The sequence below is a fragment of the Lathyrus oleraceus genome, chromosome 7 (assembly GCF_024323335.1).
Source record: "Lathyrus oleraceus cultivar Zhongwan6 chromosome 7, CAAS_Psat_ZW6_1.0, whole genome shotgun sequence".
Taxonomy (NCBI): domain Eukaryota; kingdom Viridiplantae; phylum Streptophyta; class Magnoliopsida; order Fabales; family Fabaceae; genus Lathyrus; species Lathyrus oleraceus.
Genome location: NC_066585.1, coordinates 125596081 through 125668169, shown reverse-complemented (window position 1 = coordinate 125668169; position 72089 = coordinate 125596081). Strand labels below are relative to the sequence as shown.

The 72089-nt window shown below is 39.6% G+C and overlaps 1 protein-coding gene, 1 long non-coding RNA gene and 3 other non-coding genes across 5 annotated transcripts; 4 read left to right on the top strand and 1 right to left on the bottom strand.

Annotated features, from left to right (window-relative positions):
- Positions 1-42701: 42701 nt before the first annotated feature.
- On the bottom strand, positions 42702-43301 carry LOC127107283 (uncharacterized). The gene is made up of 2 exons (XM_051044577.1): positions 43013-43301; positions 42702-42839 (listed from the first exon to the last, which is right to left on the bottom strand). Exons 1-2 carry the CDS (start codon positions 43290-43292, stop codon positions 42715-42717), a joined length of 405 nt encoding a protein of 134 aa, XP_050900534.1. The 5' UTR covers positions 43293-43301; the 3' UTR covers positions 42702-42714.
- A 17441-nt stretch (positions 43302-60742) lies between these two features.
- On the top strand, positions 60743-63993 carry LOC127101364 (uncharacterized). Its single transcript, XR_007794624.1, has 2 exons — positions 60743-62321; positions 63036-63993. It is a non-coding gene; the product is annotated as an uncharacterized LOC127101364 (long non-coding RNA).
- Positions 61044-61122, top strand: LOC127109621 (small nucleolar RNA U31b). The gene has a single exon (XR_007796892.1). It is a non-coding gene; the product is annotated as a small nucleolar RNA U31b (small nucleolar RNA).
- On the top strand, positions 61383-61457 carry LOC127109540 (small nucleolar RNA Z195/SNORD33/SNORD32 family). Its single transcript, XR_007796815.1, has one exon. It is a non-coding gene; the product is annotated as a small nucleolar RNA Z195/SNORD33/SNORD32 family (small nucleolar RNA).
- On the top strand, positions 61733-61818 carry LOC127109541 (small nucleolar RNA Z196/R39/R59 family). The gene has a single exon (XR_007796816.1). It is a non-coding gene; the product is annotated as a small nucleolar RNA Z196/R39/R59 family (small nucleolar RNA).
- Positions 63994-72089: the final 8096 nt, after the last annotated feature.

Below are 72089 nucleotides of genomic sequence, written 5' to 3'. Positions count from 1 at the left end.
TCCTTTGACTTGTTGATAAATGATCATGTGTGATTGTTTGAGTTTGCTTGCTAATCTCTCCTTCTTCATTTATCTTTCTTCTTTGTTTTAATCATTGTGTTACATGTTTTAGGAGTATAAATTGTGTTATTACTCTAACATGTTTGACACATAAGTTGTCATTGCCCGACCTCCCATAGTATGATCTTCATATAGATTGTGCTACGATTGTGTAACATAGTGCTAAATTATCCTGACATAATTAATTGACCATTCACTCTAACTCCTAATATTTAATTTGTGCAATTTAATTTTATGAACTTTACATTCTTGCAAGGTTCCGTTTGGCAAGGTCAACAGCCGGTCTTTTCCTCCATTTGACGATTGGCTGCGGAAGAGGATCGAGATTACACATCTACCATTTCCGGGAGGTGATCCTTGGTGTCCTATGATTGAGGGTCCGCGTTCTTCTGTCAGTATGGAAGAATTCCTCGAGATGAAGAGAGCCAGAGATCAGTTGCTAGCGGAGAAAGCTGAATTGGAGATGAGTGTTGCTCGGATTCAGACGGCCAACCAGGAGATTAGAGTGAAGATGGAAGATCAAGACAAGCGACATGCCCTAGAAGCGAAGCGCTTTGAGATGGATACTGCCTACTATGGGAAGGTCAGTCAGGCTTTAGCATCGTCCACAAGGGAGCATGATATCACCAAGGAGAGATTGGCTAGAGCTTCAGAAGTCATTGAAGATCAGAAGAGGAGGCAGATCCTTCTGAAGACCCAACGAGACGACAGAGTCAGAGTTCTCATTGCTGAGTGGGAGGCCAAGCTGAAGGTTAAGGAAATGGAGAATGTGAAGATCATCACCGAGAGAGATCATTACATTGCTAAGAGAGATCACTACTTCAGGCAGATGAAGATTCACCAGAAAGAGGTGGGGAGATTACAGCAGGAGAACACCGAGCTCAGGTTCGCCGCAGAGTTCGCGAGGATGGTTGATGATGTAGGGCCGTCTGTGGGACCCTCATCCGGCTAGATCTTTCTTATTTGTGTGGATTACCGTCAGGCTTGTTGACGGAATTCATTTGCTTGTATTTCTTTCCTGATTCTGGAGAATTGTATTGGATTTGTATTAGCTTGATGTGTGACTATGGCACTTATGGTGCATTTTGCTATGTGATGGTGATTTTTCATTCAGTGATTGATCTTCAAGCTTTATTTGCTTTACCGTATGCACTCACACAAGCACACACATGGTTGGGCGGTATTTTGCTGAATCATATATCTCTGATCTGTATGATGAAATCAAATGCTGAACATCAGAATATTGCCGCCGAATTATTATATGTCTCGATGAAGCCAGGATCAAGAGACAAAGTGTCCCTCATGTGGATGGACATTGCATTCATGCATGATCATAATAACTTGCCTTCTATTTTGCAGGTATCAGCTTCTAACCTATTTGATTGACACAGGAATGATGAATCCGCCTAACGCCGACATTCTCGAGCTGAAAGAGAAAATGGGAGAGTTTATCAATGTCATGCAAGAGTTCGCGTTGGGGCAGAAAGTCATTGTCGAGAAGGTGGGGAGGATTGAAGACTGGTTGAAGGAAGGGAAAATACCAGGAAATGCTTCGTCGTCTGGAACGAAGAGATCCTTTGGTGATGGTCAGCATAAGAAGGAGGATGGCGCAAGTGCTGTGAATGTCCATGCCCAGAGAGGACACGGTAGGGGTCATTACTACCAGCATACTGCTGCGGTAATGATTCCTATTGGTAATCAGTCGGTACAACAGCAACATCAGTTACCTCAATTGAGAGCACAGAGAGCTGGGAACCAAGTGAGAGGAAAGGGGGTTGATCGTCATTTTGATAGGCCACCCATGACGTATGCTCTTCTGTTCAAGAAGTTGATGGATCTCGGAATGGTACAATTGAGGACATTAGCTCCATTGAGATCAGATCAGAGGCCACCTAATTATGATGAGAACGCCAAGTGTGAATTCCATTCTGGTGCGTCTGGGCATAACATTGAGGGTTGTAGAGCCTTTAAGCATACTGTCCAAGACCTGGTGGATTCCAAGGCCCTCAATTTTACACTGTCATTGAATGTTAATGCTGATCCCGTGTCGGTGCAGGGTCAGGTGATGGTGGGTGTGATCGCTGAAAATTCAGATCGCATCTGTGCGGTGGGGAAAGAGACTAACAGTGACTGTGAGCTGGAGTCGTGGATAAAAGCGTGCGTACCAGGGAACTGGAAGGCCTGAAAAGATCATCACTGTCACTCTACTGGAAGAGTAATAATTGCTTGTTTTCAGTTTTATTTGCATGAAAGCCATACGTGTTGCCCGACACGTAATGGTTCATTGTAAGGGTCACCTCATGTTCATAATTTGCAACATTTCTGCATCATTAATGAATGGATGTTTTTCAGTCAAAAAGCGGTGTTCCCTGTTTTTCATTTATTTTTGCAGTTTAAAAACAAATAAAAATGGCAATGTTTATTTTCATTTTTCTCTTTTTTGATTTGTCTCGTTCCGAATTCAAAAATAATTCTCCGGATCTCGTTGATAACAATTTGGTTACACCTCATATGACTTCGACAATCCGATCTATCATGCCGAAGAAGAAGGCGAAGAAAATTGTGAACTGCTGGAATTAGTCAGGTTGTCAAAACAAGAGGAGAAGGTGATTCAGCCGCACGAGGAGCGGGTTGAGGTTGTTATTCCAAGCACCGCCGAGGTCAGGAAGGAAAAAATTGGGGCCGCTTCAGAGGCGAGTCGAAAGCAGAATGGTAGTCCTGTTGGAAAAGCATGTGGATACCTTCGCCTGGTCATGTCAGGATATGCCAGGGTCGGATACCGGTGTCGTTGTGCACAAGCTACCATGGAAAGGAGACCGTCCTCTAAAGAAGCAGAACGCCAGTGACTGTATCAGAGAGCCATGGTGACTTTGTTTCATGATATGATTCATCATGAAGTTGAATGCTATGCTAGGACATGATAGCAAAGTCCCAAGCAGGAGAGGGGCATCTGGCAGACCGGGGCAAGTCGTTTGACCGGTTGAGACAATTCAAACTGAGGTTGAATTCAAGCGAGTGCACTATCAGAGTGCGATCCGGTAAGCTGTTGGGGTTCATTATAAGAGAGGAATCGAGGTTGATCCTGCTAAAAAAAAAAAAAAAAAAAAAAAAAAAAAAAAAAAGAAAAAAGAGAAATGCCTGAACCGAGAACGGAAAGAGAGGTTCGTGGTCTTCTGGGTAAATTGAACTACATGTCATGGTTCACATCTCCCCTAACAGCCACGTGGGAACCCGTTCAAGAAAAAAAAGATCAAACGGTCAGGTGAAATAATGATTGCCAAGGGGCACATTGAAAAATAAAAGAATAAGTTGCAGGAGCCTCCGATTCCGATGCCTCCCTATGGAGAGAGATTGTTAATCTGGTACTTGACAGCCCTCGAGGGGTCTATGAGGTGTATTGGGTCAGCATGACGAGTCTTGTCGAAAAGAGCATGCAATTTACCTAAGCAAAAAGTTTACCGACTGTGAAACAATACACTCACTGCTCGAGAAAACTTGATGTACTTTGGCATAGGCTGCTCGCCGACTGAGACAGTATATGCTGGTTCATACCACTTTGTGGATTTCAAGATGGATCTGATCAGGTAGATTTCTGAAAAAGCCAACAATGACCGGACGGGTTGCAAGAGGGCAAATGATTTTGATTGAATACGATATTCAGTACATCTCTCAGAAAGCGATCGAGGGGAGTGTATTCTCTGATTACCTCGCCCAACAACCCATTGAGGATTATCAACCGAGGAAGTTTGAGTTCCCTGATGAGGACATCTCGAGGTGCTCAAATCGAAAGATTGAGAGTAACCGATCCCGGAGGAGGGGCTTGACCCTGAATCCGAATGGATTCTGATGTCTGATGGGGTTAATGTGAAGGAGTTAGTGCTGCTATGGTTACGCCAAAAGGATCTCATGTTCCTTTTGTGGCCGGGATGACAGTTGAATGCACCAACGATGGTGGCTGAGTACGAAGTTGGTATCTTGGGTGCCGAACCTCGATGCGTACATTTACTGGGGCAAACGCCTTTCTCACTCAGAGAGCCTGATTGAAGAAAAGAGGCTGGCAGCCATCTGTCATGGGCAGTTATACCAGCAAAGGATGAAGCGTGCTTTTGACAAGAAGGTGCGACCTCGGGTATATCGCGTGGGTGATATGGTGCTGAAAAGGATCCTTCCTCCTCAAAACGATCGAAGGGGCAAATGGACACCGAATTATGAAGGTCCATTCGTGGTCAAGAAGGTTTTCTCTGGCGGAGCCTTGTTGTTAACGACCATGGATGGCGAGGATTTTCCATCCCCTGTGAATGCGGACGCAGTTAAAAAATACTTCGTATAAGAGACCCGCTGGACGAAAAGAATAAAATAGTCCAGGCAAAAATGGGCATCCCGGCGAACCAAAAAACAGAAAGAAAGGTTCGGGCAAAAGTTAGGGATAAAAAATGAAAAATGTACACCCGGCAAGTCGAAAACCTGAAAAGGCGACTTAGGCAAAAGAGGGATTGAAACGAACAACTGCGTCTAGCATGATCATTTGCGCTTTGGTTAAAGCATCATGGATAATATCCGGTAGGGATCAATTGGAATCGTCTTGTTCAGAAGGCAGAAGGAATGGAGAGTCTGAGGACATATGGGGTGTAACCGAGTTGGAACTCGATGAGATCACGGGTTTCACATTGCCATTAGGATAGATTTTTCCTTTTGTGCGCGATTACCTCTTTTCAGGAATTGCTTCCTTTGTATTGCTCATTTGAGCCACACTTTTCCAATCAATAAAATGCACATTCAGTCAAATAATTTTTGTTTTTGTTTTTCATTACCGCTTTGATTGCGAAAACATCCAATTGTTTGTGATAAAGAATTTTGCATCTTAAGACATACAGGTCCCTTCCAATGCATGTTTATAAGATTGAAATCTTGAAATCTTATTCGGAAGGTTGAGTGACCTAAGTGTTGAAATCTTGACACGCCTGGGGCATGGTTTTTATCTAACGATCTGTTTTGCAGGAGCTGTTAGATATCTTTCCCTCACTTGCAGGTTGTGATACGGAAGCTGTTGACAAAACAAATCCCCTTGGAGTCCAATCTCGGACGAAAGAATATGAAGGGATGATGAAGAGACGTTGAGACGTACGACGATCCTTGAATGATATCAAGAAGACTCTTCAAAATCGGAAGATTGGAAAGTCTGTAGAAATTCCCCACAGTGTCCGATCAGGGACGAATGAATATGAAGAGAAGCGATGAAGAGACGTTGAGACGTACGACGATCCTTGGAATTAATCAAGAAGACTCTTCAAAATCGGAAGATTGGAAAGTCTGTAGAAATTCCTCGCAGGGTCCAATCCGGGACGAATGAATGGGTAGAGAAGCGATGAGAGACGTCGAGACGTCCGACGACCCTTGGAATTAATCAAGAAGACTCTTCAAAGTCGGAAAATTGAAAGTCTGTATAATCCCTAGGAGTTCGCTCTCCGTCGAGCGCGGAGCGATTAGGAATACAAGATGATGGAGCAGAAAAGGTCCAGACGAGTCTGGGAGTTCTCAAAAGTGGAAAGCTGATACGAGATTGGGAGGCGGATACCGTGGTTCGACGAGTCGACGGGTGTTCTGTACCAACTTTTCTCATTTTCCCAGCGAGGTCCCCAAGCAGGATTAGAGGACCAACTCCCTAGCAGATCCAAGGTCTGTGGATCCCTTAGCCGAGTCGAGATGGTTATCCCCAGCAGGTTTAAAATGGTGTTTCCTCAGCAGCCAGGCCCGAAGGTTGCTATCCCCGAGTGGAGCGGGTTTCAATGAAATATATCTCCAGCAGTGTTCATCCTACTAGTGGATGGGATGAGTTTCCGTAGCGGACTGATATTTGCATCCCCAGCTGAGTTGATTCTACCTATGGATTGCATGGGTAGTCCCCAGCGGAGTGGCATTCGCTTCCCTAGCAGGGTCAGGATGGTTATCCCCGACAGGTTTCAGATTGATGCTTCCCCAGTCGCCAGGCCTGAAGGTGGCTGTTTCCCAGCGGAGCTATCTGTGAGCATTTCCCAAGTGAAGTCGACAGGTATCTGTGAGGGTTCTCCAAGCAGAGTCGGGATTGATATCCTCAGCAAGTCGAAGACTGTTGTATCCCCACAGAGTGTTGGTGGTTCTTATCCCCATCAGTTTCCCGAGCGGATTGGGTGCAAAGGAGGTTCTTCCCCAGCAAGGGATGCCTTTTCCCAGCAGCAGTGCTTATTCCCCATCGGGGTGGAGATCGGAGTATTGACGAGTTCCTCAGCAGAATGGCTCGTTCTCCTCAGAAGAGTCCCTTGAGGGGGATGCTTTTTATGCATTTATCATGTAGAATAGCATAACATGTTGCATAGAAAAAATAAATCGCGTAGCATTTACATAATTACGGAGCATTACGCAGAAAAGGTCATGCATCATTGCAAGCATAGGCTAGTCTCAAGCTGTGGTATCCGTCTTGAGGTGGTTTCGACAGAAGTTGGAAGATGTTACTCTGATGGGTTTAGTATCATGACGTCAGATCAGCAATATTCCCCAGTAGTGCGATGCTGGAGGAAACTTTTCCGTCGGACAGAGATAGAAATGTTACGCGATCAGCGCGACTCGAGCCGTGGTTACCGCTTGAAGTTTTGTTTCGCCGGATGGTGAAGATGGTACTCTAAGGAGTTCAGCATTGGGATTTTTGGAGCAACAGTATCTACCAGTCATCAGTGAGTGTCTGGTCGAGTTCTCTTTGGTGTCTGTAAACATCATCATTCGATGTCTAGTAAACGTCGCGGTATTTCCCAGTCATCAGTAAGTGTCTGGTCGATCATTGTTCGATGTCCTGTCAACATCATTATCCGATGTCCTGTAAACATCATTATTCGATGTCCTGTCAACATCATTATTCGATGTCCTGTAAACATCATTGTTTGATGTCCTGTCAACATCATTGTTCGATGTCTTGTAAACATCAGTTTTCCGGTATTCAGACCGAGGCGGTATTCAAACCAAAGTGGCGTTCAGGCCAATTTTCCGATTTTCAGATCGAAGAAGTTTCCTACGATCAGGTCGAAGTACTTATGGCATTCAGGCCAGTTTCCGGTGTTCAGACCGAGGCGGTATCCAGACCGAAGTGGCGTTCAGGCCGATTTTCCGATTTTCAGATCGAAGAAGTTTCCGACGATCAGGTCGAAGTACTTATGGCATTCAGGCCAGTTTCCGGTGTTCAGACCGAGGCGGTATCCAGACCGAAGTGGCGTTCAGGCCAGTTTTCCGGTATTCAGACCAAAGTGGTATTCAGACCAGTTTTCCGGTATTCAGACCGAGGCGGTATCCAGACCGAGGTGGTGTTCAGACCATGAAAATGAAAAAGAAAAATAAAGAAAATTTCGGGGTTCAAGAAAAGCAGAAAAAGAAGAGATAATAATAATCCCCAGCAGATGTGGTGTTCAGGTCATGGTTATCCCTGTGTTACCATTTATTTTGGTATCCAGGTCGACATAGCTGTTTCGGTGATCAGGCCGACTTTCTCCGTACCAGACGGATTTTTCTTCAAGATTGCTTCTTTGCCGATCCTGACAGGCATTGTTAATTATTTTCCCATCAGAGTGCAAATTGTTCGTCTGTTCTTGGTATTCAATCACTCTTCATCCTGATCATCTGAAAGCCGAGGCTATTCATGTCGACAGGTTCACAGTGGATTGAATAGGGGCAGCTGTAACACCTCAAAATTTGCCCTCCTCTTTTGGAACTAGCTTAACATATTGCATATCATTTGTAGGTCTTTAGGCATTGCATATTGCATATCATGTGGTCACATTGTGCAAGTCATCCTCCTAAGTCTTGATCAGGAGATGGAGAGGTTATGTGCAAGCATAGGGTTTCATTGGACTGGTCATTGATCATCTGAGGGTGGTGATTCAAATTAGGGTTTTGTGGTTCTCAAGGAGATTGGTCTACATCTTGGTTGCAATGATACATCATCATTATCATGGTCTTGATATCATCTAAGGGTTTCAGAAGATTGATCAAGATACCTTGAGATTAGGGCTTTGACCACTGGTCAACCCTAATCAGTTGCATTGGGCCAGTCGGGGCATGGCTATGAGATGGGGTCTATGATGGATATGAGGATCATTCCATGATTTTATTGAGCTTATTGAGGCTAGGGTTTCATCCTTGAGCCATTTCATCAGAAGATTGGGGCTCAGATTGATCAGTGCATTGCCAAATTCATCTATCAGCTGAAAAGTCAATTGTGGTCAACTGTTCTTGATTCTATGGATTTGGAGGTAGGAGAGAGTTGGATACACTTCATTCATGTTGAAATAAGTGTTATTTGACATTTCAAAGCTCAAGAATGGAGAAAATAAAGTCAGGAGAAAAATTGCCAAAAATAGAAAGTGACTTGTAATGGAAGTTTCCAAAAATGGAAAGTTTTTCACCATAAAATTACATGTCCAAAAAAGCTTCAAATGAAAATTTGTTCAACATGAAAGTTGTAGATCTTGATCTCACCTTTCCAAAAAGTTCAAGAACTTGAAATTCCCATGGATGGTTGGCAAGTTATGGTCCATTCATTTTCCAAAAATGCCCATAATCAAAGTGGCATAACTTTCACATGGAGTGTCCAAATTGGGTGATCTTTTTATGAGCAAACTCCATTTCACATGTACTTTCATGGTGCATAATCAAAATTCATCAAAAATGGTCAATGCAAAAGGTCAATTTTCAAGTGCACTAATTAAAATCCAAGGGCAAAATGGTCCAAGTTGAGAAATAATTGGAATTTTGGAATGGGAGTTTTTGCAACACATCACAAATGATATTTAGAAGTTGCTTGAGCTGTCATGAGCTGTCATATGGCAATATTTGGCAAGGGCATTTTGGAGCTTTCACTCAAATTGCACATTAAGCTAATTTCATTTCATTTGGTTAATTGGTGATTAGCAAAGTGATTAAAGTGGAGTATAAATCATTAATCATAACTGAAATGATAATCACAATCACAATTTTCAAGATCCATAACTAACTTTCCCTCCAAAAGTGCAAAAACTCTTCAATCTTCATCAAGCTTTTTTTGACCAAATCTTCATCAATTCTCCACCAAAGTGAGAAATTCTTGTTGCTTCATCTTCCTTGGATCAAGATCTCCATCTGTTTTGACATCTCCATTGCCAACAATGTCCAAATCGCAACTGTTCATGTGGTGTTCAACAATGGTGATTTGATATTTCTTCCACTTGGATCAACATTGAGCTAAGCTAAGCGTGGCATTCAACTTCCTCAACCTTCTTCTTGATCTGTTTTGGACAATTGGAGCGAAAAGCATCAAGAACATCACTGTCTTCATTCAAGGTACCAAAACTCGAACATCACCATTGCTTCAATTGTTATATGCTTATTATAGTTCATGCAACGTAGGTTAACATGCTGCTTGTGGTTGGTGAATTGATTGAGTGTAGAAAGAGAAATCATGATTTTAAGTTTGATGTTCATTCTTTTTTTGGTTCGATCTGTGATGTGTGTTGAGAATTAAGAAAAATCATTAGCATATCTTGAATGTACGTTGGAAGAGGAAGAGAACGGTATAAGATTTGCGCATTTTGGTTGAGATTTGAGCGAAACCGATTTTGGACATGAACATGGAAGAACACGCGAAGAAGCTCATGAAATCTGGAAATTTTCTATGCTTGATCCGTTCAGCGCTTGGCCGTGTTCAAATTCTTGTTTGGCGCCAAGCTTGACCAATAGGAAGCCGCCACCGCTTTAAGTTATGCTGTGCGTTTTGGGCCTGGCTGGAGGATATTACCATAATGCCATCCGTGCTATTTAAATCATATTACACATTAAATAAATATTTCACTAATTTAACAAATCTTCAAAAACTCATATAAAATCCAATTCTAATCCAAATTTAGTGGGAGTTTTTTTGTTAGATTCACAATTTTATCTAGTTTTTTATAGGCATGGTAGTACAAGTTGTGCTTAGAGGATTTTTGGACTAGCCTATTGATTTTGTTCATGTGTCATTTTGTGTATGTTTCACCAAAACCTTCATGAAATGCTCATATTTGTAAAGAAATGAATGAAAAATTTTGTGCTTATTCTGGACATACTGATGGTGATTTTCATGTAGAGTTTGTGAATTTTGGATACTTGGTTGATTAGATATGAATTTTTGGATTAAGGTGTGACAATTTGTGTCACACCAAGCTAGGTCAACTTTCTGATTTTATTTAAAATGCCTAGAGATGTTGATTTGAGCTGAAATTTTGTGTGGATGATCATTGATATGTCAAGATTGCATGTGATTTTTGATGGAATTTTTGATGGAGTTTTCTAATTGATTGATAATTTTCTTCTCTGTTGGCTCATTTTGTGAATTTATGTGACACATGTTGGCATTTTGCTTGTGAAATTCTCATAGTGTATTGGATGAAGATGAAATTTGGTGAGAGCATTGTAGAAACATTATAAGACATCATGGTTTTGATCCCATTCATTTCTTAATTGTTGTCACTGTTTTATGAATTTTGGAAGATGATGCTTGTGTTGATGCCTTGAATTGGCTTGTATAAATGTGTCTGGACTTCTTGATTTTCATTGACCTACTTTCTTTTGTCCAATTGAGCTGAAAATTGACATGCTATACATTGAATATGTCCTGTTTATGTGTGAATTTTTGTGGAATTAATTGAATTGATTTGGTATGCTTTTAAGTGAGATAGTTTTGTTTGGTCATTTGAAGTTGCAAATTGCATGATTAATGTTAAATTGTGCATGAAATGATAATGGTGATGGATATGAGCATGGGACCAATTGCATTTGCTTTTAATTTGTTTGAATATGATTTTGGTTGAATTGCACTTGATGTTTAGAATTTTTTATCCCTTTTGGACCCTAGGCTTGGCCTAGTGGTCTAGTTTCTCACATTTGGTTTGGATTTTCAGGATGAAATGCAAAAGGCTCAAGGAGATAAATGCAAGTTGCAAATTGAATTTGTTTGATGTTGTCCACTAACATGATTTTGTTTTGTAGGGTTGGAAGTTTGAGTTTGAGCTCATGGCTTGCCCTTATGTGCATTAGCTTGTGTTGTCTGTATAGATTGACTTTTGCTGTTTACTGTTGGTTTGTCTGAGTACTGATGATACTTGATTGATTCCAGGTACATTTAGTCGCTTACAGTTCTTTAAGAACTTGCTTGCTGCTGCTTGGTTTTTAAACCAGTTGAGGTAGACTCTCTTGTCTTCATGTAGTCTGGAAGACCTGGCCTGTTACCTGGCCAGGCAACTGTCTGAAGTCCTCCTTAAGAGGCGATGTCTGTGATTGTTTACTTTTGTGCCAAGCAGGTAAAGACCTCTATGAGGCAATTGGCGGATCATAGGGATATGCAATCTATCCCCCGCTATTCTGTGAGTCGTCCCTCTGCTCACACCACTGTGTTGATGCATTGGGACACAAACCCAAGATCTTGTGCTGTTGCACAATCGAGTCAGAGTCTTGAGCGTAGAAGGGTCCCTCCATTCTGGACCCACGCTCCTTTGTCTGAAGCTCTCCCTGGACAGGGATAAGAGCTGTGAAGTCTAATCTTCACTCACCTTTCATCAGCTTCACCTTAGCCTCTCAATGGCAAGGTTAAGAGCTAACACTACCCCTGTACAGATGACTTGCCTAGGCAGTCAAACCCATTGTTTGAGCCTCACTTGACTGAATATAGTGTGTGCTTTGTGAATATTTGCTTGAGATGCTTGTTTTGTTTTGTATGCTTGTATGCTTGCTTCTTTCCTGGATAGGATTAGCTTGCTGTTGCGCAAGTAGGTAGAAACCACAACATAGGGCAATGATGCATGATAACACTAGGCTCGAGTACAGCTCCCTGGTAGTGTGTCTTCCCTTGGTTTCTGGCTAGAATCTTTTTCCCTTTCAGGGGAACTACATCGCCCTGATCCTCGTTCCAGACGAGGTATGTAGGCAGGAGACCGCGCGAGGTCTCTCCGGGCACTTTTTTTTCTTTTTGTGTGTGTGCTTGACAGTTATAGGCTCGAGTCCCCGACTCCCTATTAACTTGTTGGTTGTTGTGTGCTTGGAAGCTGATGTAAGACCATCGAGTGGCATTCGGGTTCCAGTGGGCGTGTATCTGGTTCGGATGCCGATGTAAGTCCAGTGATTGGCGGTCAGGCTCCATGTTTGCCTTTTTGTGTGTGTTTTGGTTCGGATGCTGATCTAAGCCCAGTGGTTGGCATTCAGGCTCCATGTTTGCCTGTGTTTGTGTTTGCTTGTTTGGCGTGCGTAAGCCGAACTACGGCAACTCTGATTCTCGTTCCAGACGAGATACGTAGGCATAGGATGCGACGTCCTATCGAGCTCTCTTCTTCTTAACCCCACCTGTGTTGCCTTAGCGTGTGTGTATGATGTTTGTCTGTTTATTTTAGCAACCTATTCTTTCTTTAGAACGTGGATCCCGTCGAGTACGACGGACGTGAGGGGTGCTAATACCTTCCCCTTGCGTAACCGACTCCCTTACCCTTTCTCTTTGGTCGCGAGACCATGCTTTTTCCAAGTTTCTCTGAGCGTTTCCTTTCCCTATTTTGGGATAAATAACGCGCAGTGGCGGCTCTGTGTTGTTTTTTGTTTCAGCCCGCCGGTTGTTTTTTCGCGGATGCGACACTAACTTCAAACACGGTGTCATGGACTATATTTTGCACGAAGCCCATATTTTGCAATTACAGGTCGTTTTGAATTTTTGGACCATTTTCACATGTGCAACTTACTCGTGACACCAAAATGCATGTAAATAAGTTGAAAACGACGACATTTCATCAGTAATTCATGCTTTATTCACCTGTTTTCACACGAGCACCAGTTGACAAAATTTCAACCCTAGCTCACACGATTTGAGATCTATTTGGCAAGTGTGAGCTTCCCATTTCACTTCCTAAAAATAGGGGAGTAATTTGTCTTTATTGGCAATCTTGAAAATCCAGAAAAAACCTGCCTCACTTGGACCCGATATCACTCAAAAACTAGTTTGTGGTTTCTTCAATTCAAGCTCTTTCAACCTTAAATATTTTCTCAAAAAGCTTCATCGGCATTATTTGAAGCTAACTACATTATCACTTTGCCTTGGAACCTCTTGCATCGTGCTTCCCATTTATGCCATTATTGACATTCGAAGCTTCAACTTGAAAGGCATCTATGAGTTAAATCCTTGAGCAAACAAGTTAATAGTCACTTTGCATTGTTCCATTGATCAAAATCCCTATACTACCTTTCATTTATCTTTTGTATTAGTCATTTAATTTTACTTTGAACACTTAGGGTATTTTGTGTTCTTGAGCAAAATTCCCCCATGCTCGGAGCCAATCAATGGCTCTGATGCAGGGAGACATGAACAATGATGTGTTGTGAAGCTAACTCCATGTTTGTGTGTTGCTAAAATATGAGTTCATGGATCTGCAAAAATCGAGCTGAAGGTTGAAGATGCGTGCTAGTGTGCCAAATTCAAATCCCAACCAATCACACTGCGCTAACGGGTTTTTTTGAACTTTCTGACTGGTGGCACCTTATTTAATTTTAGTCTTTTATTTTATTTCTTTTCTAATTAATTTCTCACACATTTTTAATTAAATTTGATCCAAAAAAATCTACGCAAAGTCTCTAAAAATAATTCGCATCTCATATATATATTTTCATCATTTTTAAAATCACTTTTTTTCATTTTTCGTTATTTTTATTTCTTTTTAATTTTAATTTTCATTTTCAATTTATTTTTTAACCATTTTCAAACCTTTTTGCATCCAACTTTTGAAATCCATTCATGAGTAATATTTGGGACTTTGTGTATTTTTCTTAGCCATTTATTCATTGTTTTGCTAATGGTTTGGAATTTTTTCTTTATTTTCCATTTTAAATCATTTTAAAATCATTTTTATTTATTTTTATTTCAATTTTAATTCAAATTTTGTCATCCTTTTGACTTTGCTTAAGTGATTGCTTGGTTGATCCTATCTTTAATACTTCAAGTCATCTATAGATGATCTTTTGGTTGAATGAATCTTCAATATTTCAAACATTTTAATGGGTGATCATTTGATCATCTTTGACACTTTGGATTAGTGCTAGATTATCCATTAGTGTATCATATATTTGGATCCTTTGACTTGTTGATAAATGATCATGTGTGATTGTTTGAGTTTGCTTGCTAATCTCTCCTTCTTCATTTATCTTTCTTCTTTGTTTTAATCATTGTGTTACATGTTTTAGGAGTATAAATTGTGTTATTACTCTAACATGTTTGACACATAAGTTTGAAGGAGAATTGCCATCCAAGGCGCAGCGGAATATAAAAATTTCTCCTTTAATGATCCTTACGAATGAGCATGATCAGTGATAGAATCGTTACCTCTTGTGGAGATTCAAACCTTTGGTGCAGATCTCTGACAATGATCAACCTTTGATACAGATCCACGGGGCGATCACGAACGTTGAACGATGACAACGTCTCTACTCAGTCCACACGAACGAATTCCTTCAATCGCAGTGCTAGCTGTTTGTGAGTGAAGGCTTTGAGTGAGAGAGAGAGATACGAAATTCCAACTCTTCAGTTGTGTTGTCTGGAGTGTGAATGCTTCTACCCAAGGGGTTCTATTTATAGAACCACTTGTGTGGGCTTCAAGCCAAAAAGCCCACTTAAGTGCATTTTGGCCCATATCTCAGAATATGCCAAAATCACTTAAGTATTTGGTACTTTACCATATTTCGTATTCTTCTTAAGTACACCGTACCTTACGATGTTCCTTAATTATTCTATCTCTCATCAATCCGTCCTTTGTGTGTGACCCTATAGGTTTTCGCGGCGTTGGCAATTATATTAAATCATGCATTTAACATAATAAACAGTGAGCGGTATCTAGCAACACATCACTGCTACCCAAGTCACGAAAATGTCATGTGATCTGACAAAACCTCCTGTGATAATAATTATGTGTATAATTACCCCTTTGCCCTTATGTCTATATTGAACACAAGGTATAGACCATGTCACCCTTGTCCAGTTCAATATTGGGCCCATAGACATTTATCCTGTTAAGCAGGATTGGCAAATTCCATCTAGGACACTCATGTCCCTCAGCATGCTTCGTGGAGTACCTATCAACTGCCTTTATGGTTATCCAGTTACGGACAACGTTGGATCAGCAATAAAGCACTCGACTCTACATCTAGGATCCATAGTGGTTTCAGGTCGAAGAGTGGTATACACTATTATCACCATGAGAATAACTTATGACACTTTGCATAACTTTCTATATAGTATTCTCATAGCGGGTCAATCCAGTATGAATATTACTCTTAATATTCATACCTATGTTTAAGACTTGATAACTCTTTATCCATGATCCATGAGACGTGATCATCAGTCTACAAACATAATAGTCTCCATGCTTTAATGTTATCCCATTTCATAATAAAGCTTGACTACGGATATTTTAAGAATAGTGTCCTTATGTTTAATGTGATCTCATGATTAAGTCATACTTGATACATTAAATGGACTATCTATTCCAGGGACTTTATTAAACAAACATAATAAAGAAAAATGCCTTTTATTATTAATAAATAATTCGATACAAGTACCAAAAGTATTGGCCTCTAGGGCTTACACCAACAAAGTTGTCATTGCCCGACCTCCCATAGTATGATCTTCATATAGATTGTGCTACAATTGTGTAACATAGTGCTAAATTATCCTGACATAATTAATTGACCATTCACTCTAACTCCTAATATTTAATTTGTGCAATTTAATTTTATGAACTTTACATTCTTGCAATTTACTTTTACGTCTCATTATTCATCATCTCACTTTATACATTATTCATCTTGTCTTATTCATCTTGTGCTTGGTTTGTTTGACAATCTTAATGAATCAAAACATGATAAAATGGATAAACTCTATCCTTAAGACCCATGCTTGACTTGGAGTGATGTTGAAGACTTTGGACTTAGAACTTAAAACTATGCTTAATTTAGAGTGACCTTTGATACATAAAAACATCAGAGTGAGGTTTATAAGTTCCCCATGAATTTTATACTATTAAAATTATTTTTCAGCTCAAAATTTAAGAGTTAGGTTTGTAAGCTCCCCCTAAATTTAAGACTTTAAATAATCTCAACATATAAAGATATCTTAATCAACATGAAAGAAATAACTTCCTAAAACACATAAGCCTGGTTATAGAAGTATTTCAGAGTTCACTTGGCTTTGAGTATCAGAAAGTTTAGTTATCAACCTTGTATGAGAGTTTGATTTGTCATAACTTATATATGCCTGGTCAACTCAAATCAACTTAGTTAATATCTGTCGCATCCGCGAAAAACAACCGGCGGGCTGAAACAAAAACAACACAGAGCCGCCACTGCGCGTTATTTATCCCAAGATAGAGAAAGGAAACGCTCAGAGAAACTTGGAAAAAGCATGGTCTCGCGACCAAAGAGAAAGAGTAAGGGAGTCGGTTACGCAAGGGGAAGGTATTAGCACCCCTCACGTCCGTCGTACTCGACGGGATCCACGTTCTAAAAGAAAGAATAGGTTGCTAAAATAAACAGACAAACATCATACACACACGCTAAGACAACACATGTGGGGTTAAGAAGAAGAGAGCTCGATAGGACGTCGCATCCTATGCCTACGTATCTCGTCTGGAACGAGAATCAGAGCTGCCGTAGTTCGGCTCACGCACGCCAAACAAGCAAACAAAAACACAGGCAAACTGGGAGCCTGAATGCCAATCACTGGACTTACATCAGCATCCGAACCAAAACACTCACAAAAGGGCAAACGTGGAGCCCGACCGCCAATCACTGGGCTTACGTCGGCATCCGAACCAAAACACACGCCAGAAGATAACAAGCAAACACACATAAAAAGAAAAAAAGTGCCCGGAGAGACCTCGCACGGTCTCCTGCCTACATACCTCGTCTGGAACGAGGATCAGGGCGATGTAGTTCCCCTGAAAGGGAAAGAAAATCTAGCCAGAAACCAAGGGGAGACACACTACCAGGGGGCTGTACTCGAGCCTAGTGTTGTCATGCATCATTGCCCTACGTTGTGGTTTCTACCTACTTGCACAACTGCAAGCTAATCTTATCCAGGAAGAGAGCAAGCATACAAGCATACAAGCAAACAGAGCAAACAAATATTCACAAAGCACACACTATAACCAGTCAAGTGGGCTCAAACAATGGGTTTGACTGCCAAAGCAAGTCATCTGTACATGGGTAGTATTCGCTCTTAACCTTGCCATTGCGGGGCTAAGGTGAAGCAGATGAAAGGTGAGTGAAGATTAGACTTCACAGCTCTTATCCCTGACCAGGGAGAGCTTCAGACAAAGGAGCGTGGGTCCAGAATGGAGGGACCCTTCTACGCTCAAAGACTCTGACTCGATTGTGCAACAGCACAAGATCTTAGGTTTGTGTTCCAATGCATCTACACAGTGGTGTGAGCAGAGGGACGACTCACAGAATAGCGGGGGATAGATTGCATATCCCTTGGGTTCCGCCAATTGCCTCATAGAGGTCTTCACCTGCTTGGCACAAAAGTAAACAATCACAATCATCGCCTCTTAAGGAAGACTTCAGACAGTTGCCTGGCCAAGTAACAGGCCAGGTCTTCCAGACTACATGAAGTATAGAGATTCTACCTCAACTGGTTTAAAAAACCAAGCAACAGGAAGCAAGTTCTTAAAGAACTGTAAGCGACTAAATGTACCTGAAATCAATCAAGTATCATCAGTACTCAGACAAACAAACAGTAAACAGCAAATGTTAATCTATACAGACAACACAAGTCAATGCACACAAGTGCAAGCTATAAGCCTAAGCTCAAGCATCAATCCCTACAAAACAAAGTCATGTTAGTTCATAAACACCAACCAAACTCAATTCAAATTGCCTTGAAGCAATCTCCTTAAGCATTGTGCATTTCATCCTGAAAATCCACACCAAATGTGAGAAACTAGACCCCTAGGCCAAGCCTAGGGTCCAAAGGGGATAAAAAAATCAAAACAGCAAGTGTAATTCCACCAAAATCAAATTCCAACAAATCAAAAGCAAATGCAATTGGTCCCATGCTCATATCATTCACCAATATCAATTCATGCACAATATACCACAAACTAGGTCAAATACAACACCAAAAGTCCAAACAGAATGACTTCAATCAAAGGCATACCAAAACAATTCCAAAAATCCTCAAATAATTCACACCTAAACAGGACACAATCAACAAGTAGCATGTCAATTTTCAGCTCAATTGGACAAAAGAAAGTAGGTCAATGAAAATCAAAAAGTCCAGATACAATTATGTAAGCCAATTCAAGACATCCAAGCAAGCATCCATTTCAATAATTCATAAAACAGTGACAACAATTAAGAAATAAATGGGACCAAAAGCATGATGTCTCACAATGTTTCTACAATCAACATATCAAATTTCATCTTCATCCAATACCATATGAGAATTTCACAAGCAAAATGCCAACATGTGTCACATAAATTCACAAAATGAGCATACAGAGAAGAAAATTATCAATCAATTAGAAAATGACATCAAAAATTCCAGAAAAAATCACATGTTATCTTGACATATCAATGATCATTCATGCAAAAAATTGGAACCATCAAACATTCCTAAGCCAGGCAAATAAAATCAGAAAGTTGACCTAGCTTGGTGTGACACAAATTGTCACACCTCTATTCAAAAAATCATATCTAATCAACCAGAGATCCAAAATTCACAAACTATACATGGAAATCACCATCAACATGTCCAGAACAAGCACAAAAATTTTCATTCATTTCTTTAAAGGTATGAGCATTTCATGAAGGTTTTAGCAACACATGCAAAAAATGTACACAAGTCAAAGATCAATAGGCAAAGTCAAAATTTCTCCAAGCACAACTTGTGGTACTATGCCTATAAAACTCTAGACAAAATTTGGGATCTATCAAAAAAAGTCTCACTAATTTTGGATTAATAATGAATTTTTTATGATTTTTTAAAGTCTTGTTAATTAGGTGAAATAATTATTTAAAATGAATTATGAATTAAATTAAGGTTGTGGCAATTTTGTAATTATCTCTTCCAGGAAGCAAAACGCGGCGTATTAGTAATGTGGTGGCAGCGCGTGAGTGGCTCAGCGCGGCGGGAAACACATTTTGAATTGGCCAGGCAAAAGTTCAAGATCAAACACGGCTTAAATCCAGAATTTCTCTTCCTTCTTCGCACACTCATATGTTCTTCAACCTTCCAATTCGGTTACGCTCAAATCCTCACCAAAACTCACAAATGATATACCAATGGAAAGGTCTAAGTACCAGGATCATGAATATGCTAACGATTTTGCCTAACTCTCACTATATCTCACGGATCGAGCATTTAAAGAAACGACATCAAAACTTCAAATCGAAATAACTCAATCAATAGTTAACCAAATCCAAAACCAAGCATAGCACAATGATCTACACTGAACACACTACAAAACACATATCTCAATTTAAGCAATAGCGAGATTCGAATTGGCACCTTAGATTGAAGACAGTGATGAATTTGTGTGTATTTGGACGTGATTCTTCAAAACAGATGAAGAAGAAGCTTTAGGAAGATGAAAGCAACTCGTAGCTTGATCCAAGACAGCTCCACGTGTGAGAAACTTCAATTTTCCATTGATGAACCTATGATGAACAGTCACGAATTGGATGCTTTTTGGCAATGAATTGATGAAACAGTTGGAGAAGGAAGATCAAGGAACACGAAGCAAAAAGAATTTTGCACTTTGGTGAAGAATTGAAGAAGATTGATGAGAAAAAGGGATGAAGCTTTTTGGAGAATTTGAGAGGTTCTTGGTGAAATTCTGTTACAGATCTTGGTGTGTGTGATTGTAATCAAGATTCGGTTACAATTAAAGCTTTATACTCTTGCTTAATCACCTTACTAATCACCAATTAACCAAATGAAATGTAATTAGCATAATGTGGTTTTTTCAATGCAAGGGCAAAATTGGTATTTCACATAAGGGCTCATGACAGCTGTATGACAGCTCATACATCTCCTAAATATCATTTGTGATGTGTTGGCTTTGATCCCATGTTGATTGGCATTGTATTTTTCATTTTCACTATGTCATGCCAAATTTTGCATTTTAAGTGCAAGTTCCAAAATGGCCTAGCCAAATATTGCACCTTGAAAACTTATGATAGTCCAAACCATTTCTATTTGGCATATGTGATGTGTTGCACAAACTCCCATTCCAAAATTCCCATTATTTCTCAAGTTGGACCATTTTGCCCTTGGATTTTAATTGTACACTTGAAAATTGACCTTTTGCATTGACCATTTTTGATAAATTCCAATTATGCACCATGAAAGTACATGTTAAATGGAGTTTGCTCATAAAAAGATCACTCATTTTGGACACTCCATGTGAAAGTTATGCCACTTTGATTATAGGTCTTTTTTGAAATTGAATGGACCATAACTTGTCAACCATACATGGAAATTTCAAGTTCTTGGACTTTTTGGAAAGGTAAGAACAAGATCTACAACTTTCATGTTGAACAAATTTTCATTTGAAGCTTCCTTGGACATGTAATTTTGTGGTCAAAAACTTTCCATTTTTGGAAACTTCCATTACAAGTCACTTTCTATTTTTGGCAATTTTTGTTCTGACTTTATTTTCTTCATTCTTGAGCTTTGCAATGTCAAATAACACTTGTTCCAACATGAATGAAGTGTATCCAACTCTCTCCCACCTTCAAATCCATAAAATCAAGCACAGTTGACCACAATTGACTTTTTCAGCTGATAGATGAATTTGGCAATGCACTGATCAATCTGAGCCCCAATTCTCTGATGAAATGGCTCAAGAGTGAAACCCTAGCCTCCATAAGCTCAATACAATCATGAAATGATCCCCATATCCATTGTAGACCCCATCTCCTTGCCATGCCCTGATTGGCCCAATGCAACTGATTAGGGTTGACCAGTGGTCAAAACCCTAATCTCAAGGTATCTGATCAATCTTCTGAATCTCCTTGGATGATATCAAGACCATGATGATGATGATGTATCATTGCAACCAAGATGAAGACCAATCTCCTTTGAGAACCACAAAACCCTAATTTGAATCACCACCCTTAGATGATCAATGACCAGTCCAATGAAACCCTAGCTTGCACATGACCTCCTATCTTCTGATCAAGACTTGGGAGAATGGCTTGCACAATGTAACCACATGATATGAAATATGCAATGCCTAATGACCTAAAATGATATGTAATATGTTAAACTAGTCCCAAAAGAGGAGGGCAAATTTTGAGGTGTTACAACTGCCCCTATTCAATCCACTGTGAACCTGTCGATATGAATAGCCTCGGCTTTCAGATGATCAGGATGAAGAGTGATTGAATACCAAGAACAGACGAACAATTTGCACTCTGATGGGAAAATAATTAACAATGCCTGTCAGAATCGGCAAAGAAACAATCTTGAAGAAAAATCCGTCTGGTACGGAAAAGTCGGCCTGAACACCGAACAATGTCGACCTGGATACCAAAACAAATGGTAACACAGGGATAACCATGGCCTGAACGCCACATCCGCTCGGGATTATTATTCTTTTTCTTTTTATGCTTTTCTTGAACCTCGAAAATTTTCTTCCTTTTTTATTTTCTTGAACCCCGAAATTTTCTCTTGCGCAAATGATCCTCGGATCACTGCATTTGAACCCCGTTCTCCTGTTTGCCAAAATAATGAACCCCATTCTCCAGTTTGAACCCCAGTCGCCTGACGATAACTCACGATCGCCACTGTGAACCCCGCTCTTCAGAAAATGTCGCAACATCTCCCTTTCTCCATTTGAACCCCGTCTCCAGAAAATGCCTCAACATTTCCTTTTCTCCGTTTGAACCCCGTCTCCAATTTCTCGTGATAATTCCGCTGGCAACGTCGGAAATAACACCAAACCACTCTGAGGGCGACATATCAGAGGGTATACCTTCACAGAAGGAAGGTAAGATGTGCATCTCTTCCTCAGAAGACACCCATAACGACCTTCATTGGCCTCAGCCAAAGTCTAAGGTGACACATGAACAGAAGATAATCCTTCGGACCTCATCCAGGATATAATCTTCAACTTCAATCTCCATTTGGACCCCGATCTCCAGAAAATGTCTCAACATTTCCCTTTCTCCATTTGAACCCCGAAAATCGCGCTGACCGCGTAACATCCTTCGATTTCAATCCCATCTCCGTTCGACGGAAAAAACTCATCCAGTATTGCACTACTGGAGAACACTGCTGATCTGACATCACGATACTAAACTCCTCAGAGTAACATCTTTACCATCCGGCGAAACCAAAATCTCAAGCGGTAACCACAGCTTGAATTGCGTTGGTCGCGTAATGCTTTCCACCTCTGTCCGACGGAAAAAATTTCCTCCAGTATCGCACTACTGGGGATTACCTCTGATTAAAACCACGATGCTAGACTCCTTGGAGTAACACCTTGCTCTGCGGATAAAACCACCTCTCAAACGGTAACCACGGGTTGAGACTAGCTTGTGCTTGCAATATGATGCATGATTGATTTTTTCTGCGTAATGCTCCATAATTATGGAAATGCTACGCGCTTTATTATTTTTCTATGCAACATGCTATGCTATTTTTTTTCATGATGAATGTATAAAAAGTATCCCCTTCAAGGGATTCTGCTGAGGAGCATGAGACACTCTGCTGAGGAACTCGTCAATACTCCAATCTCCACCCCGCTGGGGAATAATACTGCTGCTGGGACAAGGCAACCCTTGCTGGGGAAGAACCTCCTTTGCACTCTGTGGGGATACAACAATCTTTGACTTGCTGGGGATATTAATCCCGAACCTGCTTTGGGGAAACCCCACAGATACCTGACGACTTCACTGGGGAAATGCTCACCGATACTCTGCTGGGGAAACAGCCACCTCCAGGCCTGGCAACTGGGGAAGCATCGATCTAACACCTGCTGGGGATAACCATCCTGACCCTGCTAGGGAAGCGAATGCCATTCCGCTGGGGATTACCCATGCAATCCATAGATAGAATCAACTCAGCTGGGGATGCAGATATCAGTCCGCTACGGAAACTCATCCAATCCACTGGTAGGATGAACACTGCTGGAGATATATTTCATTGAAACCCGCTCCACTCGGGGATAGCAACCTTCGGCCTGGCTGCTGAGGAAACACTGTTTTTAAACCTGCCAGGGATAACCATCCTGACTCAGCTAGGGGATCCACAGACCTTGGACCTGCTGGGGAGTTAGTCCTTACAACTCCGCTTGGGGACTTCGCTGGGGAAATGAGAAAAGTTGGTACAGAACACCCATCGACCCGTCGAACCATGGTATCCACCTCCCAATCTCGTATCAGCTTTCCACTTTTGAGAATTCCCAAACTCGTTTGGACCTTTTTTGCCCCATCATCTTGTATTCCCAATCGCTCCGTGCTCGACGAAGAACGAGCTCCTGGGATTTATACATAATTTCAATTTTCCGACTTTGAAGAGTCTTCTTGATTAAATCCAAAGGTCGTCGTACGCCTCAACGCCTCTTCGCCACTTCTCTACCCATTCACTCATCCTTGATTGGACCCTGCGGGGAATCTCTACAGACTTTCCAATCTTCCGATTTTGAAGAGTCTTCTTGATTATCATCAAGGATCGTCGTACGTCTCAACGTCTTCTCCGTCATCCCTTCATATTCTTTCGTCCGTGATTGGACTCCCTGGGGATTTGTTTTGTCAAAGCTTCCACACCACAACCTGCAAGTGAGTGAAAAATATCTAACAACACTTGCAAAACAGACCGTTAGATAAAACCGTGCCCCAGGCGTGTCAAGATTTCAACACTTGGGTCACTCAATCCTTCCGAATAAGATTTCAAGCCTCAATCTTATAAGCATGCATTGGAAGGGACCTGTATGTCTTAAAATGCAAGATTCTTTATAAAAAATATTCGGATGTTTTTGCAATCAAAGCGGTAACGAAAACAAAAAACAAAATTATTTGACTGAATATGCATTTTATTGATTGAAAAAGTGTGTGGCTCAAATTGAGCAATACAAAGGAAGCAATCCCTGAAAAGAGGTAATTGCGCACAAAAGGAAAAAATCTATCCTAATGGCAATGTGAAACCCGTGATCTCATCGAGTTCCAACTCGGTTACACCCCATATGTCCTCAGACTCTCCGTGTTTTCTGCCTTCTGAACAAGACGCTTCCGACTGATCCCTACCGGGTATTATCCATGATGCTTTAACCAAAGCGCAAACGATCATGCTAGACGCAGTTGTTCGTTTCAATCCCTCTTTTGCCTGGACCGCCCTTTCGGGTTTTCAGTCCACCGGGATACCCTTTTTTGCCCAAGTCGCCTTTTCAGGTTTTCGACTTGCCGGGTGTACAGTTTTTTTCTTTTTATCCCTAATTTTTGCCCGAACCTTTCTTTCTGTTTTTTGGTTCGCCGGGATGCCCATTTTTGCCTGGACTATTTTATTCTTTTCGTCCAGCGGGTCTCTTTACACGAAGTATTTTTTAACTGCGTCCGCATTCACAGGGGATGGAAAATCCTCGCCATCCATGGTCGTTAACATCAAGGATCCACCAGAGAAAACCTTCTTGACCACGAATGGACCTTCATAATTCGGCGTCCATTTGCCCCTTCGATCGTTTTGAGGAGGAAGGATCCTTTTCAGCACCATATCACCTACGTGATATACCCGAGGTCGTACCTTCTTGTCAAAAGCACGCTTCATCCTTTGCTGGTACAACTGCCCATGACAAATGGCTACCAGCCTCTTTTCTTCAATCAGGCTCAACTCTTCGTATCGGGTTCTTACCCATTCAGCCTCTTGCAACTTGACGTCCATCAGGACTCTTAAAGAGGGAATCTGAACCTCAACAGGTAATACAGCCTCCATCCCATATACCAATGAGAAAGGAGTTGCCCCAGTAGATGTACGCACCGACGTTCGATACCCATGCAACGCAAACGGCAACATCTCATGCCAGTCTTTATAGGTTACCACCATTTTCTGCACAATCTTCTTTATATTCTTGTTGGCTGCCTCAACCGCCCCATTCATCTTCGGACGATAGGGAGAAGAATTGTGATGCTCAATCTTGAATTCCCGGCACAATTCTGCCATCATCTTATTGTTCAAATTAGAACCATTATCAGTAATGATTCTCTCGGGAACCCCGTATCTGCAAATGATGTCTCTCTTGAGAAATCTGGCAACGACCTGCTTTGTCACATTCGTATAAGAGGCTGCTTCAACCCACTTGGTGAAGTAGTCAATAGCCACTAATATGAACCTGTGCCTATTCGAAGCCGTAGGCTCAATCTTTCCGATCATATCAATGCCCCACATAGCAAACGGCCATGGAGACGACATTAAACTCAACGAATTAGGAGGCACGTGCACCTTATCAGCATAAATCTGGCATTTATGACACTTCCGCACGTAATTGAAACATTGGGCCTCCATCGTCATCCAATAATAACCTGCTCTCAGCAGCTTCTTTACCATCGCATTCCCACTGGCATGGGTACCGAACGATCCTTCGTGAACCTCTTTCATCAATTGGCTTGCTTCTTTATCATCAACACATCTGAGCAAGACCCAATCAAAATTCCGCTTGTACAGAACCCCATCCTTATTCAGGTAAAACACCATGGCCAACCTCCGCAAAGTCTTTCGGTCCTTTTTCGATGCTCCCTCAGGATACTCTTGAGTCTCTAGATAGCGCTTGATATCATAATACCACGGCTTCTCATCATTAGGCGCTGTATCAACAGCAAACACATAAGCCGGCCTATCCAGACGACCTACTTCCACATTGGGGAACTGATTCCACCACTGCACCTTAATCAAGGCGGCCAGAGTAGCCAAAGCATCTGCCAAAGGATTCTCCTCTCTAGGCACATGATGCAACTTCACCTTGGTGAAAAACGTCAACAATCTCATTGTATAATCTCGATATGGAACTAAATGAGACTGATGCGTATACCATTTCCCGTTAACTTGATTTATCACCAGAGCTGAATCTCCATATATGACAAGGTTCTTGATCCTCAAATCAATCGCCTCCTCAATCCCCAATATACAAGCTTCATATTCAGCCACGTTGTTGGTACACTCAAATGTTAGCCGGGCAGCAAAAGGAATATGAGATCCTTTCGGCGTAACCAAAACAGCACCAACACCGCTTCCATTCACGTTAACGGCCCCATCAAACATCAAAATCCATTCGGATTCCGGGTCAGGCCCCTCCTCCGGGATTGGTTCCTCACAATCTTTCGATTTGAGAAACATGATGTCCTCATCAGGGAATTCAAACTTCATCGGTTGATAATCATCAATAGGTTGCTGGGCGAGGTAATCAGACAATACACTCCCCTTGATCGCCTTCTAAGAGGTATACTGAATATCATACTCTGTCAAAATCATTTGCCACCTCGCAACCCGTCCGGTCAATGCTGGCTTCTCAAAAATGTACTTGATTGGATCCATCTTGGAAATCAATAAAGTGGTATGAACCAGCATATACTGCCTTAGTCGGCGAGCAGCCCAGACCAAAGCACAGCAAGTTTTCTCGAGCAGTGAATATCTTGTTTCACAGTCGGTAAACTTTTTGCTAAGGTAGTATATGGCATGCTCTTTTCGACCAGACTCGTCATGCTGCCCCAATACACACCCCATAGACCCCTCGAGGACTGTCAGGTACAGAATTAACGGTCTTCCCTCCACAAGAGGCATCAGAATTGGAGGCTCCTGCAAATACTCTTTTATTTTTTCAAATGCCGTTTGGCAATCATTATTCCACCTGACCGTTTGATCTTTTTTTAACAACTTGAATATCGGTTCACACGTGGCTGTTAGATGAGATATGAACCGTGAAATGTAGTTCAATCTACCTAAGAAACCACGAACCTCCTTTTCTGTTCTCGGTTCAGGCATTTCTCTTATTGCTTTTACTTTTGCAGGATCAACCTCGATTCCTTTCTCACTCACAATGAACCCCAGCAATTTACCGGACCGCACTCCGAACGTGCACTTGTTCGGATTCAACCTCAGTCTGAACTGTCTCAGCCGATCGAACAACTTGGCCAGATCTACCAAATGTCCCTCTTCTGTTTGGGACTTTGCTATCATGTCATCAACATAGCATTCAATTTCATGATGAATCATATCATGAAACAAAGTCACCATGGCCCTCTGATAAGTAGCACCGGCGTTCTTGAGACCGAATGGCATCACCTTGTAACAAAAAGTGCCCCACGGTGTAATGAACGTTGTTTTCTCCATATCCTCTGGCGACATTTTGATTTGATTATAGCCAGAAAAACCATCCATGAAGGAAAACACCGAGAATTGAGCTGTATTATCTACCAACACATCAATGTGCGGTAATGGAAAATCATCTTTCGGACTAGCTCTATTCAGATCTCGGTAGTCCACACACATTCTCACTTTCCCATCTTTCTTCGGGACTGGTACAATATTTGCAACCCATGGCGGATAATTAGTGACAGCAAGGAAACCAGCATCCCACTACTTCTGCACTTCCTCTTTGATCTTCATCGCCATATCAGGTCGAGTTCTGCGCAACTTCTGCTTCACTGGAGGACAATCTGTTCTCAACGGTAGCTTGTGCACAACGATGTCGGTATCCAACCCTGGCATACCTTGATAAGACCAGGCAAAGATGTCAACATACTCTTTCAACAACACTACCAATCTGCTCTTGACACTTTCCTCCAAAGCAGCCCCGATTTTCACCTCTTTCTTGACCTTGTCGGTACCCAGATTTACAACCTCAATCGGCTCTTCATGCGGCTGAATCACCTTCTCCTCTTGTTTCAACAATCTGGCTAATTCCCCTGGCAGTTCACAATCTTCTTCGTCTTCTTCTTCAGCAAGATAGATTGGATTGTCGAAGTCATACAAGGGTGTAACAGGATTGTTATCAATGAGATCCGGAGAAGAATCGCATCTGCATGAATGTTGATTCATGCATTGCTTTAGAACCGGAACGAGACAAATTTGAAAAAAGAAGAATGAAAACATTGCCATTTTTATTTGTTTTATTTTTAAACTGCAAAAATAAACGAAAAACAGGGAACACCGCTTTTAACTGAAAAAACATCCTTTTATTAATGATGCGAATTTGCAAATTTAAACATGAGGTGGCCCTTACAATGAACCATTACGTGTCGGGCAACACATATGGCTTTCATGCATATAAACTGAAAAACAGGAAAAATATTACTCTTCCAGCAGAGTGACCCGGATGATCTTTTCAGCCTTCCAGTTCTGGATTCCCATCCCTGGTGTGCACGGCTTTATCCATCGGTCCATGTCACAGTCGCTATCAGCGTCTTCACCCATCATGCAGATGTGACCCGGATCCAGCATTCCGGCACTGGTGAAGGTGACTGACGTACGACGTCCTCTGCCCTGTCCTGAGCCTCGGCCCGGCTGGTACCCTACTCCGAAGCGGTCCTTCTTCGCAGGGACATCCATCATTCTGCCCCAACCAGTAGCCTCTCCACTCTTTACCACCTCAGCGGCCTGCTTGTACGAAGCTATGGACGGCTTCTCTTCCTCCTTGGCAAAAAGAGCATTCTCTACCTTAACGGTTTCAAATGCTTGACTAGGCGTCTCCCAGATTTCGCCGTCCATCTCCACATATTTGAATGAGGACAGGTGGCTGACAAAGATGTCCTCTTCTCCGCACACAGTGACGACTTGACCCTCCCAAATGTACTTCAACTTCTGGTGCAAAGTCGACGTCACTGCCCCAGCAGCATGAATCCATGGCCTACCCAACAAGCAACTGTATGCCGGCTGAATATCCATGACATAGAAAGTTGACTTAAACACCTCTGGGCCAATCTTCACTGGCAGCTCGACCTCTCCAAACACGGCCCGCTTCGACCCGTCGAAATCCCGCACAATCAAATATGTCGGAGTCAAAATCAGCCCATCACAGTTTAGCTTCGCCAGAGCCTTCTTTGGCAACACATTTAAAGAGGAGCCGGTATCAACCAGCACATGCGAAAGCACGGCTCCTTTACATTCCATAGCAATGTGTAGCGCCCGGTTATGATTCCTCCCATCCACCGTCAGATCCATGTCCGTAAAGCCCAGCCCGTGGCTAGCATGCACATTGGACACGACCGTCTCCAATTGGTTTATAGTGATCTCTTGAGGAACATAAGCTTTCTTCAAAATCTTTAATAAGGCCTCCCTATGCCCCTCAGAGCTTAACAGCAATGATAGAATGGATATTTTGGAAGGAGTCTGCTGCAGATGGTCTACCAGCTTGTACTCGGACTTCTTAATGATCCGTAGAAATTCCTCTGCATCATCATCAAGTTTGCCTTCCGTCCCCGCAGGCGCCGGTGTCACCACAGGAGTACTTCCACCCACCACAGCTTTTCTTTTTGCCCTGGCTAAAGCCTCGGCCTTTTCTCTTTTCTCTTTTTCTCCCTCTCCTCCCCTCAGGGCATCTGGAGCAAACAGTCTTCCACTGCGAGTGAAACCGCTGGGACCGGCATTATCCACCTTTAGCACGGCGGTTTCACTTGCAGTTTGATCGTCTATCTTCTCCCCATTACAGTACACTTCTCCCCCATAATGCCAAGGTACGGCATCATCTTTGTCATATGGAATTGGTCCAGGTACCGTGATGGTAACTAGAGCCGCTTCAGCAAGATTAGACAAATCCACCGGATCAAAGTAGATTGTTATGGTGGAGACTTCCATCTTCCCCTTATCAGCCTTCTTCTCAACCACAATACTTCCCTCGTCCATCAAACCCTGGACAGTCCTTCTCAACAATACGCATCCCTCGGGAGCAACAGTGCACTCGGCACAACCAGAATCACAACCCGGGTAGACCCCATTTTTCAACAACTGCCTCTTGACCTCGGCCAGAGGAGTCTTCAACTGATCCACAGACAACAACCCAACTCGATTCTCCTCAGAGATCGCATTCACCCCCCTCTGACCATGCGCGGGCATGGGGTTAGCATTCACATTGGGAGACGGTGCAAAGTTGATTGCCTTCGAATCCACTAAATCTTGAACTGCGTGCTTAAAAGCTTTACAGTTCTCAATGTTATGCCCAGGCGCACCTGAGTGGAATTCATATTTTGCATTTTCATCATAGCTGGCTGGCCTTTGATCAGGTCTCAAAGGTGCCAGAGTTCTAGTCTGCACAAGCCCCAAATCCATCAGCTTCTTAAACAGAAAAGCATAGGTCACCGGAGGTCTGTCAAATTGTCTGTCCACAGCTCTCCCCCTGACTTGGTAACCAGCCCTCTGCGGCCTCTGCTGGAACGGTTGCCTCTGTTGTTGAGATTGTTGCTGTTGCGGTTGCTGTTGTTGTTCAGCAGGAATGATTACTGCAGCAGTGTGCTGAAAGTAACGATCCCTACTGGGTCCTCGTTGAGCGTAGACAGCACTAGTATCCCCTTCCTTCTTCCTTTGACCGTTATTACCAAACGGCTTTTTCGATCCTGAAGAAGAGGCGTTACCCTGAATTTTACCGAGCTTCAACCAACTCTCTATCCTTTCCCCCGCCACGACAATATCAGAAAAGTTGGTCACCGGACAACCAACCATCCTCTCAGCAAATGCCCCCTGCAGGGTTCCCATGAACAGATCCGACATTTCTCTATCGACAAGAGGAGGTTGCACCCTGGCAGCCAACTCTCTCCACCGCTGGGCATACTCCTTAAATCCTTCATTATTCTTTCGAGACATACCCTGCAGCTGGGTACGACTCGGAGCCATGTCAGCGTTGAACTGATACTGCTTGAAGAACGCGTCCCCAAAATCCTGCCCGTTCTTAACATCTGAGGACTTCAGCTTGGTGTACCATTCCAAGGAGCCTCCGGACAGACTGTCCTGGAAGAAGTACATCCACAGCTTCTGATCCATAGTATACGCAGAGATCTTGCGGACAAAAGCTTGCAGGTGAGTTTCGGGGCAGGAACTCCCATTATATCTGTCAAAAGCGGGCGCCTTGAACTTCTGTGGGATCACGATCCCCTCTACTAGCCCCATGTTTGACATATTAACCACCCCAGGAGTGGCGTAGCTTTCAAGAGCTCTGATTTTCTCAGCCAGCAGCTGAATCTCTTTGTTCTGCGGAGGAGCACCATACTGACCCAAGGGCTCATTATGCATTGAAAACTGGTCTGCTTCCCTGTCTTCCTCTCTGTCCTCATCAAACCCGTAGAATGGAGGCAACAGACCGTCCTTCATATTCTGCCCCAGACCGGGCCCAGGTTGACCACCAGCACCGAAACCAACAGCATTGTTCACTATACCGACCGTTGTCCTTTTACCGCCATCTCTAGACCCCAGCCCCTGGTTGGAGACACCATCCAAGTTTATACCACTGTTTGCTGCTGAAGCCCGCTCGAGCTTCTCGACTTTATCTACCAGCGCCTTCTGACCAACCGCAAAGCCTTGCATGATGTTGATCAGCTCAGTCATCTTATCCTTCAGCTCGAGGATATCTGTGTTGGGAAGATCCATGAGTCTGGGAGTGTTGCGTCTCGTGAAATATCTGTGAGGACGGGTTGAGTGCAAAGGTACAGTTCTGCGAGCACGAGCAATGATTCCTGAAACAATCAAGCACGTTAGCAACAGATACCTGCAAAATAAAACACAAGTTATTATGATCAATGCATGGATGCAGTGTCTATCCATATGAAGAACACTTTGTCTCTTGATCCTGGCATCATCGAGATAAATAATAACTCGGCATCAATATTTTGATATTCAGCATTTGATTTCATCATACAGATCGGAGATATGTGATTGAGCATGATACCCCCAACCATGTGTGTGCTTGTGTGAGTGCATACGGTAAAGCAAATAAAGCTTGAAGATCAATCGCTGAATGAAAATCAACATCACATAGCAAAATGCACAATAAGTGCCATAGTCATACATCAAAACAGATACAAATCTCCAAAATCAGGAAAGAAATACAAACAAATGAATTCCCGTCAACAAGCCTGACGGTAATCCACTACAAATGAAAGATCTAGCCTGATGAGGGTCCCACAGATGACCCTATCTCATCTTCCATCCTTGCGAACTCTGCGGCGAACCTGAGCTCGGTATTCTCCTGCTGTAATCTCCCCACCTCCTTCTGGTGAATCTTCATCTGCCTGAAGTAGTGATCTCTCTCGGCCACGTAATGATCCCTTTCAGCAATGATCTTCAGATTTTCTGACTCCTTAACCTTCAGCTTTGCCTCCCACTCAGCAATGAGTACTCTGGCTCTAGCATCTCTCTGATCCCTCACGAGGATTTGCCTCCGCTTCTCATCTTCAATGACTTTTGAAGCTCTAGCCAATCTCTCCTTGGTGATGTCATGCTCTCTGGTAGATGATGCTAAGGCTTGGCTGACCTTCCCATAGTAGGCAGTATCCATCTCAAAGCGCTTTGCTTCCAGGGCATGTCGCTTGTCTTGATCTTCCATCTTCACTCTGAACTCCTGATTAGCCCTCTGAACCCGAGCAACACTCATCTCCAATTCCGTCTTCTCTGCAAGCAATTGATCTCTCTCCCGCTTCATCTCTAAGAACTCGTCCATACTGACAGTAGAAGGAGTCTCCTCAATCAACGGATACCAAGGATCAACCATAGGAAATGGTAAACAAGTAAACTCCACTCTCTTACTGAGCCAGTCATCGAACGGAGGAAAAGATCTGTTATTAGCTCTACCCCAGGAAACCTTGCCTTTCCTTTGAATGCTGCGCCATGCCTCAGCTACCTGCTTCACCTGGGCCTGATTACCCTCAACTGGGAAGTATACAGATTCCTGAACCTCACTTTTGAACGGAGGAAGCTCCATAGCAAATCCCATCTGCCTCTTAAGAAGTGTCGGGTTATAATTAATGCAACCCTGAACTCCTATAAGCGGTACATTGGGAAAACCCTTACAACTGCAGATAAAGTCTTGTCCAACCCCACTACTGTGAGTCCAATCTATGTCCTTGGCCCTCAAACCCATCAGTTTGGTCGCCCAATTAACATTCTGGCCCAGAAGAACAAAAGCACCCTTAGACGGCAAGTAACCCATAAACCACTTGTGTAGCAGCTAAGCGCAACACCGAATCAATCCCCCACGCCTTTTCTCGTTCCGGTTATGGACCGAGTAATAGACATCTCCAATCAAGGTAGGAATAGGATTTCCTCGAACAAACAAGCGAATGGCATTAATATCCACGAAGTTCTTCTGGTTTGGAAACAGAATGATCCCATAAATGCCCGCAGCAATCAAAGCACAGACAGCTTCCCAATTACCCAACTCCGCCTGCTCCTTAGCCTTAGCTTCTAAGAAACTCAGATGAAAACCAGGCAACTTCCCCTTCTCTTTCAGATTACCCTTCACCATCTCCGGACTCAAATAAAGAGCAAGGGAAATCCCACTAATATCAGGTTCTTCCTTAGTAGTATAGAAAGGAACCTGATCTCTGATCTGAATACCCAAAATATCAGCATAATCCTCCATCAGCGGCCCGAGTAAGTAATCTGGGAAGATAAAACACCTCAAACCAGGATCATAGAACTGGAGAAGAGTATGAACGGCGCTTCTGTCTCTGTCAGTGAGTCTGAAAACCATCTTCAGAATACCCCCATACACCTCACGAAACAACCCCACATGGTCGGGTGCAATCAAAGCTATCATACCCTTCAGCATACTGATCTCTGGGTCGAAGAAACTGTAAGCCACATCGTCCTTCAAACCGGGTCTCCTCATGTATAAGAAATCTCTCAACCAGGATCTCGATCAAAAGGGTCCCTGCATATGGATAAACATGTGTTAGATGCAAGTAAATGCAAGATGTAATGATGCTGATGAATGAATGCAATGCGTTGCCATCCTCCAAGCCGTCTGATCATCTGCATTGAAACCTGGTCTCTGAACTGATCACAACCATCTGAAGGAGAATGTAATCACAAATCCGACTCAAGGGTTCCGAAATAAACGGAAGACAGATACACCATCATCATCAAACCATCTCTGAACAGATACCCATAATCATCTGAATCGGCCCAGGGAATCCTGAAATAAACGGATCCCCACTGATAAAATCGGCCCGGGGAATCCTGAAATAAACGGATCCCCACTGATAAATAACTCGGACAGCACTCCGGCGTCTCGGAAATAAACGGCCATAAATCCGACTTATAAACACGACTCTGATCAACGGAACCAAAAGTCACCATCTGAACATGCCTCTGAAAGAATCACCCTCCCCTCACAGGTAAATTCTAATCAGGTTATCCTAAGGCGGATAATAGTCTCGACAATCGGGCAGAGATACTCAATGGGTTTGCCCTTTCGGGTGTGCCATTGTAGCTCCCTTAAGATCGTCTAAACCAAAGATCCGGGAAATGATCGGTCACCAGAGTCAATAGTTCAAAAGAGATAACCCAACCAAAGTGGAAAACCCCACTGAGGAAGTGCACTTCTCAGATGAACCTCGTCCGGCTTGTGGTATGTCACGTCGCAACAATGTGCCCAACCGGCATGTGAGCGACGTGAGACCACGCTAATCCTAGGTGTATACTCGGGCCTGGGTTTTAGCCCCACTCAGAACACCCACCCCAAACAGATGAACCACCTGCACAGAGGACGGCAACATGATAGTATGATGCATGCAAATATTTATGCAAATATATACACTGTTAGAATAATAAATGCAATAAATAAAGAAAAACAAGCAACCTAAACTATCCTAGAACGCTAGGAGAGACTCGCTTAGGGAAGATGGACCAGCACAGGTCAACATCTATTGCTTCCCCAGCAGAGTCGCCAGCTGTCGCATCCGCGAAAAACAACCGGCAGGCTGAAACAAAAACAACACAGAGCCGCCACTGAGCGTTATTTATCCCAAGATAGGGAAAGGAAACACTCAGAGAAACCTAGAAAAAGCATGGTCTCGCGACCAAAGAGAAAGGGTAAGGGAGTCGGTTACGCAAGGGGAAGGTATTAGCACCCCTCACGTCCGTCGTACTCGACGGGATCCACGTTCTAAAAGAAAGAATAGGTTGCTAAAATAAACAGACAAACATCATACACACACGCTAAGACAACACATGTGGGGTTAAGAAGAAGAGAGCTCGATAGGACGTCGCATCCTATGCCTACGTATCTCGTCTGGAACGAGAATCAGAGCTGCCGTAGTTCGGCTCACGCACGCCAAACAAGCAAACAAAAACACAGGCAAACTGGGAGCCTGAATGCCAATCACTGGACTTACATCAGCATCCGAACCAAAACACTCACAAAAGGGCAAACGTGGAGCCCGACCGCCAATCACTAGGCTTACGTCGGCATCCGAACCAAAACACACGCCAGAAGATAACAAGCAAACACACACAAAAAGAAAAAAAGTGCCCGGAGAGACCTCGCACGGTCTCCTGCCTACATACCTCGTCTGGAACGAGGATCAGGGCGATGTAGTTCCCCTGAAAGGGAAAGAAAATCTAGCCAGAAACCAAGGGGAGACACACTACCAGGGAGCTGTACTCGAGCCTAGTGTTGTCATGCATCATTGCCCTACGTTGTGGTTTCTACCTACTTGCACAACTGCAAGCTAATCCTATCCAGGAAGAAAGCAAGCATACAAGCATACAAGCAAACAGAGCAAACAAATATTCACAAAGCACACACTATAACTAGTCAAGTGGGCTCAAACAATGGATTTGACTGCCAAAGTAAGTCATCTGTACATGGGTAGTATTCGCTCTTAACCTTGCCATTGCGGGGCTAAGGTGAAGCAGATGAAAGGTGAGTGAAGATTAGACTTCACAGCTCTTATCCTTGACCAGGGAGAGCTTCAGACAAAGGAGCGTGGGTTCAGAATGGAGGGACCCTTCTACGCTCAAAGACTCTGACTCGATTGTGCAACATCACAAGATCTTGGGTTTGTGTCCCAATGCATCTACACAGTGGTGTGAGCAGAGGGACAACTCACAGAATAGCGGGGGATAGATTGTATATCCCTTGGGTTCCGCCAATTGCCTCATAGAGGTCTTCACCTGCTTGGCACAAAAGTAAACAATCACAATCATCGCCTCTTAAGGAGGACTTCAGACAGTTGCCTGGCCAAGTAACAGGCCAGGTCTTCCAGACTACATGAAGTATAGAGATTCTACCTCAACTGGTTTAAAAAACCAAGCAACAGCAAGCAAGTTCTTAAAGAACTGTAAGCGACTAAATGTACCTGAAATCAATCAAGTATCATCAGTACTCAGACAAACAAACAGTAAACAGCAAATGTTAATCTATACAGACAACACAAGTCAATGCACACAAGTGCAAGCTATAAGCCTAAGCTCAAGCATCAATCCCTACAAAACAAAGTCATGTTAGTTCATAAACACCAACCAAACTCAATTCAAATTGCCTTGAAGCAATCTCCTTAAGCATTGTGCATTTCATCCTGAAAATCCACACCAAATGTGAGAAACTAGACCCCTAGGCCAAGCCTAGGGTCCAAAGGGGATAAAAAAATCAAAACAGCAAGTGTAATTCCACCAAAATCAAATTCCAACAAATCAAAAGCAAATGCAATTGGTCCCATGCTCATATCATTCACCAATATCAATTCATGCACAATATACCACAAACTAGGTCAAATACAACACCAAAAGTCCAAACAGAATGACTTCAATCAAAGGCATACCAAAACTATTCCAAAAATCCTCAAATAATTCACACCTAAACAGGACACAATCAACAAGTAGCATGTCAATTTTCAGCTCAATTGGACAAAAGAAAGTAGGTCAATGAAAATCAAAAAGTCCAGATACAATTATGTAAGCCAATTCAAGACATCCAAGCAAGCATCCATTTCAATAATTCATAAAATAGTGACAACAATTAAGAAATAAATGGGACCAAAAGCATGATGTCCCACAATGTGTCTACAATCAACATATCAAATTTCATCTTCATCCAATACCATATGAGAATTTCACAAGCAAAATGCCAACATGTGTCACATAAATTCACAAAATGAGCATACAGAGAAGAAAATTATCAATCAATTAGAAAATGACATCAAAAATTCCAGCAAAAATCACATGTTATCTTGATATATCAATGATCATTCATGCAAAAAATTGGAACCATCAAACATTCCTAAGCCAGGCAAATAAAATCAGAAAGTTGACCTAGCTTGGTGTGACACAAATTGTCACACCTCTATTCAAAAAATCATATCTAATCAACCAGAGATCCAAAATTCACAAACTATACATGGAAATCACCATCAACATGTCCAGAACAAGCACAAAAATTTTCATTCATTTCTTTAAAGGTATGAGCATTTCATGAAGGTTTTAGCAACACATGCAAAAAATGTACACAAGTCAAAGATCAATAGGCAAAGTCAAAATTTTTCCAAGCACAACTTGTGGTACTATGCCTATAATACTCTAGACAAAATTTGGGATCTATCAAAAAAAGTCTCACTAATTTTGGATTAATAATGAATTTTTTATGATTTTTTAAAGTCTTGTTAATTAGGTGAAATAATTATTTAAAATGAATTATGAATTAAATTAAGGCTGTGGCAATTTTGTAATTATCTCTTCCAGGAAGCAAAACGCGGCGTATTAGTAATGTGGTGGCAGCTCGTGAGTGGCTCAGCGCGGCGGGAAACACATTTTGAATTGGCCAGGCAAAAGTTCAAGATCAAACACGGCTTAAATCCAGAATTTCTCTTCCTTCTTCGCACGCTCATATGTTCTTCAACCTTCCAATTCGGTTACGCTCAAATCCTCACCAAAACTCACAAATGATATACCAATGGAAAGGTCTAAGTACCAGGATCATGAATATGCTAACGATTTTGCCTAACTCTCACTATATCTCACGGATCGAGCATTTAAAGAAACGACATCAAAACTTCAAATCGAAATAACTCAATCAATAGTTAACCAAATCCAAAACCAAGCATAGCACAATGATCTACACTGAACATACTACAAAACACATATCTCAATTTAAGCAATAGCGAGATTCGAATTGGCACCTTAGATTGAAGACAGTGATGAATTTGTGTGTATTTGGACGTGATTCTTCAAAACAGATGAAGAAGAAGCTTTAGGAAGATGAAAGCAACTCGTAGCTTGATCCAAGACAGCTCCACGTGTGAGAAACTTCAATTTGCCATTGATGAACCTATGATGAACAGTCACGAATTGGATGCTTTTTGGCAATGAATTGATGAAACAGTTGGAGAAGGAAGATCAAGGAACACGAAGCAAAAAGAATTTTGCACTTTGGTGAAGAATTGAAGAAGATTGATGAGAAAAAGTGATGAAGCTTTTTGGAGAATTTGAGAGGTTCTTGGTGAAATTCTGTTACAGATCTTGGTGTGTGTGATTGTAATCAACATTCGGTTACAATTAAAGCTTTATACTCTTGCTTAATCACCTTACTAATCACCAATTAACCAAATGAAATGTAATTAGCATAATGTGGTTTTTTCAATGCAAGGGCAAAATTGGTATTTCACATAAGGGCTCATGACAGCTGTATGACAGCTCATACATCTCCTAAATATCATTTGTGATGTGTTGGCTTTGATCCCATGTTGATTGACATTGTATTTTTCATTTTCACTATGTCATGCCAAATTTTGCATTTTAAGTGCAAGTTCCAAAATGGCCTAGCCAAATATTGCACCTTGAAAACTTATGACAGTCCAAACCATTTCTATTTGGCATATGTGATGTGTTGCACAAACTCCCATTCCAAAATTCCCATTATTTCTCAAGTTGGACCATTTTGCCCTTGGATTTTAATTGTACACTTGAAAATTGACCTTTTGCATTGACCATTTTTGATAAATTCCAATTATGCACCATGAAAGTACATGTTAAATGGAGTTTGCTCATAAAAAGATCACTCATTTTGGACACTCCATGTGAAAGTTATGCCACTTTGATTATAGGTCTTTTTTGAAATTGAATGGACCATAACTTGTCAACCATACATGGAAATTTCAAGTTCTTGGACTTTTTGGAAAGGTAAGAACAAGATCTACAACTTTCATGTTGAACAAATTTTCATTTGAAGCTTCCTTGGACATGTAATTTTGTGGTCAAAAACTTTCCATTTTTGGAAACTTCCATTACAAGTCACTTTCTATTTTTGGCAATTTTTGTTCTGACTTTATTTTCTTCATTCTTGAGCTTTGCAATGTCAAATAACACTTGTTCCAACATGAATGAAGTGTATCCAACTCTCTCCCACCTTCAAATCCATAAAATCAAGCACAGTTGACCACAATTGACTTTTTCAGCTGATAGATGAATTTGGCAATGCACTGATCAATCTGAGCCCCAATTCTCTGATGAAATGGCTCAAGAGTGAAACCCTAGCCTCCATAAGCTCAATACAATCATGAAATGATCCCCATATCCATTGTAGACCCCATCTCCTTGCCATGCCCTGATTGGCCCAATGCAACTGATTAGGGTTGACTAGTGGTCAAAACCCTAATCTCAAGGTATCTGATCAATCTTCTGAATCTCCTTGGATGATATCAAGACCATGATGATGATGATGTATCATTGCAACCAAGATGAAGACCAATCTCCTTTGAGAACCACAAAACCCTAATTTGAATCACCACCCTCAGATGATCAATGACCAGTCCAATGAAACCCTAGCTTGCAAATGACCTCCTATCTTCTGATCAAGACTTGGGAGAATGGCTTGCACAATGTAACCACATGATATGCAATATGCAATGCCTAATGACCTAAAATGATATGCAATATGTTAAACTAGTCCCAAAAGAGGAGGGCAAATTTTGAGGTGTTACAATGTCTTCTGAAAAAAGTCTTAACTTCTGAAAAGCCTGGTTAACTAGCAACATGGTAAACTTTAATCAAAGTTCCTAGATTAGTTTTCAGAGTCAGAAGTAAGAATATTGAAGACAAATGATTGGGTGTCATAAAGGAAATAGGTATATCAAAATCATATCCACTACCCCCCCATTGTCATCAATCAAAAAGAAAGAAACAAAATAAAAACAAAACAAAACTTCATTTAATTAAAAAAACATAAGGTACAAGATCATAAATGATAAAATATTTAAACTTAAAGATTAGAAAATCAACAAGTTTTTAAAACTAAGGTTTAAGAAGGGGTGGAAGTCTATACATAATGGCAAGAAGCATCCCTTCAGTCTTGTTGTTCATTTTAGCCTGTTCCTTAAACATCACATCTTGCTTATACAGTTATGTCCTTACAACTATATTCTTTTGCTTTAACTCTTGCAGAGTCTTCAGAACTAGAGGAATGGGTTCAGAACCAAAGCCTTTAGCTTCCACAAATTGATTAGTTCTAGAAGAGGTTAATATTGTAGTTTCTTGAGCATGAGGAGGGGCTTTCACTTCAGCTTCAGTTTCTTCTTCAACTGTATTTTTTGGAATGGAAGGAGGAGTAACTATAGCATCTGCTTCAACTTCATCTTCTGCTTCTTCTTCTTCTTCTTCAGCAGTTTGAACTACTAGGATTTCAGTTCCAGGAGGAGGAAGTTATCTTATAGGAGATCTTGGGGAGAAAAGGTCCACAATAGGCTCTAAGTATTCAGTCAACTTGTCACTGGATCTTTTATTAGTACCTATGTAACAATTTAGCTCCTTAGAATGTGAATTCATCCATCTTATGAGACCAACTCATGCAACATCACTCTGTGTTAGATTGACACAATTTGTACAATATTAGACAACAAAGTGTAGACTTTCATTTGTCTCTGATTCAAACTGTCTAACTAAGTTATGTATTACCTTAAGATTTGTGATAAGGTTGTGTTTAAATAATATCTTTGAGTGAGAAGAAATTTCGATGGTTTGGTTAGAAATGATGTTTATTGTTTGGTCAGAAGAATCATGGGTAGATGGTTCGTTGTTTCTGATTTATTATGTGAAGGTGTCAATGACATGTTCATCTATGATAGGTTGAAGGGATAAAGTTGGTGGAGATGGTATGTGTCATACCCCGATTTTGGCCCTGAAAATTCTCCCCAATTCAATCTGTTTAAGCACATCTTCATATCCTTTGGATAGTTGTGCATCTACTCATGGTAATCAGAATAATGAATATGAAGAAATTGGCCATAGGAATGAGGATGGTTTTGGTTGATGTTTCCAAATTTTGTTTTGATACTTCACTGGATGTGGTAGGCCATAAGAAATGTGTTTCAACTGATGCGTCTGATGGGAGCAGCCGGGAAAAGACTTTTGGGTAGCTTTAAGAAAAATTGTTGATTGTAATGCTACTCAAAAGCGGAATTTGTTGTCAACATTTGAGATGCCACTTGATATTATAATTGACAGGTGCTTAATTCAAAAAAATCATGGTTGAATACAATTATGTCAGCAAATTAATCATCAATGTGCTTAAGGAGGCATTTAAGTTGCAAAAGTATCTTTTAGCACTGCGGCGGTATCATTTTATGGAATTGGCAGGTTGGGCAGATTTGTTTATCCTGTCACTTCGGCAACATAAGTAGTTTCTTTTACAGAAGCTAATGAGAGACTTCCAGAAATTTAAGGACTATTTGAATTGTCAATTCAGAAATCTTCTTGTGAAGCAAGACACCAATAAGGCTAGGTTGTTTGTATACATGAAAGAACATGGAAAATTACAATATCAATAGATGTGCTTCAAGCAGCAACATTGAAAACAAATAGACAAAACACACTGATAAACTACATCTCTAATTGGGGGACATCATATGCTGCTTAAAGTTTCTCTAGTGTTTGCAAAACGCATGAATTGCTCTTAATGGAGGAGACCTTCACCTTACTGCAAAAAGCAAAAATGCTCATAAAGGACCATTTATTCACTGTTGCTGCACTGAAGGAATCTTCAATGCTGGTTGATTAGTAGTGATGAGGAAAAGAGAATTCGCCCGAGGACCGTTCCAAGGAGAGCATTCGGCATGTTTTTAGCTGGGATTCCCACACTACAACAATATTCCATCGTCTTTTGAAATTTTCAATTCGGTTACATCAGTGACAAATCTTTTGGATCCATCAATGTCGTTATTGGCTGCCTTTGGCGGCGACACTGTCAAAATATTCGACGCTTCCGACCAGCTTTTCGACTCTTCTGTCATACCTGCGATCCTTGTACAATAACTTCACTCCTTCTCCTGGATTTCAAGTCAATTAAGCCAATTGGAATCGCTCAAATTACCGTAAGTGAATGTCGGCATTGTCATTATAGCAAACATAACCAAAACCTGCAGTGGAAACGTGTTACAAAAGTATAACCAACCATACAACCAGTTTCACAGAAGAGCATAAAAAAAAAATTCAAAACAGTTACCCCTTAAATCTTCTCCATGGACTGGTCAGGCAAGCCAAATGTGTAAGGGAAGATGTAATATCCGATGACCAATTGGAGGATCCCTGTCAAAAGCAGAAACCAATAATTTCTAGAAGGAAAAAACAAAGGCATTGATAGAAAATTTAAAAAGTGAAGTGTCCGATGACCAACAGGAGGATCACTTTCAGAAGCCGCCGCGAAAAATTCCTAAGAGTAGGAGGCACACCATACAGACTGATGAAGAAGTTATTGATGACTCGGCTGATGACAATGCCCGTCTGTTGCATAGAACTTCTAAAAGGAAGAAAGCTAAATTCAAGGATGAAGAAAATATGAGTTTAGATAATGAAATAGATGATTCTCTTCAGCCGCATAGAACTCTACCAAGTAAACAATCCAAACTGCCCCAAACTTCCAAATTAAACAGCAACACCAACAAGAGTAAGTCCATTCATAATAGCCGCAATCTGAAAAAATCTCACCTGCAGCATTGCATTTTGAAGCAAGCGCACCACCACCTTTACCATTTCTTCTTCCTCCGTTATATATTGAACTCCTCACTTTTGCAAAAGCTAGTTCACTGGAAACAGGAACTCCTAGTGATGCCACAGTGCTGTGCTGAGCTTGCAATCCGTTAAAAGAATTGAGTGCTGTGATGAACTTCACATTATGACCCTTCCTGTTGTTCCTTGATTTGGAACCGGTGACTGAGCTTCCTACAACAATGATTGTAGATGGAGATGCTGCAGAGGTTGAGGCCATTTTTATTATCTGTGAAATATGAGAAATTTTTTTAGAGAAATATTGAATTGATGAGATGAAACTATAAGGAAAGTAAATGCAATAACCTCTTTTTTGAAGAGTTTGTGGTAAGGGAGATTTGTGTTTTGGATTAAAAGGGAGAGAAGGATAAAATAATTGAATGGCACTTAAGAGAACAAGATGAAGTTCGCAATGATGATCATCAGCATTATAGTTTTGAGAAAGAGCAAACAAACCATGCAGTAGTGTCTGCACCTCACTTTGCCAGTGGCGCTAGCTATAGTCAAAGAATTGGGATGATATCTCTGCACAGTTGTGTTGGTCTGCGGGGAGCCTTTTCATAGACAATTCCTTTAAGGTCCTAAACAGAATTATGAAGATCGGTTAAGGCTGGCTCCTCTTTGTGATAATCAATGTGAGCCATCTTGGATAGAAGCACGTGTCGTTTGCATAGCTGATTTGAGAGGATTGTAGCAGATACCGCAAGGTTGTTCCGGATGAGGATACCGCAATGCTGTTCCGGATGAGCCGCAGCAGGTGGTTTTGTATTGCTGTCAACAGGGGATTCGCCGACAGTGTTTTGTCTCGTCGTAACTTCCACTGTTATAACATCCAAAGTCAGTCCGGCCATGCTCTTCAACCTGTGATAGTAAGAGATCATTACCTGAAGAAGATTCTCAGTCAAAATTAGTTAGTGATCAGGGTCCTTACCAAAGCATGAAGCCGCCGATTTCACGTTGGCATAGGGATTTGACTGATTCAACTGTCTTAAGGACCATGGGTGTTAATTTTGATCATTCTTTCTTGCATATAAAAACCCACTTCAAGGAATTGGGAAGCTTCAGGTCAACGAAGCTCGCTTGAGCGAAGACTTGAACCAATGCTGGGAGATACTTGCTGAACCAATACAAACGGTTATGCGAAGATACAGTGTTCTTGAGCCTTATGAGAAGTTAAAAGAGCTGACAAGTGGAAAGCAACTGTCTTGTTGATACAGCCATTGTTTTTGCAAACTTCAGCATCATAGCCGAGCCACCACCTGAAACCACCCAAAACCAAGTGCAAAACCAGAGTTGTGATCAAAACCGAGACCGCTTTTGGAATCTTCATCATTTCACTGCAGTAAAAACATGGCCATTAGTCAAAACTGTAGAAATTACAAAAAATCCCAAATTTGGAATTAAGACAAAATTCAAGGAGAAAGTTCATGCTCAGATTACTGTTTCCGAAGTTAACATCAAATAGGGGAATCCCCAACTGAGCACAAAAAGGGATTTTGGCAGAAACACCTGTTGGGATCACCAAAGATAAAATTGTAAACCCTAATCAGGAGATATAAATAGGAAGAGAAGAAATCAGTGAAAAAAAAAGACGGAAAAATTGAGAGAGGGAGGCGGCCAAACAAAAAACCCTAAATCAAAAAATCAATCAAAAACAAACCTTTTGAAGAGGCGAATGGGGGAGGTTTGAGTCTTCATCGTCTCCGTAGTTTTCGCCAAAGGTGAGCTTTTTTCTTCTTGTTTCTCCTTAAACCTTGGACCCTTGCGTTATAGGGTGAGAGAAGTGGAGAGCGGCGGTGAGTGAGAGAGGTGAGTGAGCGGCGATGAGTGAGCGGCGGTGAGTGAGGTTAAACGATCGTGAGATTGAGAGATACAGGTGAGAAAAAAAAACGTGAGATGGTGAGAGCGATGGAGAGGACGAGATTGAGAGCTTTGAGAGAGGAAGAGTTCTGTCCAATTCATTTCAATTTCTTTTTTATTTATTATTCACTTTAAGTCTGGTTAAAAACCTTTTAATTCAATTTAGTGACTTTTGGATGTAGATATTAGTATTGGTAATTAACTGATTCTTTTTTTACCATTTCCAATTTATTCCCCTTTGTAAACCCAACAGCCATGCGGCTGGGTTTAATTACTAGTAGACCAACAATTTTTTTTACTATTTAGTTTTTTTATTTTAATTCTTTTTTAATCTATCTTAGTTTATATATTTAAGTTAGCATTAAGATAACAATTAGTTAGTAAGTGGTCTGGTGGAGGGGAGTGGTGTCTAGGTCTTTAGTGTAGTGGGTTCGATACCCCTATGTGTAGTTTTTTCTTTTACGTTTATGTTTTATTACTCATAGCTTTTATTATTGTTTAATAACATAGATTTGTTTTTTCTTTTTAATTGCATCATGTGTTTGAAGCCATTTGAAAACTATAAAAAATCCTACTTTCCTCGATTTAATATCGAGCCCCTTTTTTCACACCCTTGTAAGTCGATTGCTTTTTAAGCATCGCCATCAACCTCACATAGCTTACTCTTGGGCTTTCTTACAATGAGCCGGTTCCCTTGCACTTACACGAAAGTTTTACCTCGTACCCTAACATTTATCCCTACACCCATACATTTCATAAAAATACCAATTTTATCTTTATATATTTTAAACTAATTTATTATTTTATTTTTATTTATTTTTTAAAAAAAATTGTGTGCCGGAAGACTTTACAAAAGAGTCCCGGTACTCATTTTTCAAACATTTTTTCAATATTTTTTTTTATACTGGAAGACTTTGCAAAAGAGTTCCGGTAGTCAATTTTTATGTACCGGAAGACTTTGTAAAATATATTTTTGTGTACCGGAAGACATTGCAAAATAGTTCCGGAAGTCAATTTTTGTGTACCGGAAGACTTTGCAAAAGAGTTCCGGTAGTCATTTTTCAAGCATTTTTTTAATATTTTTTGTGTGTACCGGAGGACTTTGGAAAAGAGTTCCGGTAGTCAATTTTTGTGTAACAGAAGACTTTGCAAAAGAGTTTCGGTACTCATTTTTCAAGCATTTTTTTAGTTTTTTTTGTATACCGGAAGACTTTACAAAAGAGTTCCGGTAGTCAATTTTTGTGTACCGGAACTCTTTTGCAAAGTCTTCTGGTACACATAAAAAAAGTTAAAAATACTACCGGAACTCTTTTGCAAACTCTTCCGGTACGCAAAATAAAATTTAAAAAATATTTAAAAATAAAATAATAAATTAGTTAAAAATATATAAGGGTAAAATTGGTACTTTTTATAAAATGTAGGGGTACATGAATAAATGTAGGGGTATAAAGTAAAGTTTTCCACTTACACTCATGCATTATTTGTTGTTTGGGTCCGATTTATTTATTTCATGATTTTTGAATCCCCATTTGACAAAATGTACCCCACTCCCCCGATGTGTAATAATCTTGTACTATTTTATTTCTTTATTGTTTGGTTGTTTAGTTAGTTACTAGTAAAAGAATAAAATCAACAATTTCAAAAAATACAAAAAATATGACTCGATCCAACGTCGAGTATTTTCTCAATAAACAAATCAATTCATTTCTCCCTCCTATTCTATTCCATTTCTTTCAAACTTTCATCAAACGCTTGATTCAACGTCAAGCCATTTTTTCTGATAAAAACTCAAAAAGTATTAATTCATATTCAAGACCTTTTTCAATAAGATGGAAGTGGAACGTGGTGTATACCGCGCACTCCTGAGATTAGGATTCGAGATGTATATCTCGCCAATCCTAGCTCTCGCCATCATCCAAGTTTATCCACTTTGTTTTCTTTCAAACACTCATTCAAATTTCTTTTAAACGTCCATCAATACTTGATCTAGGTCAAGTCATTTTCACAACAAAACTCAAAATACTTAATTCTTATTTAACACTTTCTCAATAAAGGTGGAAATGGAACATGGTGTATACCATGCACTCCTGAGGTTAAGATTCGAGACGTATGCCTCGCCAATCTTAACTCTCGCCGTCGCCTAAAATTGTCAATGCGGTTTCTTCAAACCCTTTCTCAATCAAATTCCAAAATACTTAATTCCTATCTTAATCTCTTTCAATAAAGATGGAAATGGAACATGGTGTATACCATGCACTCCTGAGGCTAGGATTCGAGATGTATATCTCGCTCATCCAAGTTCTCGCCATCACTCAAAATACATCCAACCGATCAAACTCTTTGCTCGCCGCCGTGCGACTAATCAAAAACCTTTTTTTATAAATGAAAGATATATTGTCTTAAGTAATACAAAACAATGTTTCGACCACGATTGTTGAGTAGAGATAAATGACGCTTTTCCGAATGTAGATTTATAAATCCGTTCGATGTGTGGTATGCGTTCACTCCTCATCTGTTTTGGGTAAAACGATGTTTTTTTGTCGATTAATACAATATAGCTTTCGCTAAAATCGACCAACAAACAAACATTTTTCTACCCAGAACTACGTAAGCCTTGATTTCTCTTTTGAGATACGTAGGAGCAGGATTTTTAAATCTTGTCAGGCCCACTAATAAAAAACTTAGGTTTAGTCCTTCGTTAAAAAATCCAAAAACATTTTCCTTTTTTTATTCTTTCTTTCCCACCTAATAATTCGAAAAGCCTAACATTCCAAACTAACATTAACGCACACAACTGACCTAATGGTTCCCGTTGAGTACAACGGACGTGAGGGGTGCTAATACCTTCCCCTTGCGTAATCGACTCCCGAACCCTGATAGTGGTTGCGATGACCATATCTTATCCTTTCTTTTGTTTTTGGTTTTATCGATATTTCCCCTTTCCTTTTTAGGAATAAATAAAGTTCGGTGGCGACTCTGTTCAGTCCATCATTGCGAGCGTGCGATCGCGCTTCGCTTTGAAGTCGTATCCCCATTTTTTTCGAGGTGCGACAGTATGTCTTATGGAAAGGCACAAGCTATAGGGATTGTGAGGGTTAATGAAGTTGGTGTAGAAAAGACATAGTCAAAAAAGTAGTCTTTTGTTTGCATAGGTTAAGGGTCAATGGGGGTTGATTCAGAATTTAGTGGTGGTAGTGGTGTTAGTTCAAATGGTAATTCAGTGGAGATAATGGGGGTTGGTCCAGATTTGGTATTTGGATTGAGGAATTAGGAGATTAATGTTAATGGTATAATTATTGTGGGCATTGGGGAAATGGTAGTTATTATTAGTTCAGATGGAATTAGAGTAGTTATAATGGTGATTGATTCATCTATGTTGGAATAGATATAGGGAGTGTTACAGAAACATATGGTATAGGTGACATGATAGTTTCATAAACACTTGATGGTTTTGTAGGTGGAACGGTTATGGTTCCAAATGGAACGTATGAAGATGATGGTTGAATAAGTTGTAGAGGAATAAATGAAGTAGAAAGAACAAAACTAACAAAAATAAAATTAGTCTCAATCATAGGAGACTTACCATGAGGTCTATAAGGAGTCACTTTATAAGGCCTAGCAGGCTCAAAACTGACAACTTCTACTTATGGTCCTATAGTGTTTCTCAAAATCTCAAAAGCCCTTACAACCCTGGTAGGAGGCCTGGAAGTTCCATAAGGTTCGCCACTAGAAGACTTTGACTTCCTCTTTCTCTTGAGATAATACACGTCATTGGGATGATTTAGAAGCTCCTCAAAGGAATACACCATTAGAGTGATACCTGTTGCCAGGCAATCAACTATATAAGATTCCATAACCTCTATAGGATCTTCCTTTGAGAAGATCTAAAAGTATTCCACTCGAATTCTTTCGGCACCTACAACTTTCTTGTCCATGAGCTTTGAAGGAACAACAATCATGATGATCAGAGACATGTTATTCAAATTCCTTCCATTGAAGGTTTTGCCAATATCAAACTTCAACCCCTTTGTCAATTTGACTTCCATCAGTGCTGAATCAATTTGCTCTCAAAGAGAATGTCATAAATTAACCTTCCCATAGGTATCCAATTTCTTAGCTTAGGGAAAAAATTTCTAGTATCATTAACCATCTCTCTCAGATACTTGAAGAGGATGGAAGACATATTCATCTTAACTCTAGATGACATATATTACATCATGTACTTTTGATCTGCGTTGATGTAGTCTGATGAGTTTGTTGAAGTTTTATGATAAATTCACCCCAAAAGAATCTTGAACCAAACCCTATGATGTTTGTGAAGATTCTTGGAATTGGATGTGGGCTTTTCATCCAGAAATATTACCCTTGCAATCTCTTCCATTATTTCCTTCGTATCCAACATCTCAAGGCAATGTTTCCCATATCTATCATGACTGAGAAGCTTAGTAATAGACTTCTCGGAAGTGGTGATCTTATGCCATAACATTGAAGACGTTACTTGAAGATTCGTAGCTGAAGCAAATATCCAGATTTGCTTCACTAACTCAGCGTAAATAGGTCCTTTGAGAAAATTTCAAAGTAACGTTTGAGTTCTAATACCGTCAGTTAAGTCATACCATTTGCTTTCAAATTCTCACATCCACCATTAACTAATAAAGAACTTTTAATTAATCAATCGGAGTAGAAAGTGTAAGTTCTTGAATTCATTCTCTAAGTTGCTTTTGTTGTTGAGCTTGTTATTGTTGTTGTTGATGAGCAAATTGTTGTTCTTGAGCTTGTTCTTGAGATTGTGCCATTGATGATGATGAAGATCAGTTTTTTGGGTTGTGAAGAGTTTTAAGTTTGAAAGAGATAAAGTGTAGGAAGTGAATGTCACGTAAGTGTGTGAAGTGGATTTAAATAAGGGTTTTGCAATCATGAATAAAATCTTGAATAATGCACAAATATGACAAGGGGTAAAGCATGGAAATTTTACTTAATCCCAAGAAATTTATTCACCCAATGTGTCACTCATCCGTTCAAAAGCGTTTCAATTTTCTAAGACAATTGTCTTTAAAACTGTTCCACTAACTAAGACTAATTGACAACTATTTAATGCAAAAATTGTTCAATATCCAGAAGATAGAACATTTGACTAAACAAGTTCTGACTGCACACTTATGAACTTAAGAAACCTTCTCACTTCAGAAGACTCAAATGTTCAAATTCAAAATATCTCAGAGTCTCAATAGACCATTATAAGAAATTAAACATTATGAGATAATCATCTTTTTTACTATGGACATAAATCCATTTTTAAGTCCATCAGAATGAAAACAAATATATATTCAACAAGGGGTTTTGTAAAGATACCAGGTCATTGATGGTTTGTATCAATAAATTTTAAGTTTAAAATCCCCTTTTTAACATAGTCACGTATAAAATGATGTTTAATCTCCAAATGTTTAGCTCTAGAATGTAAAATAAGATTCTTAGATAAACAAATAACAACAATATTATCACAGAGAATAAAGATATTAATCTAATATATGTGAAAATCTACTACCTAACTTTTCATCTAGAGCATCTGAGTGTTGCATCTAGAAGCTGCAATGTATTCAACTTCAACAGTTGATAGTGTTATGGTTGATTGTCTCTTGCTGGACCATGAGATCAAGTTGTCTCCTAGAAACTGACAACTCCCATAAGTGATTTTTCTTTCAAGTCTATCTCAAGCGTAATCAACATCACAATAACCCACTAGCTTTTACTCTTTTGATTTTCTATAACACAAGCCAAGGTTAATAATACCTTTCAGATACTTGAAGATCCTCTTAACAACTGTTAAGTGGGATTCTCTATGATCTGATTGGAAGCGAACACATAAACATACATTAAACAAAATCTCAAGTCTATATAAGCATTTAAGTATAATATAGGACCAATTATACCTCTATATACCTTTTGCTCTACCTTATCACTTACCTCATCCTTCTAAAGGATACATGTAGGATGCATACGAGTCTTTGACATCTTACATTCAGACATCTCAAACTTCTTCAAAAGTTCCTTGGTGTACTTACTCTGATGGATGTAAGTTCCTTCTGGACTTTGAGTAATATGATTTACCAGAGAGAACTTGAGTTATTCCATCAGGCTCATCTCAAATTCTGCCTGCATATACTTAGCAAATGCCTTTCAGAAAATAGCATTAATAGAACCAAATATGATTTCGTCCACATAGATTTGAACAACAAGGATATCATTTTTGAATATTTTATAATACAAAGTTGTATCAACCTTTCCTATAGTAAAATCATTTATAAAAGAAAATTTCTTAGTCTTTCATACCATGCTCTAGGAGCTTGTTTCAGACCATACAATGCTTTCTTAAGTTTGAAAACAAAATGTGGGTTTTTATGATTTTCAAAACCAAGAGGTTGGTGTACATACAGTTCTTGAGTTATGTAACCATTCATAAATGCATTATTAACATCCATCTGATACAAGATGATGTTATGATTAACAACAAAAGAAATTAAGAGACAAATGGACTATAACTTGGAAACCGGTGCAACGGTCTAAGTATAGTTAATCCCTTATTGCTGACTATAGCCTTGTGCAACCAGTCTGACCTTATTTCTTACTATCTTTCCTTGTTTATTCAACTTGTTTCTGAATACCCACTTTGTCCCAATGACATGAGTTCCTTTGGGTCTAGCCACAAGAGTTCACACATTATTTCTGGAGAATTGATTTAATTCTTCTTTCATTTCCAGAGTCCACTCAGTGTCCAGAAGTGCTTCATCAACAAATGTAGGCTCTATAAGATACACCAAACCCATAAGCATCTCTTCAGAAGGTTCAAATGAAGATCTAGTTATGTTTGGTTCATATTTATCTCCCATAATAAATTATTCAGAGTGTGAGGATCTGTGTCCATGCTTCCTTAGAGGAGTCTGAACTTTAACATCTTCTGGTTGAATAGTTTCAGAATCTTTAGATTATGAAGTTTTACCTTCAAAGCCTGAATAAGTGATCTCTAGATCTGCAAACTTTTCAACTAACTTTGACTTTTCGGGGTCAAGCTTATCATTAAATCACATAGGCATCGTTGGGCTAAATGACCATGTGAGAGTCGTCTAACTTAGAAGGAACCTTCATTTTATTCATTTTTCTTATTCTTTTAAGCCTACGATCATTCACTTATTTGCATCGACTTTCTACGTAGTGTGTACCTAGGATGATATTGATTGCTAGATAAACTACTTAAGTACTATTAAAGAATGATAGTTCAAGGTTATGAACATAATAAGTACTCAAATCTATTTCCATATTCGGGAGACTTGTGGTGTTAAAACGATACCGATCCTGTACAGTTTTCCCAAGTCTCCACAATTTAACCTTAATTTCATTTGTAGCTTATATACTTTCAAATCATGCAATAAATTTCCAAGCCATGAAAACAATTTTTTTTGGTATGGCTCAAGAAATTGGGAGAATCAACAAACATCAATAAACCACGCATAAAGACTCGATAATACATGCATTGACTTTACTAACAACAACAAAACTAGAAATTAATAAAATCCCAATAAACATGAAATAAACTAGAAAAACAATAAATCTAACTAAAAAGCAATAAAAAGGAAACAGTAAAGTTCCTTTCCCACACTCGAATCAAACATTGTCCTCGATGTTTTGATGAAAATGGGAAAAGGAATAAAGAACATGGATGGGGTCTATGCAGATATCAGTGCCAGCCATGACCCCCACCTTGGTTCCAACCACTTCGTCCATCATGCCTACCTCAATCATACCCACCACGCCCATATCAACCATCCATCAAAACTTGCAAGCTAGTCAACCGTGCAGATAAGGAATCCAACTGGTTGTTATAATGATCTTCAGCCGCTTGTGAAAATCGAATATGCTCTAGCATCTCCTGGTGGCGGTGTTCCATGGAGTTCTGGAAGGCTTTCCATTGTTGGGCCTGCTCTACCATGGTAGTCTGTGATATATGAATCTGGTGAATATTATAAACCATGGTGTTTTGTGATTCCCTAATGTAACATATACACCATAAAAGTGAGGCATAGGCAACCTAGATCAGTTGTACATTATCCATCATATTTGTTATGAAAACTTGCATCTGACCCATCTGCTCCATCATATCAGTTTGTTATGTTTGCATTTGATTGATATGTTACATCATATATGTATGTTGTTGATGCATGACATATATCAGGTTGTAACGCTCAGTGTCTATGGCATTCTGGCTGCGTATCTCATTAAGTATGCTATCAAGTGTAGTGCATGCAACTCTGATAGAAGTACCTGCAAAGTAAACAAAAAAATATGGTGAGACGTGTGCAGGTGGATCAGGAATATAGGGGAATGGTATGGTGGTGGTTCATGCACTAGAGATCCTTGCTCACCCTGATCATACTCATCATCAGCGTCCCCTATAACATTGTCATTCTAGGAATGTACATGGGCATTGGTCCAACCTCAACACCGACATTTAAATTATAGATCCAATTTGCCATGATATGCATATCCGTGTAGTTCAGGCAAGGTAAAACAACATTAGGGACCTATATGTTACTAGTCATTAAGGAATATCAGCCGCCCTTCATAGTTTTAATCAACCTCATATAGAGGAAGGAGGTAATATCTAAGGAGGGTATGGGTAGATGATCTAGTGTGGCAAGCTCGACTTCTAAGCCTATTTCACGAGCTATGGAGGTAACCATTCCTCCAACATAAATATGCCCTTTTTCAGCAGTGTCAGCTGCTTGCATATGCGCCAACATAAAGGGGGCAAAATTGACTCTAGTGGGTGCAAAGACATTGTGAATATAAACAACTCTTTTGCATTTCTTTTATTAGTGTTATCCCGACCAAAAATGGTTTATGCCAATATTTGGAAAAAATATCTAATGGTAGGGTTGTGGATGTGAGTCGCATTATTACCCTCGAAACTATCAACAAGACTACCAGTTAATTGTTCCAAAAAATTTCTAACCTCATATACCCAATCAGTGTCTAAAGGTGTTTCACGAACAACACCTTCACCATAAGTGAAGTGAAACATTCTAAAACAAACCAACCCTGCAGAGTTAGCAATCATAATCTCAGTAGTGTACGAGAAAGAACTTAAAAATTCCAAGGTTAACCTCACATATGTGGGGTCTTTTTCTCGCACAAAAATAAGTTAAACTTACTCTCTCTAACATCCAGTGGACACTATTATATAAGCCTAAACACGAAGACACGTGTCATCGACATACCTGGTCGGAACGATCAATTAGTGGAATAAGGTGCCGTAGCGCTTCTTTTGCTTTGCATCCCAAAATTCAATGCCCACGTAGTTTATATTCTGAGCCATTTTTGAAAATGGGAGATGGTGGTTGAGAAGGTAAGTTTATGAGAGTAAGAGTGGTGGAAGTTAGAGGTGTGGATGATTTGTGAGGTTTGGGATTTATATATAAGTGGTATGATAGAGTTGAGAAGGGGAAAATAATGGAAGTTTGAAGGTTTTTAGAAGGTTTTGGAAATGAGGGGAAGTTGATGTGATTTGGTGGATGGTAAAAATTGAATGTGAGTGGGTGGAAGATGGGAGGGTGGATGTTTAAATGGCAAAAGATGACACTTAATGGTTTTCAGCGTGTTCAAGGTTCATGGTGGACACCATGAACCCATGACGAACACCATCAGTGTTAAATGGGTTGGTTCAGGTTAATGCGGCCCATGGCGGACGCCATGGACCTAAAAGGTGCATTTTAGGTGCTTTTTGGGGTCCCTTTTGTGTCTTTTGTCCCACTTGAGATAGTATGAAGTTAAGTCTTTAATAAAAATTTGCTGAAAATAAAAATGCTTAAATAAAGAAAAAAATGATTATACTAAATAAAAATTAAAAATAAAGAAACTAAATTTAAAGAGTATGAAAAATTTATGTGGGTTGTCTCCTACGCAACGCTTCCTTTAATGTCGGTAGCTCAATGTAAGCACTCATGGTGGTTCTTTCGAGAATTATTCCTTGGTCAAAATAATCTTCGGGTTTCCATGGCCACTTATCAAACCATCTCTCATATCCATCACTTTTTATTTTCTTCCTTATGTGGGGTGGTTCATTCTTCTAAGTTTATGGTGGTGGTTCTAGCTCCATCCTGAGATTCAGTTTTTTAGGTTTGGGTTATTTATTTCATCCACCGCCTCAAAATCCAACCTTCCCCTTTTAACTTTAATGATTTCCCTGGTTTTATGGTCATCTAATTTTCTCTTTTTATGCAGGACCCACACCAATGTGCATTGGTGTGGATATTTTCCCGTACCTCCACATATTTTTTAGATTGAGAGTCTACCTTAGCTTCCATAAAACTTTGCAGGAAAAGAATCAGTGGGTTATATGGATGAGGAACAACATAAAACACTTTTTTCTCTATTTATTCGATGACGACCTCTCTTTCGGGTGGTGTCAGTGGATTTTTATCAATCTCTACTTCTTTCTCTCCAGAACTCTCCTCAACCTCATTATCACTCTCCTTAGGAGTTTCGATTTGTTTTTCACTATTGGTTGTTACAACATCCACATGTCTCTTAGGGGAGGGTCCTAAAGGTGTTTCTGCAAGCAGGGATATTTGAGTCTCTAGTGCCTTGTTGTGAGTCGCGAGGGAATCAACCACACTTTTTAGTTGCCCGAGGATTTCATTATTGTGGAGACTTTGTTTTTTAAACTCTTCATTCTGGAGAATTTGTGTCGCCACAAAGTGCTCAATCATAGATTCTAGCCTAGAGAAAGTTTGCGTCGTAATGAAATTCTTCATTAATATTTAGAGGTCGGATTTATGAGAATATTGCAGTTCCTCAAAATACTAAGAATGGTGATTGTAGAAAAAATTCGGGTGATCCATTTATCTAGTATTAAAGTAATTGAAATAATAGTGCCTTAATCTATATGGTGCAACAATAGAATTACGATATTGACTAAATTACTCCCCGACAATGACGCCAATAACTTAATGTGAAGTTTTCCTTCTCGTTGATGCTTTCCGCAAGTGTACGAATTATATTAGGGTAATATAAAAGGTTATCAAACCCACAAAGAATAATAATCAATCTTATCGCCATCTACTGTTGCTATGTAAATCTAAGGCTAATCAGTTTTTTTTGAAAATGAATTTAAAATACTATTGGTTTTAAAATTTAATAAACAGAGATCGGAATGTGATTTTTGGTGTACCTTTAGGACTCAGATAAATGTCGGCACTTCGTTTTGCTTTAAAATATTTTTCGGAGAAAATATTTATTTAAAAACATTGTTCACTTTCGCGAAGTCCGTGTTATGATTTGAAATCGTACAAGTCACGTTGTCTCTCCACATGATACAATTTCGAAATAATTTTTGAAAATTGATAAGTCCTTATTAATTTTCTAAAGTGATGTCGCTCTTTTTTAGAATTTAAAAATCCATTTTTTGTTGATCGAATATCGGTCTCACACTGTTGCGTTATTGACCAGTATCTGAGTGTTTTCACTTTCGCGCAAAACCTTTTAATTTTAAAACTAAAAATTTAGAACCTGGAGAAATAAATAATACAAAAAGTTGGCGCCGATAAAGTTTATAAATTCCAGTCGGAACGATTGTCCTCATATTTCGGACCCTAAACGGTTTAACCGGACATATTTGACATAATATTCATACTAAATTCAATATGCACGCCAAAACGAATTTCTATACAAAATAATATAATAATGATAATAAAAAGTAGTAGTAATAACATACATACAAACAACAAAAATCAGTACAGTACATGTGAATGAATTGAGTTTATTCAATTGGTACTAGTAATATACTTTAACAATCTAAAGAGTGGAAATCCAAACTAATAGAACAATTAAAAGTAGCAATTACAATATAAAAAAAACAGTAAGATGCAGAAAATTAAAGAAGAAAATACGTACTGAAAGTAACACAATGCGGGAATTGGAAATCGAAAAACTTGTAAATAAAACTCTGGAACTAATATGGCGGCAAGCTTAAACGATGAATGACCCAAGTACAAACATATAGAACTTGCATAAGCTTAAAACTATGGTGTGTTTATTACTCAATGTGAGCAATTAAACACTTTTATAATAAGTGATTTATTTGTCTACTTCATACTAAGAAACTTGGATCCCAAAAACCTAGAAAGTAAAGCTATATATAATGTTCCAAGAGCTCATAAGCCAGTTAAAATCGTGTGGGAGCAGTTGAGAAAATCATGGTGAAGTGGGAGAAGATTGAGCAAGTCAGTTGCAGTTTTTCTGGACATGAAGCCCATGGCAAATGCCATGGCTTCATGGCGAACACCATAAGTTCAACGTGGGGGACGTGGTTGATGAAAGGGTCATGGCGAATGACATGCCCCTATGGCGAACACCACGAGTTCCAGAGCGCCATTTTTTGACTTCTACATGCTGAGTTGTCTTTTTTCTCCATTTTTGGCCATTTTTGCTCCATTTTCTCATGTACCAACGCCTACTTGAAAATACTTGCAACAAAGATAAAATACCAACATAACACTACATAAAAAATGAAATGAATATAAAAAACAGACTAAAATTGCATGTGTATTGAGTCAGGAACGTGATATGTTTCATGGTTATTGATGCCCAAAAGTGCTTAGCCACATTAGTCTCATTGATCATGGTTCTTGCCATTTCTTGCAAAGTCCTACTCTTCCTCTCTACAATTCCATTTTGTTATGTAGTTCTAGGGCAAGAGAAATCATGGGAAATGTCATTTTCATCAAAAAGTTTTTCAAATTCTTTGTTTTTAAATTCCCCATCATGGCCACTTATGACTTTAACAATTCTAAAGTCTTTCTTGTTTTGCACTCGAGAGCAGAAGGTAGAAAACACATAATGTGACTCATCCTTGTGTCTTATAAACTTAACCCGTGTCCATCTGATGTAGTAATCTATAATGACTAATCCATACTTCTTGCCATTGACAAAATCATTTTTCATTGGTCCAAAAAGGTTAATGTGCATAAGTTCTAAAGGCCTAGAGGTAGAAATAACGTTTTTTTTCTTTGAAAGAGCTTTTTGAAAACTTGATTCTATGACATGCTTCATAAAGAGCATATGAATCAAACTTCAGATTAGGAAGGCCGCTGACTAAGTTAAGCTTATTTAGCTGAGAAATCTTCCTCATGCTAACATGGCTCAATCGTCTCTAGCAAACCCATTACTCTTCATTTACAGACATAAGACATTTTACATTTTGATTTTTCAGATCAAAAAGTCTTATTTTATAAATTTTATTTTTTCCCTTGCCATTGAAAATGATAGAGCCATCCTTTTGACTAATAACTTTACAAGACTTTTGATCAAAGATTATATCATAACCACTGTCACTTAATTGACTTATGGACAATAAATTATCCACTAATCCTTCAACTAATAAAACATTACTAATAGAAGGGAGAGAATTGTTACCATCTGTTTCGGAGCCAATGATCTTCCCTTTCTGATCACCTTTGAAACCCACGAAGCCATCTGGCTTAAGTTCCAGATTTGGAACATATGTCTTCTTCCCGTCATGTGTCGTGAGCATCTAGAGTCCATGTACCATGATTGGTGTTTCAACTGAGTTGTTAAGGATGTTTGCAACATAGATTATCTTATCCGTAGGTACCAATATCTCTTTGGATCCTTTATTGTTAGTCATCCCAAAGTTCATAGAACCCTTGGGTTTTGGTGCATAATTATCATGCTCAGTATACCATAAGAGAAATGGGAGTTTAGAGCTTTTGGTTTTGTCTTAGGGTTTGAAATAGGTTTTCCTTTGGGCATATAACCAATTCCTCTTCTTCCATTTTTGCTAATTCCATAAATTATTAAAGCCATCTTGCTTCTATCTATGTTTTTAGCAAGAAATTTCTGAAAAGATTTGTCATATTTCTTTATGACAGTTTTAAAATCCATAAAAGCTTCTGAAAGAATTTTTTCCTCGAGTTTGGAACTTTTACTTTGAAGGGCAGGGTTTTCATTTTTTAAAATAAAGTTCTATTCATTCAGAGTGGAAAATCTTTCTTGAGCTTAATATGTGATTCAGATTCAGATACATGGACTTGTTTCAGATCCTTATATTTGTTTTGAACCTTCTGATACTTTTATAAAATTTCAGAAAGACAAGATTCTAATTTAAAATGAGATAAGTTAGGGAATACCTTTTTAGAGTCTAACTCTGATTCTGATTGAATATTCTCAGTAGGATATTTTATGCATGCCATCAACGCCATATTAACTTGCTCTTCCTCAGAGTCATCTTCTAAGGATTATAAATCATACTAAGTAGCCATCATAGCCTTCTTCTTCCCTCTGAAGTCTTTCTTTTTTGGTCCGTCTTTCTTCAGGTTGGAACATTCATTCTTGTAGTGACCTTGCTCTTTGCACTCAAAGCAAATAACTTTATTGCTAGCACCTGACTTCTTCTATCCAGATGTAGACTCAGAGCGTCCACCTGTCCTTATGGAGCCTCTGAACTTGCCTTGTCTTTTCTTCTAGAGTTTATTGACACGTTTGGAAAGAAAAGCAATTCATATTCTTCATTTGAGTCCTCTTTAAAATCTTCATCTTCTTCAGCTTGAAGAGCTTTAGTCTTTTCAGAATTTCCCATGGACTTCAGAGCCACAAATTTGACTTTTCTTTGAGGCTCATCCTCTTCAAGCTCTATCTCATGACTTCTAAAAAAACTAACAAGTTCTTCTAGAGTTGTGTTGTTCAGATCCTTATAAAGCTTCAATGTAGTTACCATAGGACTTCATCTCTTGGGTAGGATTTTGATAATTTTATTTATATGATCTGCAGTAGAATAACCTTTGTCCAAAACCTTTAGTCATGCAACAAGACTCTAAAACCTTGAGAACATGTTCTCAACAGTTTCATTGTCTTCAATCTTGAAAGCTTCCTACTTTTGTATTAAGGCAAATGTCTTAATTTCTTTAACTCAAGCGTTGCCTTCATGAGTCATTCTTAGAGAATGAAATATAGGATTTGCAGTGTCTCTATTGGTGATATTTTCATACTTAGTGTATGAAATAACATTCAATAAGATAGAAACATGCAGGGGCTTTTGATATATAAGTGATGAAGCATGCATAAGAGAAAATTAAGAACCTGGTTGATAGAAACTTCAGAATCTTGGTCTTCAGAGTCTTGACACAATTCAGAGTTGTTGAGAGAACATGGCTTTAAAGCATATCATCATCAGAAGCATCATAGTTGCAAAGCTTTGGATGAGTGTAAAGTCAGAAGCGTTGAAGTACATAACTGACGTGCAATTCTTGAATTTACGATCAAAAAGTGAACCAAAAACTCTAGATACTAATTTGTTAGTGCTAAAACACTTTGATAAGGATGAATGAGGGAGAGAATGTAAGTAATTGTGTGTTAAAAAAAATATTAAAAATAAATTACACTAATGTATTTATATACAAATAAGTTACACACACTTTAGATATCTTACTCACTAAATAACTAACTAACTAATGATTTGAATTATATATCACAACAATACTCACAAAATGCTTACTTCATATCACACCCTTTAATTGATTATAATTTAAATAAATCTCACTAATTCTATATGTCCCACTCATATACCTCTAAAATTATTTTATTTTAATCAATTAGCGGTGTGCTGATAGCATAATTATTATTTTATTAAAAAAAAATAGAAAAAGAGTTGTTGTATTAGAAAAAGTTTATGGTGCAAATAGCCACCTAATATTGATGTGTGTGATAACATATAACAAACCTGTTCTTTATACCATTTGGCCCAACCCGACTACACTGCTCTCCCAAAAAACCCTAGAATAGGCGCATTGCGTAATTCGCGTTCCACCCGTTAGTAGTAACCCTAGACACAACGCTTATATATATACTCTCATACTTCCCTCAGTTCTCAACAACCAGCAGTCTACCTCGGCAGCAGTGGCCGAGCTCCTCCTCCTCACCAAGAAGATTGCGAAGCAGAGATCAAGAATTTTTAATCACCATAGAGTGAACAATAGATTATTGTGATGGTATACTTTTTATTCATTTTTTTTGCTTATGTTTATAGAATTTGATTTTTCACGGATGTGATGATAGTATTGTCGCCCCAGTCTTACTTTGCACCAAAGGTGTAATATGGTGACTGACTTCTAATCTGATCCTGCTTATCAATTTTATTCTTCTTTTCATGAAATTAATTTTTTGTTACTGCTTTTATATTATTATTCAATTTTCACTATGCAACTTTGATTCATTGATTCATGGGATATGAGGATACAATCTTTTAATGTGACATCCAGTCTTACTATGAATTTCGTACATGGTGATAGATCGACTATCTGATCCCAAAATCCAAATCTGAATCTTTTGCAAATGTAACAAACAATTATGATTTTTTTAAACTTTTTTATTTTGAATTGCAAAGAGAAATGACGATATTTATCCAACGGTTCTGTTATAGATGATGAAACAAACATGCACTACCATCTGATCTCTTGCAGTTTAATTCTATTTTTTTATTTTAATTATTATTGTAGTTTTTGTTAATTGCCTATGGTATCTGATGTCCAGAATATAGACTTTTGTCTTGTATCTTGACATTTCGTTTTTACGGGCATATACTAAACTCTTACAGGACTTGCGACACAGAGGTTTTCGGGGTTTCCGAAATTCAAGCCTACTGTTACTAATTTCCTGTTTACATTTCATTTATTCATCAAGATCTTATTTATATAAAGTTGGTTCAAATGGTTAATATGTCATTTGTAGTTGTGCAATCCATGATGCAAAAATTTCCAAATTATTATGATTTCTGTGATTAATTAAAGAAAAATCACCATCTTTCGGCTGAGATTGCAGTTCAAATTATTTATATTCTATTGTTTATATGTTTCATGTGTTTAGCCTTGATCGTCCTACTATTCATCTAGTTCATTAAAGTATCTAACTTGTTTGTTTAATAGAAAGAAAAAGCACCCAAATTCCAGTTCATTAAAGTTGAGTTTCATGTGTTTTGGCTACATATAATCACATCAATCTTTAATCAAATACAACATAAAGCAGAATATAAATTATTTTGAGAACAACTCATAGACGGGAAATAAAACCCAATTTTTAATACATTGAAACTTTTTTAGAAGTGTTTTGGTGTTTTTTATTTATTTATAATTTAATTTTTATAGTTATTTGAAGATGAGGTGTTGATGATAAGATTGTAGACTGTAGTTTAGTTTGAGACACATTTTAAATGTGCAGCAGGATCGATTGGTTCATTGTGTTTTGCATCCTCGATTGGTCCTGTCCCATTGTGAAAGAGGTGTTAGTTCCTATTTAAGAAGCCGGAACATTTTATCCTAATTGGGTTAGTGTTTCTATATTGATTCATTGTTATCTAAGATAGGATAATGTTGAAGAGCAGACTCATAGTTTGCTGATTATGTGTTAATTTTAGAATTCATATTAAAACTTATATAATATAATATTCATGTTTTGATTATATATTTTTTTTAATATAGACATAACTACTTGTCAATATTGTAGACGTCCTTCAGTGGAACTTCTTCCAATCTAATGTGATTTTTGGCAATGGAAAGCCGTCTTTCATGTTCATTTGATAACGATAATTAAAATGTATACTTAATAATGTGAATTATGCAAAATAATTAAATAATTTTAGCTATTAAAACCAATGTAATAAATAGACATTTATTGAATGTGAATTTGTCATAGGAAAAAAAGTCATACACGGATTGTCCAAAAAGACAATAATATCATAGAAATTTGCTAGTAAGTAACTCAGTCAACCATTATTTTCTATCTTTAAAAATTCTCTCATTTCTGCTGAATAATTACAAAATAATTTGTCATACAAACTTGATCTTTGCTTGACCCTAAATCTGCGAACCATTGACCCTAAACCAATGTATGGCCTAATATGATTAGGAAATTGAGGAATGAAATGTTTCTTTGATTGTGGTTGCTTCTTTGATAAGACTTATCAACATACTATAAACATTATATCCTGATGGTTATTTTCATTTCTTCTTTACTCATCCTTTGGTTTTTAATTTCCTAGGTGCTGGACACTGAACTTATTGTTGGGTATGCAAGTTCACAAACCCTACTTTTTAATGTCCTTTTCCCAACATCTAATTAACTAAAATGTTTCCACAATTCATCCGTTTCACAAGTCATATCCACTTATGATCCATCATATGCACCTATTTCTAACTCAATTTCCATTGTTAGTTTCCTCCAATGAAAATGAACATCTATTGTTATTGGTATGCCACCAAGTGTGTAACTTCTTAAATCAAAATCACAAAGCGACCCATAAGATGTTCTAAGAGTTGTTAGTTCATAATTTTGACATGCACTTTACCAAAAAGTGAATCCTATGTAGAGATGTTTGGATCATGAGGAGATGTTCGACCAAATACATGTGTTGATTGGATAAGGGTAATAAGAGTTAACGTGCAATTGAGACTTCAGAAATATTTCTTAAACTGGTTAAAGACAGTTTTCGATTGGGGATTCAAAATTCAAATAAAGGAGGGAACTTTGCTTTTATAAAAAACTGTTAAAGGTACACATGAAGCATAATGGATAGTTACATCCATGCAAGGTGCCATGTAGAGATGTTTGGATCATGAGGAGATGTTCGACCAAATACATGTGTTGACTGGATAAGGGTAATAAGAGTTAACGTGCAATTGAGACTTCAGAAATATTTCTTAAATTGGTTAAAGATAGTTTTCGATTGGGGATTCAAAATTCAAATAAAGGAGGGAAGTTTGCTCTTATAAAAAACTGTTAAAGGTACACATGAAGCATAATGGATAGTTACATCCATGCAAGGTGCCATGTGTCTCGATGTGATTGAAGGACCGTAAAAAACGATTATTTCCATTCAGTATAAATAAAGGGTCTTAGTGTTTAAGATCAAGTGTGTGTCAAAGATTGTACAAAGTTTGTAAATTTACCAAGTACTTATGTGAAGAGGAACTGTAAATCAAAGAATGTACGTTTGTTTACACCATTGTTAATTATTTTAAAGCAATTTGAATTCATCTTTATTTTTCTTCCAAAAATACATTTCTTAACTTCTTTATTTCAAACAGTCTCTTTTTACTTCGTTATTTTACAGTCTTAATATTCTTTGCTTTAAACACTTACTGTTGCCACTTCATTCATATTAGCCTTTTACCGTAAAGTTTTAATCATTACTCCCATGAATACTGCGAAGTGTTCATGATTACTAAAATTCATTTTTAGAAATAGGTAACACATGTTTTAGGATCAATCTGATCGATCTTGCGAGTAACCAAATTTAGAAATTTGGAAGATCAATGGTTGTTTATTAATTTTCAAAGTAAACAAATTCACACGCCTAGTAGGACCGTGCTAGTGTTTTGGAATTTTTTTAGTTTTGGTTGTTAAGTCGTTTTTTTGGGAAAAGATTCGTTGTATGTTATTAAGGAATGGTAAAGTAGCCATAAACAACGAACAACGATCAATGAGAGAATCCCATACGAGGATGGCAAATGTAAATGCGCCAGATAACCAAAACTCTCAAAATCCATCGACCAGTAACATAATGCCCCCTTCTTCTTCGATAGGGGTGAGCACGACCACAATGCATGTGTCTGAAATAGTTCCATCTATGGCGAGTTCGATGCCTACGCATTCGATCTCCCATACTGAACCGATTTTAACTTACATCGGGGCCAGGGGATCTCCACATACTCACCCACCGATTAGAGAAATTCCCAACAAGCCTTTGGTACCCCCTGGTTTCTCAATACCATTTGGTAGTCGAGAACAACCATACGGAATACCGACTTCAGTGATGGCCAGTTTACACAACGCTGGTTCTGCTTTCTCAGAACCAGTGGTTAACATTAACTCTCTAGTACAAGGATCTGTGGTTAACATGGGTCGAACTAACCAATCTCCAAGTTTGAGACACCAGACACAACTACCTACTCTTACACATAACTCCGTAGCAGCGTGGAGACAACAAATGGACGAAAGTAACCATGAGATGGTCCAAATGTTGACCCAAACCTTGACCACCGTATTAAATCCTCTAATTCAAAATACGGCTCAATCGAATCAACAGAGGACAACGCAGGTGGCATGAATATCTGAATTCCTAGGTGTACCACAACCCCAACGACACCCTCTTAGGGATTAGGTAAGATAAAACCAAGAGGCCACCTTTGAAGAAGACCTTACTATCAACCAGATTCCACAAAATCAACTGCAACCTGAGATGCGGAATCAGGGGGGAGGAGCAGTACCCCCTAGGATCGAACCATAAATACCCAGGGAACCAAGGGTAGTAATGGTAAATAGAAACCAAAACTCCAATGATATCATACAACAAGTTCGACATAACGATTTGGCAACAGATAATAATCTAACAGCCATGGTCAAGAGGATTATGGTTCGAAATGGGGTAAATTTGGGTCTTCGAAGGCCAAATTATACATCACCTCTGTCATAATATATCTTACAGGCAGAAGCACCCCCTATACCCAAAATCCCCAAATTCACTAAGTTTTCTGGGGATACCACTGAATCCACTGTCGAGCACGTGGCTAGATATTTAATTGATGCAGGAGATATATCAAACAATGAGAGCCTTAGGATAAAGTTTTTTCCAAGTTCTCTCACAAAGAATGCATTCACATGGTTTACCACCTTGCCCCAAAGTTCGATCCACACTTGGAACCAACTAGAGAGAATGTTACATGAGCAGTTTTACATGGGACAAACGAAGATAAGTCTGAAGGAATTGACTAGTATCAAACAAAAGTTTACCGAGCCAATTGATGACTATCTGAATAGGTTTTGATTAGTCAAAGTTAGATGTTTTACGAAAGTGCCAGAGCATGAACTGGTCGAAATGGCCGCTGGGGGCCTTGACTATTCGATTAGAAAGAAATTAGATACCCAATATCTAAGAGATATGACCCAACTGGTTGATAGGGTCCGACAGTTAGAACGTTTGAAGGAAGAAAAGGCTAGGGAAAATAAAGGTAAAAGGATAGCCTATGTCGATTTCAGAAATGAGGATGAAGAGTCCTGTCATGGACTTTCAGACTTCAACGATAACGAGATCGACCTTACTAAATTGAAGCAAGGGCCACCGTACGCGTGTAAAGTTTTGTCCCCTTCGAACGGAAAAAACACCGTTGAACCAGAGAAGAATGATAAATTTCCCAAGAAAACTTATACTTTCGACGTTACAAAGTGTGACGAAATTTTTGACTTGTTAGTTAAGGATGGTCAAATGATAGTACCCCCGGGTGCTAAAGTACCTCCTTTAGAACAAAGAAAGAAAAAAGGGTTTTGCAAATACCATGATTTTATGGGTCATAAAACGTCTCAATATTTTCTTTTCAGGGATCTTGTGCAAAACGCCATCCAAGAAGGGAGACTCAAATTTGGAGACAAAACAGGGAGCCAGATGAAGATCGACTCCGATCCTCTGCAAGTAGCTGATGCCCATTATACCGAGCCAGAGGAAGTGAATATAGTCGAGGTCACTGATGATTTCGACATGACTGAAGTCACTAAAGACTTTGTCAATGAACCTGTTATGACTAAGGTACTAAATACCTCGAGCATAAATCTCTTAATGACTTCATTCAAAAAGCTGTGGGAGATACCACCACCAACAACGCTGATGTCTCTGACGCTGAGGGTTCTAAGATGATGATAATTACCAAGGAAACCACTGATGGTTTCGTACAAATGGACAAGGCCACTGAGGGCCTTCAAATACAATTCCAAAAGTTGGACATCACTGAAGATGTCAACATGGAGGTTAATATGGTCGAGGTATCCTAGGAAACCTCCATGGAAGTTGATGATGAATGTCGACATGAAGAATATAACAAGATCACCTTCCCTAAAGAGGACAAAACATTGTCTGACTTCCTCCGAAGGTGCTAGAAGAAGCAATCGAAAGTCATGTTATGCCCTCGGTGCAGTGATCTGTTCGACAAGAAGGTGACTCAAAATCTCGAAGGGGTAAGGAGAGTGAATTATCAAGAGGGTCTCAAAGATTTTCAAAATCATCAGGCTACTCATCCCATAAGGGATTTCGATCCCAGGAGATACTATGATCCAAGACGACCAATGGTGAAACTTGGTGAAGCCAAGCGAATAGGGCCGACTACTAAGCCCATTTCCTTCAAACCTAGTGCTGAAGCTTCAAATAGCAAGTGGGCCAAGCCAGTTGATGGCAGGAAACACGGTCAGGGAAATGGCAGAGCTTCGAAGTCGAAATGGGTTCGTCATTAGCTTACCGTAGGGAATTTCTGGTTGACAAAAGAACCTCCCATGTGTCTGAAAACTATAACGGGAAAAACCCTATGACAAGGTCTCAATGGAGGAGGGAGCAGAGGAGAAGGAAAGCCCAAAGAGATGATGGTGAGAAAGACAAAGTTGAGTTTAGCACCAACGTACCTGGGAAGCCAAGGGAAGACTCAAGCTTCGTCAAAAGAAAATTCAATGATCCAAGAGAAGCGGTCAGAGAAAGATATAATCAAGTGGCTGCTGAAGATGAAATGTTGACTGATAATTTTGACTCAGGATCTGAGGCTTCCCTATATATTTTAGTCGGTGTGGTGTCTGTGATGCCCAAAGAATTCGATCGGATCATAGAGGTCGAAGATATCGACATCATCACGAAGAGAGAAATGGATACTCATAAGCCAATATGCTACTACGTGATGAATAATGGCTGCGTTGAAGAGCAAAATGCCTTCTTCGAAAGACCCAATGAGGCTATGAAGAATCATCTTAAGCCTCTCTTAATTACTGGAAATGTCGAAGATGTCCCCATTAACAAAATATTGGTGGATTGTGGTGCGACTATGAACTTGATTCCTCATCACATGCTGAGGAAAATTGGCAAGTATGACACTGATGCCAAACCTCATAATATGATGCTTACCAATTAAGAAGGTAAAGTAGGTTCCATCCTTGGTGTCATCCAAGTCGAGTTAACCGTAGGAACGGTCACAAGATCCACAATGTTTATGATTGTAGAAACGAAGGCTAACTATAATTTGTTGCTTGGAAGGGAGTGGATACATGGGGTCAGAGCTGTCCCATCCTCAATGCACCAGAGGATAATTATTCGGCGTCCAGATGGTATTATGGAAAATATAGAGGCAGATCAAGGGTACTTCAAAACCCCTATCAATCTGATCGGTCACCATTTCCATTGAATTCCGGCCGCTAATCCGACATATTTTCATCACCTTGGTAAGATTTATGTTTGTTTTTAATTGCATTTGAGTCAATTAGCATGTTTAGTTGGTATGGTATTGCATTGCATTCGATTATGAGTTTATGTCAAAAAGATCTCGTTTATGCTTCGTTTGGTAGTGTCATTGTTACAGGTTTAAAAGCAAGAATGGTGAAGTTCTGGACACTCTGAAGGACGAAAATATGAGAAAACAACAGGTCAACACGGGCACCCGTGTGCCACAACACTGCCCGTGTTGTTGATCAAGCAGAGCAGAGAGGGAGCAGAAAACAGAGATCAATACGGCCACCCGTGTGCCACCACACGGCCGTGTTGATTAAAACAGTGCATTAACACGGGCACCCGTGTGTAGGGACACGACCCGTGTTGTTGCCACTGTAACTGATGCTGAAAACAATTAATGCTGAAGAACAACACGGCCACCCGTGTGCCACCACATGGCCGTGTTGATTGAACGCAGGTTGGAAAACCTAATTTTTGCTGTGTGAACCGATTCTGATCATTAAGGGTAGTTTGGACCTTTAGCTTGGAGGAGAGTCATCTGAAGCTATAAGAAGGCTTGGAAGAGAAAGAAGAAGGGACCTTTTCAGAGAGGAACGAAAGCATTGCATTGGAGAAGATAGCGAATACGACGGATTTGAAGACGGCGAGATTCAAGGGTATCAACCATTGAAGATCAAGCTCTCCTAATTCTTTGTAATGTCTAATCTTTACTTTATGAGTTCTTTAAGTACTATGAGAGGCTAAACCCCCTGATGCTAGGGGGTGGTCCTGATGTTATCGTATGCTATGAATTTGTACCAATGATTTCTTGATTACTCTGTTACGTATTTCAATTCAATTGTGTGATGTTATTATGCTTTTGTATCGGACAAATACAAATTAATCTATGACTTCCAATAACAGGATTGTAATTGGTAGGGTTTTCACACAATTGGGTTTATGAATGCATCATCTAGGACTAGTGACTTTCGTAAGTCACCGTAAACCTTGATATTTTGTATGATTAAAACCAATGATTAATTGAATGGACATTTGAGTAAGAATTGGTAGTTTAATAGTTTCTTCCTTAAGGACTTAAGTAAGAACATCCTGAGGTTAGGTGATTGAATGTATCATATGTATTAAGGAAATCGGGACTGAATTCATAACCGGTTAACTCAACCACTCACCCTAGCATCTTTTATCTTAATCAATTATTTTTACTATTTTTGTGTCTACTATTATAAATTCCAAAACAACCAAACCATTATCTTTTTGTTCTGATAGAATCAAATTACAATCAGTAATTCCTACGCAATCCTTGAGATCGATACTTGGAAATAAAACTCCTTATTACTACATCGGTAAAAATAGTACACTTGCTATTTTTCCGATCAAGTTTTTGGCGCCGTTGCCGGGGATTGCCAAACTACATATTTTAATTTCTATTCTATCGTAATTTTGTTGCTTGCCAACCAAAATTTTATCTGTGACAATTTTGTTATTCAATTCTAATTTTTGTCTAACTTGTTTATGCGAGGTAAGGCCTCAGCGGATTTTCCTTTTGACGCAGATCTAGAAAGAACTCTTCGCGCTCGACTCCGACAAGCTAAGAGAAAGAAACTGGAATTAGCAGAGAAAGCGGAGGAAGAAGTTGTTTCAGTGCACTCAGAGAATTCGGATTCAGACACGGAAACAGTTCCTGAAATCATGACTGCTAATCCACCACCACCAGAGAGACTCCTCGGTGACTATGGTGGAACCAACACCCCGGGTGGTCGTATGACAATTGTCAACCAACCAGTTACTGTGGAACAATTCCAGCTGCATCCCAGCACCATTAATCAACTCGAAAGAAGGTCCTTCTCTGGAAGAGTGAATGAAGATGGCAACAAGCATTTGCAAAGATTTTTAACCATGAGCACAACACTGAAAATGCCTGGACATAGTGAAGAAGCAGTCTGACTTCGTATGTTCCCATTCACTTTAGCAGATGAGGCTGAAGAGTGGTTCTATTCCTTACCTGCTGGTAGTATCACTACATGGGAGCACATGGAAACGACATTCTTGCAAGAGTATTTTCCCGCATCTGTGTCATTGTGGAAAAGATATGAGATCCTAAACTTCAAACAGAAGGAGGGTGAGTCACTAGGAGATGCCTACAAATGATTCAAGAGAATCCTAGTGGCTTGTCCTACTCACAACATGGATGGAACTGAACAAATGCAAATGTTCGTCAATGGTCTTCGAATTCAAACAAGACAAATCCTTGATTCAGCAGCTGGTGGTTCAGCCAACTTTGCAACAGCCACCGGTATGAAGAAGATAATTGAAGTTATTGCCTCGGACGAGCATTTAGAGTTATATGACAGGGTATCAAGCAAATCTGCAGTTATTGACTTGAAGCTTGAGACAAATAAACAGGTGAAAATTGAGGAAGTTGTTGCTGCAGAGGTAGAGAAAAGGTTGAGAGCACTAAACATAGGTGCTCAGAAAGTGGCTCAAGTGCAACAGGCACCGAGTGAAGTGTGTGACATTTGCAATGGACCACACAATACTGTTCATTGTTTTGCAACACCGCAACAAATCGAAGATATAAAATTTTTAAAGCAGAACAATCCCTACTCCAACACATACAATCCGGGGTGGAAAAATCATCCCAACTTTGCATGGAAAGATCAAAGAGGGAACGTGCAACAGCAGGCACAGGGTCAATATCAAAATCAATATCCGCAGCAGCAACAACAGGTACCTAAGAAGGCAGATTGGGAGATCGCAATTGAAAAAATGGCAGCTCACAACATCCAATTCCAAGAGGAGACTCGAAATAATCATAAAAACACTACAGCATCCATAAAAAATCTTGAAATTCAGATGGGACAAATTGCCCAACAGTTAGCTTCAAACACCCATGCACCTGGCACACTTCCTAGTGGGACAATCGTTAATCCCCGTGATCAAAGTCACATTAAAGCTATGGTCACCAGAAAAGGAAAGACTAAGGAACCACAAGTTGACGAACAGGTTGAAGAAGAGGGATTGTTGGAAGTTGACTTGGAGATTAGAGAAGAGCCAAAACAAACTGAGGACGTGGTAGTCAAGCCGACAAGCCAGCAAGAGAAACAAAAACCAAAGATCATTCTTCCTTTTCCGACAAGAACAAAGAAGAAAGATCTCCATGAATTTTTTTTTTGAGAAATTCTTGGAATTATTCAAGAAGCTCGATCAACATACCTTTTGCTGAAGCTCTGGAACAGATGCTGATCTATGCCAAATTCATGAAAGACATCATATCAAAGAAGAGGTCGATCGACAGCGAGCCAATTATGCTAACTGAAACTTGTAGTGCTATTTTGCAGGGCCTAAAAATTCCGATCAAGAAAAAAGATAGAGGTGCAGTCACTATTCCTTGTAGCATTGGAGATAGATCCTTCAAAAAGGCACTGATTGATTTGGGAGCAAGTGTGAGTCTAATGCCCCTCTCAATTTACAAAAAACTTGAGTTAGGGGAGGTGCAGGATACTCGCATAACACTGCAGTTTGCGGATCATTCTATGAAGAGACCATACGGTATAGCAACAAATGTTCTGGTGAAGATTGATAAATTTGTATTCCCGGTGGATTTTGTGATACTCGAGATGCCGGAAGATGAGGAGATTCCTCTCATATTGGGAAGACCTTTCCTGGAAACGGGAAGATGCATGATAGATATTGAGGAAGGAACCATGACCCTCAAAGTTTATGATGAAAAGCTCAAAATTGATCTGAGGGATACTATGAAATTCAAGGAGGACGAAGGGGCGAGTAAAAGTATTGAAGTGTTAGATACAGTTTTTGCTCAATCTATGCAGATTACAACAC

Bases quoted from the DNA above. Each gene is read 5' to 3' on its own strand.
- LOC127107283 (XM_051044577.1), bottom strand. From the start codon at position 43,292: ATGGCCTCAACCTCTGCAGCATCTCCATCTACAATCATTGTTGTAGGA. The intron at 42,840-43,012 runs GTGAGATTTTTT...CCTTGAATTTAG, and splicing joins TTCAAAATGCAATGCTGCAG to CTTTCTTCCTTTTAGAAGTT.